General features: G+C 42.7%; 1 protein-coding gene across 1 annotated transcript; it reads left to right on the forward strand.

Moving 5' to 3' along the window:
• Window positions 1-19,727: 19,727 nt before the first annotated feature.
• Window positions 19,728-53,916, forward strand: slc6a15 (solute carrier family 6 member 15). The gene is made up of 12 exons (XM_067999457.1): window positions 19,728-19,772; window positions 20,946-21,421; window positions 22,158-22,315; window positions 26,253-26,379; window positions 26,469-26,650; window positions 36,897-37,007; window positions 41,276-41,517; window positions 41,615-41,807; window positions 42,465-42,657; window positions 43,834-43,993; window positions 49,653-49,815; window positions 51,498-53,916. The coding sequence occupies exons 2-12, from the start codon at window positions 21,127-21,129 to the stop codon at window positions 51,864-51,866; spliced, it is 2,193 nt and encodes a 730-aa protein (XP_067855558.1). The 5' UTR covers window positions 19,728-19,772; window positions 20,946-21,126; the 3' UTR covers window positions 51,867-53,916.
• The last annotated feature ends 18,173 nt before the right edge of the window (window positions 53,917-72,089 follow it).

A 72,089-nucleotide genomic window follows, 5' to 3' on the forward strand; every position in this document is an offset into this window, starting at 1 on the left:
TGATGAGCTGATGTTGTAACATCATTTAGTTTGTTCCACAATTGAGTAATTTTCAACCAATGGAGCATTGCTCAGAAGATGAGGCTCTCAATCGGAAGATGTACAATCACTTATTGGCTAGAACCATGAGCCTAGATTTTGTAATTATCTTTGCCCAATCAAAAAATGGGATGGAGAGATATGTTGGGCTGTATCTAGGAGCATAGGAACAGGAGTAGACCATTGAATCTGTTCTGCCATTCATGGCTGATCTGTACCTCAACTCAATCTCTGTGCAATTTTGCACTTCCTCCATTTTCTGCTGTAATTTCCGATGGCTGCAGGAAACATCCACCCATTTTTGGGCACTTCCATGCAGAATGCACAAACATAATGTTGTCTGCCTCATTTTCCAAAATTTCCACCTCATTTGTGCTGTTTCCTCTTCTCGCCCAAATTAAACTGACATCCAGGATTACTGGTCACCCTGGAGAAGTGTTTAAAGAGCCCAGCAGCTACATACATTGCAACAGTTTATACGTAAATTCTGGCATGTTATTTTGAGACTTAATTTGTTCTTTTTCTATATCCAAGTACTTTGCCATCTGCTTTTGTGCTATTTGCTGTGGGACGCCATTTCCTCCCCACTAGTTCACACAGGGCACAGTGGAAATAGAGGAGTAACTGAGGGATGTCAGCACTAGAGGTGCACACCACCCACACCAAAATACAAACAGAGGCACAGTTATCTGAATTTGTCCGAGGGCAAATGCCTTTGAAAGCTTCACTTTACAAAGGATTCTGTGATGGAGATATTCCACATGATGCAATCTGACCCATAGCCCACTTCTACCCAAGCACTGCACAGCTACCCTTTATGCAACAGGATATCACTAACATTATCCAATCAGCTGATGTGGCAGGATCCCACCAGATCTGCCACAGGGCAGGACATCAATCCATCCTGCTGAATAACTATTGGCCAGTTTCAACTAACTGAGCAAATCACACAGTCTATGTTTGCTTGAATGTGGCTTGGCTCCTCCCTCAAGCTTTGGAGACAAAACTCGACAACAATGTGAGTAGGAATATTCAAATCTGGCGGTAAAGGTGGGATGGCGTCATGTGACATATTTCCCATCACTATTACCATAGTAACATTGGATACAAGGGATACCAGTGCATTGCGATTGGCCAGTGGCAGACAGGAGGGGATTTAAAATATAAGTTCCTCCAAGGCAATGTAATCAGTCACTGGGTGACCAATTACACTAGGGAAGCCATAACATTTTAAATTTTGCTAATTAAGGTATCTCCTCTTCATCTGCCCCAGAGGCAGTTTTCATGCAGGTTAAAGTTAACATGTAGTTACAGCAAGCAACCAGGAAGGCAAATGGTATGTTGGCCTTTATTGCAAGGGGTTGGAGTACACAAGTAAGGAAGTCTTGCTACAACTGTATAGGGCCTTAGTGAGACCACAACTGAAGTACTGTGCACAATGTTGGTCTCCTTATCTAACGAAGCATATACTTGCCTTAGAGGCGGTGCAACAAAGGTTCACTAGATTGATTCCTGGGATGAGAGGGTTGTCCTATGAGGAGAGATTGAGTAGAATGGGCATATACTCCATGGAGTTTAGAAAAATGAGAGGTGATCACATTGAAACATATAAGATTCAGAGAGAGCTTGACAGGGTAGATACTGAGAGGTTGTTTCCCCTGGCTGGAGAGTCTAGAACTAGTGGGCATAGTCTCAGGATAAGGGGTTGGCCATTTAAGACTGAGATGAGGAGGAATTTACTCACTCAGAGGGTTGTGAATCTTTGGAATTCTGTATCCCAAAGGGCTGTAAATGCTCAGTCGTTGATTACATTCAAGGCTGAGATCGATAGATTTTTGGAATCTAAGGGAATCAAGGAATATGAGGATTGGGCAGGGGAGTGAAGTTGAGGTTGAAGATCAGCCATGATCTTATTGATTGACGGGGCAGGCTCGAGAGGCCATATGGCCTACTCCTGCTCCTATTTCTTATGTTCTTATGTTCCCCACCAGTGCACAGGTGCTCAAAGCCAATTGCAGTGATTTTTCTCTCTCCCTAGCCCAATGCAGATAGTAGGATTCCCATTACGTGCCTGCTCAAATGATTATAATTATGCTGGCCCCAGGAAATCGGCCAGGGCAATCTTCGGGCATTGAGGTAGATGGAAGTTCTGGTCCACCCCAGATCAGGTGGGATTCTATCAAAGCAAAAAATGTCATCTCAGACCTTGTGACTGAGTTAAAGGAACTGCTACCAGGCTAAGACTAGACAAAAATGCTTTGTTTTGTCACACAGTCCTAACTTATTTTCTTGTGCAAATCTTATTAAATGCGGTTTATTTGTATTTTACGTCCCCTGCCTCTATTGGCACTTTTCTCCACTTGTTCCATTCAGGAGCCTGAGTCTGGGTCGATTGCTGCCATATATGTTGCTTTGTATGTTGAACTCTAATGAATAGTTAAACATTATCACTTCAGATGGAGACAAAGGGCTTGAATTTAAAAGGGCAGCTGGATGGCAGCGGGGAGGTCAATGAACACGCGGCAAACGCGAATAATAAAAACTTACTGTTCCCCACGCGATCACAACTTAATTGGTGCCCCTTAACTTTGTTTCCGGGTTTGTCGTCCGAAAGCTGCGCAGTGGGTGGACTGCGCACCGCTATGACAGGATGTCAGCTGAAGCGTTTGGATTTAAAGGGCCATTGCTCCGGTGGATTTTGCTGGAGCAAAGAGCAAGAAGACCCAATGGAGCATCACAGGGGCAAGGCTGCTCCAAGATTCAGCGATGCTTCACTTCAGCTGCCACTGGCCGGGATGAGGAGGAGAAGGGAACTGTTTTACCCAGCCGACAGGAGGAAACGCCCTGCCTCTGCCACCAAGAAGGCCTGATTCGAGGTGGCAGAGGAGGTCACCAGCAGCAACAACATATCCCACACCTGGGTCCAGTGCAGGAAGCATTTCAATGACCTAACTAGGTTGGCAAAAGTGAGTACACTTACTGATTCTCCTGCATTCATGGTGCACATCCACACCACCCCCCCAACTCATTCTGTACTGCCAAGACTACTCTATCACATCACTCCTCACACGTACTTAAGCCTCATCCTCAACTTACCTGCACTTCCTGAGCACTCCCTCACCCACAATTTGTGACCCCACCATTACCACTCACCCCAATCCTGATCCAATATGATGTCTCGGTCTCATACTCACCCCCTGATGCACCTCTTTCACGGTCAGCATCACCCAAAGCAAAGCATTCAAAGGTTGGCCACTTCACCATCACTCACTCACATGTCTGTTCTTTCTCCCCTTCTAGGAGAAGAGAGCTCAAAGTGCATGCGAGAGGGCGAGGACTGGAGGGGGCCACAACAAATAGGGTCCTCACAGACTCGGAGGAGAAGGCCCTGCAGATCAGCCGCATCCTCGAGTGCCTTTCCATAGGGAACGTCGAGACTGGCACCCACAAACGTCTGGTGACACAACTTTAACATTCATCACACACAACATGAATTGATGTTAACAATGATTGGCATGTTGAACATCTCAGTAAGCTCATCGCAACATGACACATCTGTGATGATGCTTAATGTTGCCTTCTGTTCTCTTACAGGTCCTTCAATGACCACAATGACGGCAGAGGGCGATTCCTCAGGGGACTTGCTGGCCTCGGAGGGCATACTGTCACATCTTAGCGAGCCATCCACCAGCACAGATACTCACACCTTGGTGGATCCTAGTAGTCAGTTAGTTGGGTTGGTACTTAGTGAGTCACCACACACAAGTGAGCACGAGCAGACACTAGTGGCAGGGGCAGCTGTGGAGAGTCCACGTCGGTGGCACTCTTCTCCGGACTCCGCTCAGCTGGACACAGATGCTGAACACTGGGGGCCATCCTTAAAAAGGAGAATGATTGAGGGACAGCAGCACATTTGCGAGGTACTGGAACAGGTGCCAAGCACAATCTCCACAATAGCGCAGAGGATGGAGGAGTCCAACTCCTGTATTAGTGGAATGGTGGCACAGGTACGTGAGGGAATCTCTGAGATAATGTCAGGGATGTGAGCAACTGTCTGAGATAGTGTCGCAGGGATGTGAGGAACTGTCTGAGATAGTGTCGCACGTAACTGCTGAAATGCCTGAGATAGTGTCGCAGGTAAGTGCGGGAATGTCTGTGATGGAGAGATGGCTAGCCTCCACTGAGCTTCAAACACGGCTCAAAAATGAATCCATTCAGGCCCTGACAAAGGCCATTCGGACTGAAGGTGAACAACATTCTGCCGCCTTAAACAGCAGACAGAAACTTTACAACTGGGCTTCCAAGGCATCATACATGTCCTCCAAACTGTTTTTCACCAGGGTGGTAGGAGTAATGTGGCTTGGCCCAGGAGAGGAATGATGGTGAAAGGGGACATGAAAGTGGGGATGTCACTCAAAGCGCTCCCAAGTCTCACCCGTTGCCCCCTCTCAACCAGTACCCACAATGCTGCCTTCTCTCCAGGTGGCCGAGTCAGCCCCTGCACAGTTGCAGGTGGAGCAGTCTTTGGAGGGGATCCAAAACCCAGAGGGCGTAGGCCGAATGCATTTAAGCAGTCCGGCCGTAGACATGAGCAACTTGCCACTACCTCTGCTGCAGCCACAGGGGATGCACCACGGCGAAGCGGTAGGAAGAGAAAGGCTAAGGATTTGTGATCACGAAGGGTATGCACAAGGGTGTCTGACAGACTGTCATGTTTTTCATTTATTTTTGGTTTCTGTTAAGGTCACATTAAATGTTATCATTCTCACCACTACTGTCATGTCTTGCTCATTCTTGACTGCCTTTTGTGATAGCTCCCTTTCATGTGCTTCACCATGAACGGCGACACTTGATGCCACCAAGTGGGTCACTTTACGGTGAGTGTATGTGTAGTTGCAGGTCCGTTTTGTGCAGTGGGGGTGCCTGCTGGTGTTGCTGCTGGTCTTTCCAGGTGGTGTGAGGACTGGACACTTCTCACTTTCTGATCATATGAGAACCGTTCACATATGAGTGACTCCCTGGCCTCACGAGCAGCCAGGTGAGCCGCTGCTCTGCCCATGGGTTCGTCGTTGTCCTTCTCCTCCTCCTCCTTCTCATGCTCCTGCTTCTCCTCAATGTGGATGGCAAATGTGGATGGTGGATGAGGGCATGGGGCCTCTTCAACCAGTACTCCTCTCTGTTGCACCATGTTGTGCAGGACACAACACACTACTATAATGCGACCCACTCTCCCTGGTGCGTATTGAAGCACTCCCCAAGAACGATTGAGGCATCTTAAGCAGCCCTATCTCATGTTCAATTATAGGCCTGGTGTCATTGTATCGACACTATTGCTCGCTGATGGGTTCCTCAGAGGTGTCATGAGCCACATGTGCAGGGGGTGTCTCTTGTCCCTGAGGAGCCAGCTCTTAAGGTTGTTTGGTGCGTGGAAGAGGCCCGTGATGTTGGGTTCCCTCAGAATGACTGCATCGTGGCAGCTGCCAGGGAATCTGCCGCACACGTGAAGAAATCTTTTGTGGTGGTCACAAATGAGCTGAGCTTTGATGGAGTGATACTCCTTTCTGTTAATGAACAGTCCTGGCTCACATGGAGCTGCTCGGATTGCTATATGCCTGCAATCGATTGCACCCTGTACATGTGGGAAGCCAGCCACAGAGTGGAATCCTACTGCCCTCTCCGTCTGGCTGAGGTCGTCCATGGGAAATTTGACATATTGCGAGGCCCTGCGAAACAAGCCATCGGTGACCTGCCTTATACACTTGTGTACAGACGACTGAGAGACCCCGGCAATGTCACCGGTGGCATACTGGAATGATCCGGAGTAAAAGAATTTGAGGGCAGTGGTCACTTTAACTGCAACGGGTAATGAGATGCCGCCAGGCCCACCGGGGAACAGCTCGGCATGAAGGAGGCTGCAGCTGTCTGCGACCACCTGGCGACTCACTCTCAGTCTCCGTATGCACCGCTCCTCAGAGAGGTCCAGGAAGCTGAGCCTCGGTCTGTAGACCCTCTGGCGAGGGTAGTGCCTCCTGTGACGTCGCTCCCTCTGTTGTTCCCCTCTGTGCTCTTGTGCAGGTGCCTGTGGGGCAGCACTGTGTTGTGGAATTGCAAGTGGCGGAAGTGCACGCCGTGCCTGGCGAGGATGGTGATGTTCCTCGTCCTCGGATCTCGTGGTGAATGCAGCCATCGTATCCCCCATCCTGATGGTGTCAGTTTGAGGGGGTCCGAAAAGTTGGTAAATATGTGTAAACAGAACAACTCTGAGTGGAAATCAAGAATTTTCAGTCTAAATACAAAGATCTCCCAGCCAAATGTTTGTCTGAGAGAACTGAGTGCCCTGCTGCAATAACTCACCTTTTATCCCCATCTGTCAAACAAGCATTTAAATGGCCAAATGGTTGCCGGCTGAAACACGACTCGTTCACCACGGCATGTTTCACACAGCACGGGAAACACGCTGAGGCAGCGTTGAAATTGCTTGCCTTCACTGTTAATTAGATTTATGTAAATTTCAAGTACTTCAAGTACTTCAAGATGACTCTGGGTCATATGCGTTCTTAGGCGTGTTGGAGCCGGGATTTCTGCCCGCTGCTGGAAATTGCGATTTTCTTCACCCCCCCATCACCCACCCCCTGACCCCAACGCACCCGCAGTTCCGTTTCAAAATCGAATCCAAAGTCAGTGGCACATTGCTTGATAGTCATTTAAGATAATAGGAGGACCATCTGATTACCATAAAGAGATGATGTTATTTCCTCTGTGATGTGTTGTAATTCATCCTGAAAATACCTAATTTAGGATGTAATTGTAACTTGCTTTTATACTGACTGTACATACTCTCTGCTTTCAGTATAAAATGACTTTTGGAAGCCATGCATTTTGCGAGCTACAGTGAGGTGTACACAGTGGGAAATATCTCATAACATGCCAAGAAAGGAAATAAGAAACTTCAGCATTCAACGTGTAGGAACCTTCTAACAGTGTTGACGCTGTTATTGGCTTTCCAATGAGAGTAGGGTAGTAAACACCAATAAAATGTAATGAACAATGGTGTTTTTCAGTACTTAAACATAAACTGCTGTCATCACAGTTAATATTTGTGAGGGGTGAACGTTTTTTGAACACCTGCAGGTGAAACCCTGCAATAGATGCCAATAGAAAGCAAGCCAAGTAGCATTCTGTACTTTAGCATTAATCAAGTAGCAAGAATGGGACTGAAAATCCTTAGCCCCACTCTGCCAGCAATAGTGCAGTGAGTGAGTACCCGTGACACCTGCTCCCGACCCCTCCCCCCACAAGTATCTGGGATCAGGGGGAGATCACCTCATTAACATGGCAGCGGCGAATTCCCCACCTCCATGGGCATATCTAGGATGCCCGTTGGCATATACATTTATTGAATTAGGCCCAATTAGTCACCTTTGCAAAGCAGAGCAGTATATTTATCAGGGACCCAGGCCTAGACCTCCAGAGGGTCCCTCTGCCACTGCTCCAATGGGAGAGAAAAAGTAGACAAAAGTGTCATCTTTCAGTCATTGCTACAGGGCAGTCTGTGGTGTATTGACAGAATATTGATCGACAGAAGATGCTGCTCCTATATCTCAGTCAAAACTATAGTTCGCAATTGGTTCGGTTTGATTTAATTTGTGTTAATTATAATTTTAAGATATCGTTGTATATTTTCATATTAATAAGTGTTACTGTCTGTGATTCCACTGATTACATCAAACTAAGACTACACTTATGACACTGGAGGGAACAGTCACTTTCAGAAGATCATCACTTACTACATAGAATCACAGAAATTACAATACAGAGAGTGCCATTGGGCCATCACACCTGTGCCGATGCGAAATTTTCAATTGGACTATCTACTCTAATCCTATTTCCTTTACCTTTTCGGTCTCCCTTTATATTTAAATACCTATCCAATTCCATTTTAAATTGTATTATTTTCTGAATGCATGCTTCTGGCAGGGAGCTTCACCTATCGGAAGCACACAGGCTGCCGGCTGAATAATAAAAATATTATACTAAGTGCATCCTGTAAAAAGACATTCAGTATACGTATTGCAATGTAAAGAACTCATCAAAGCAGCAATCTGCTATACTGATTTAACAGTGCTGTTGAATATCCAAATTGCTCAGTTCAATCTTTGTGTTAACCTACACAGACTCAAAATAAATACATGAAACAAGATCAATATATTTTATAGACGGGTTATTAATGAACCAGATTGGCTGTTAGAGTGTAGATGAGAATTAATTCACAAAAGGTTCTGGGTAATCCAGCTTGCTAAGGGAAAGTGGTTGTATTGTCTGTGAGTTTGAGATTTGTGTGATACGTATGCAGAACAGCTACATTGCAATGTACTAATATTGATCACAACATTTATACATCTGACAATCTCCTATGTTTTACTGTTGATTTTACTCCTGTCACAGATTTTTTTGCTAACAGTCAAGCACTCATTTGCAGTTCCGCGCCACACTTGCAAATTCCTGATTTCACTCATCTCTCAGTTTCTCACTAACTGCTTGACTCATCCTGTGGTTTCTTATCAATGCTGATGATTGATTTCACGCATCTGTGGTTTTTGGAACCAACAGGATAAATTGCCTATATTAACTGGAATCTAGGAGATGAAATTGATTAGTGAATCATTATTGGCGAGAAGCTGAAGGAGTCAGACCATCAGTAAGAAACTGCAGGATAAACCCAATCAGCATGTTACCATTACTGGAAAAATTGTACAAGAGTATGACTCTAAGCAAGAAATAGCAGAAGATTGACCAGTGAATCACTGCTAATGAAAAACTGTAAGATGATCATGGCCAATGTAGTATGATTAGAAGGAAAGTGTATAGCATCAAACCGGCAGTGAGAAATAACACAATAAGAATGAGTAGCCTGGGGTAATTAGCAAAAAACAGGCAGCATGACAAGCTGCAGGATGGAGCTGATGAGTGTGAATCTAGCAGGAAGTGACAACAGGAACAGAAAAAAACCTACTGTTTAATTAGACAAGACACACACGTAAAAGTGTCAACAAATAGTACAGTAATGGCTTTGGAATAAGGAAGTGTTCAACTTAGAAAAATGTAATTAATAACTAGATGGTACAAGAAAGAAAGAAATTGCATTTATATAGTGCCTTTCACAATGTCCTAAAGCACTTCACAACCATGAAGTACTTTTGAAGTGTAGTCACTGTTGTAATATAGAGAAATGCAGCAGCCGATTTGTTCACAGCAAGGCTCCACAAACAACAGTGTGATAAACTCACTAGATAATCTGTTGTAGTGTGATGTTGGTTACGGGTTGAATGTTGACTATGTCAAAGGGTTAGAAACACTAGGCTGGAAATTCCTGGGGGCCCTATCCACCAGTGTAAGTGCAACAGAGTGGAATTTATGCCGTCAAAATTGGAGAAGCCATCAGAAACTCTGGGGTCAGCTAATAGGTGCAGAACTTGTGTATTTAAAGGGCTTTATGGAGTTACAGGGCTGAGCCAGTTCTTAGAAGAGGGGCTGAAATGGCTGGAGCTAAAGAAGGAAAAAGGTGAGCTTCTTGTTGGAGTACTAGCTAAGAGGCCATCACTTGTAACATCATAGCCCATGTGGAAGGACATGGCTGTGGCTCTGAGTGGGCAGTCCATAACCCCAACCATTCCCTTGCAGTAGCGGAAGAAGTTTAATGACCTCACTAGGTCAGCAAAGGTAAGAGTGTTTTCAGATGAATAATAACAACAACAACATGCATTTATATAGTGCCTTTAACATAGTAAAACATCCCAATGTCCTTTACAGGAGCATTGTCAAACAACATTTGACACTGAACCACATATTATGACAGGTGACCAGAAGCTTGGTCAAAGATGTAGGTTTTAAAGATGTAGGGGCCTAGGAGGGGTAAAGAGAAAAGAAGAAAAAAAGGGAAAAAGAAGTGATGGACTTGGGTCCAGAGTGGCAGCCAAAATGCACATGCGAATGGACACAGGGAAACTCAAGTTATAGAGGCATTGTTACATAGCTGCCTAGGGAACTGCCAGCTCAACCGGAGCTACCTTGAGCCCAACGAGTTAACTAAGTCACAGAAAAGCATAATGGAATTCCATAATCACAATAGTCAAGGATTACCCTTTAAGGTATCACATGGCACCATGTTCCAGAAACAAAGTCACTTGACCACACACAGTATCTCACATCCTGTTCTCCATGCGAGCACAACCTACGTCTTTACTCCCTGATGCCTTTCATTACTTCCATCCATTCCATGAATCCTGGTTGCTTGTGACTGTAGGATCTGGAGACTAAGCAGCCAATTAACATTATGCATTCCTCCTGCAGAAGAAGACAACAGGTTACTGGAGGAGGATGTACCATCATCTGACATTTGACACCACATATTGAGAAAATAATGGCCATAAATGGCATCCACTCTCGCCTGGCAGTTGGGGATGGAGATGTGGGAGTCTCAGTGTCTTCAGTGGGTTTGTGAGAAAGTCTACCTTTTTTTAAAAATGTTTTTATGTACTCTTCAATTTCCTCACCAGCTGCTGCTTTCTTTATAGGAAATCCACAAAGTAGCTGACAAAGATAGAATTCTGCTCAAGCAGATCAAAGTTAACAGTACTGTTTTTCCTTCAGAGGCTGCAAACCATGAGAACATTGCTGAAGAACATGACCTTGTAGTCCCTTCTACCTCTGGCAACCCAGGCAACCACTCACCCACCTTGTCATTCACCCTCTCCCTTGCACACAACAGCTCAGACACACCTACTTGAGGGGTACAGATATTGGATATAAGGAATTGAGATGTGATGAGACACAAAGCACAAGGAAGCCAAAGGTTTCAGATGTGGAAGAGGGGCCTGATGTACTTGAGCAGAACCAGAAGACATGTCAGCCTCTGGCTGTAGAGCAAATAGATGATGATCTCAATGGTTTTGCCATGAAGAGAAGGATATTAGCAGAGCACCAGACACATATGGATGATCTGAGTGGCCTCTGCCTAGATGTACGACAAATGGCTGGGATAGCAGTGGAACCCTGTGTGCCAATTTCTGAGAGAGGTTCAACTCATTGCAGGACAACTTAAAGAAAGTGGCAGCTGCAGGAGCATCTGCAAAACTTCATGACCAATCCAGGCAAGTCAGGGTGTAAAAACCGCCTCGTTCCCACTGAGCAAATTAGGTTACAAATCGGGATTTAAGTTTTTCTAAATAGTTACAATAAATCAGTGGATTATTTGATGTAAGGGCTGTTTGGTGTTTGGTTCTCTTGTATGACAATGGTGAACAGGTAATGTACTGATGTAATGACTGAGGATTAGGATGTAATGAGGAGCAAGGATTTTACATAAACCACAGAGAAACTAATGTGAGGAGACAGATCTTTTGAGGGGTTGAGACTTCCAAATAATAGTACTCTATTCTCTAGTGACAGTGTACTGAATGAGTCTGCCTCTCAGGTGTCTAGCAGTCAATGGCACTGCACCTGCTTCCTGTTATTCATGGGCTGGATCTACAGCATCAACAGTGTCATCGCCAAGATCTCCAGCATCCTCTGGGACATCTACTATCAGTCATTTTCTGATTAAAAAGTTGTGAAGCACACAACATGTTACCACAATTTGTGAGATGGTTTTGATGGTATCCAGACACTGAAACCTTCCTTTGAGAATCCCAATTGCTTGCTCACTTCTTATCCTCATCTTCATATGTGCTTCATTGTAGGGCTCCTGTGCAGCACTGGTGGTCCTACAAAAAGGTATCATGTGTCATGGGAGTGGCAAGTATCGTTCATCACCCAGCAGCCATCTTGGCCCTTGCTTTTACTGTCAAAATTGATCTGAGACATTTGACTGATGAAATATAAAGGTATCATGACAGATACCAGCATAGTGAATTCATGTGCAAAAGACTGTGCCCGTCATCACAAATTAGCTGTACATTTATGGAATGGAAGTCTTTGCAGTTCATATAAATTTGGGGTTTACATTTGTGCAATGCTACATGGGTGCCATTAATACTCCACAACTCTGGGGAATCTGGCAATTCTGAAAAATTTGGTAGCCTCTCAGTCATCTGTGTGGGAGATCTGTCAAATTCTATAAATTGAACTGCCCTGGCAAAGTGGGCAATGGCGACATGCCTTAAAAGAAGAGTGCACAGCAAATTGGCTGACCCTGTGGTTCCCTGGAATGAGGCTGTAGCATAAAAATTTACAGTCATAATCACTTTCTCTGCTACCATGAAGGCTATATGTGCTGTGGACCTTAGTTACAGAACTGGCTACAGCAGCAAACTGAATTTCTCTAAAGATTAATGACTGAAGTGAGCCTCCTGAGACAGAGCTCCTGGGGCAGATCTCAGAAAGTGCACCTGGGTCTATAGATGCTGCTGGATGGGTAGTACTGGGTTAGCCTGGCTCTCTGATGCTGCCTGATTAATCTGGCCTCTCTTATAGCTCCTCTTCCTCTAGCATAAATGTCAGGTATAGTGAGATTCCCATTGGGAAGTTCCCATTCCCATTTGCCAATTTCTAAGCTAACAGAATGATTGTAGCAGTCAAACTGTTAACATTGACATTTTTGTGCATTTACTTTGGAGATGATTACACATATCCAAGTATAAATAATTTGCAGATTCAAATTAAAGAGTTTCGGTGAGATTGTGAGAGCAGCTGAAACCTGATGCTTGACATCTCTACTTTGGGGGATGATTCGGTCCTGACATTTTACCCAAAGTAGATGCCACAGCAAGTTGAAAACTGCTGCAATGCAATCTTAATCACGTGCCCAATATCAGGCCCTTCGTTGCTCAACCTTCGAACAAAATGACACAAGCCTGGGGGAGGTATAATTGTTGTTACAACTGTAAATTGCTTAAATAAAAACTCTTGTTTATACGAAATCGAAAATCAGTGGAGGGTTGACGTTACTAGAAAACGATTTAGAAAAGCATTTCCCTTTAAGTGAATGGTTTGTGTTGTTAGCTGTCGTCACTCTGGAGGGTTGGAGTTCAGTGAAGGTGTGGTTCTCCGTTGGAAACACTTGAGCCTCCCATCATATGAAAGCTACTTCTTCAGTCCCTGAGCACACCGACACAGACCCTCCACCAGCACCCAGACCATTCACTCATTTGTTTCAAATGCGTTAAAAAAAAAGGTAAGATGATGCGCACAGCTATAAATCGTGGCCAAAAATCGTGTTCTAATTTGTAAAGAGTGCAACAATAATTTGCAACATAATATAATTTTGATACATCGCAGTGTTTCATGAAGGCAGAGTAAATCTATTGGGATAGAACTGTGTGTTTGAAAATTGTGAAGAAAATGATATTTTGTCGCTGCGCGGAGGTACTCGCTCGGCTTTATGGCATTTCATTCATCGCGCTGCAGTGTTTTGAGTTATTGGATTGAAGGAAACAAACGATATTCTTGACGGGGGCGGAACAGAGGCAGGCGGAATCTGTACATTTATTTAATTTGCGTGTGGATCAGCTCGCAACACGGTGGAGTTGTCTGGATAGCCGGTACCGACGGTGTGTGTATGTTTGGGTTTGTATGCAAATTTCAAGAAGCTGCTCAGCCCACTGCGTCTCCTCCTCTCCCTGTAGTACACACACACACACACACACATGCATAGTCACATACACACTCATACATACAGGCACACACGTACACAGACACACACGCCCAACACACATACATAGACACACACAAACACACCACTGGGACATTTTTCTCTATTCTTCTCGATCGTATGATCACATTATTTGCAGTCTGCGGTGGATTTGTTCTGCGGCAGTCTGTCTGTATTCGACAAATTACCACCCAAGGTCATTATAGTCCCCCCCCCCCTCCCCACGCTCCTTTCAGTTTATTTGACCCACACCTGTCACGTTTGAACGATAATCCTTTCAGATTGTTTTTAAAATGACTTCCTATTGCTTTATATTCGGGTATTAGTACCGATGACGCGATTCCCTAGAACCGATTATCTTTCTGTGGACAGACGCGGGGTTTAAAGGATTGACGACCCCCCGGTCAATGACGAAAGTCTCAGACAGATTTTAATGTGATATAAATATATATATGTATATATATAGAGAGAGAGAAGAGTCGAAGAGGTCCGTTTGTACAGAAGTAGCCTGTTGCCCGGCTCGGTGAAGGTCGAGGCGGAGCGGGATGCGATGCTGCTGGTCCAGCCGCGCCAGACTGCGAGGAGATCTGAATGTCGCTCTTTTAACCGGGTTATTAAATAAATGCTTCATCCCTGAACGTGTCAGAGCGATGCAAAGGGGGATCTCCGAGCATCTTACCCTGACACGTGCCTTAATGATTTGTTTTTGAGTATGTTTTGCAACACATTTCATTTTATTCTACAGACTAGCATAATGCCCATGAAATTATTTGCCAACCAACCCGTGTAATGCGGTAACGGGCTGTCTGGCTGGAAACAGGATTGCAGTGTCAGGGGTATTGATTTGGTGGGGACAGTTTGACAGACATTGGAGTGGGATCTGCTTGATCTCTCTCTGGAGATGCAGTCGATGTAAAAATGAGCTTCATCTGAAATAATAGCATCACATTTCTTGATATTATGAACATTTGGTTAAATAAGCGACAGGCTGAAAACATGAAACTATAATTTTCTGCTTTAAAAAGCCGCAAACCGCACCCCCCCCGAATGGTCAATCCTACTTTTCGATCGTCCAGTTTAGTTCTCAAATGTTAACATTGAACGTTGTGATGTTCCGTTCGACTGGTTTGTTGTTTCAGCGAGTTTATAGACGCGAGAAGCGGAATCCCAGTTTATCATCGGGAGACTACCGCAAAGCGTGGAGATTTAAATATTTATCTAATTGGGAAACAAGGTTTGATAATCGTATGGTAGTTATCGACCATTTTAAGGTTGCAGATTACCATTGCACATAATGTGCCGTCTTAATAACACTGATGTAGTTAAGTTCACAAAGACCGAGTTAATTTATTAAAGACTTTAGCTTCTTGCCATATTGTCAGTGAATAAACATAACCATTAAGAATCCAGCCAAACATGTTGACACAACCTTTTTGCTCTAGCACAGATTTGTAAGTAAAATTTAAAGTGAGTTTTAGGAATCTGAAATCATACAGATGATAAATATGGTTAAATGACTGTGTTGCAGGCTAACTAATCCTCCCCTATGTGTATATCCTGACGTTAACATACCAGAATTCATCAAATCTTTGCATAAATGATATTATTTGGAAATAAACTCTTATCTAAAAATAAAGTCAGTTGTTTAGATCTGAGGTTGCTGGAGATTTTGGCAGTTGGCATGGGGGATGTTTCAGAACTATCACTAAATACTGCCAATATTCTGGTGGTGTTTCTGGGTCACACATTTCCTATTTACTGAGATTTCTGATGGGCGGGGGTGGAGTTTCTGTGCACCTGTACCAAAGTCATATACCTGTTCTTTATAATGGGTTCATGATTTTGTTACACGAAGCATTGAGGGAGTTTATCCTCCAGGTGAACTGAAGGATGATACCATTTGTATTCAGGCTATAGAAAAGTGAAGGATCACCTTTCATCGAATCATACAGCAGAGAAGGAGGCTATTTGGCCCATTGCATCTGTGCTGGCTCTTTGAAAAAGCTATCAAATTCATCCCACTCCCCTGTTCTTTTCCCATAGCCCTGCAAATTTCACCTTTTCAAATATATATCCAATTCCCTTTTGAAAGATACTATTAAATAATCTTCCACTACCCTTTCAGGCATTGCTTCCAGATCATAACAACTCATAGCATAAACAAAATTCTCCTAATTTCCCCCCTGGATTATTTGTCAATTATCTTAAATCTGTGAACTCTGAATATTGGCCCTCCTGCTAGTGGAAACAATTTCTCCCCATCTAATCTAGCAAAACCCCTCATAATTTTGAACACCTCTATCAAATCTCCCCTTAACCTTGTCTGTTCTAAGGAGAACAATGCCAGCTTCTCCAGTCTCTTCGCATAACTGAAGTCCCTCATCCCTGGTATGATTCTGGCAAATCTCCTCTGTACCATCTCCAAGGCCTTGACATCCTTCCTAAAGTGTGGTGCCCAGAATTGGACACGATACTCTAGCTGGGGCCTAACCAGTGATTTATAAAGGCTAGTCATAACATCCTTGCATTTGCACTCTATGCCTCTGTTTGTAAAGCCAAGGATCCCGTATGCTTTTTAAACAGCTGTTTCAACTTGTCCTGCCACCTTCAAAGATTTGTCTATGTGAACCTGAGGTCTCTCTGTTCGTGCACCCCCTTTAAAATTGTACCATTTTTATGTAAGTTGTTTCAAGGGTTGTTGGGGGGAGGGGGTCGCGGGGGTTAGGTGGTGGAGGTGGGTTTCCATCCGATTGGGAAAATCTGATGGTGTGAGGAATTGTATGGATGGCAGAGACCAGTAGCTCCAGCTATGGAGATCCTGTGCTGGGAATTCAGTCTTAAATATCAGACTCTGATGTTCCCACTGGATGAAGTTCACTGGTTCTTGACAAGCCTCATAGAATCAGTTGCTTCATGCAAAGGATCCCTCATGTTGGTTGCTGTGGAGCAGTATCTGCATAGGTTGATCCCATCTTTCTGGCTTAAGGCCATGAAGATCATGTGGAGCTAGTTAGGTATCAGAAATGAGGATGATATATGTAGGAGGGGAATTATGGTAAATAAGATAAAGAAGGAATTGCACATAGGTCACCTAGCCTTGAAGGCAGTAGCAGGATGGCAATTCATTTTTATGTAGTTACATTCAAGAAGTTGATAGCAAGCTTTGATAAATGTCAACGTACATTTTTAACCATAATTAGAGAAGAGGTAACAAAATGGAAAAAATATACTTTTGGTTGGTGATTTCCATGGGAAGCCGTTATGTATAAGACATAATACTGAAGAAGAAAGAAAAATTATTACTTTTTATTCCAAAACGCACAACACCTAACACCAACAGCTTGATCGACTTTAACACAAGCAGTGACTCTTTTTAAGGTTAATTTTTAATGTTAATGGACAGCTTCTCTACCAGAAGGTCATTCATTGTATCTGAAAGTGTCTTTGAAGGTACAGAGGTGGCTTAGACTTTCATTGGTGGCTAAAATTGCTCCACTTGCCCCAGAACAAAATACTTGTGAATGTGATGATGTTTATACATAGATTCAATCGATTTGTGTCAAGTTTTCTGTGAGTTTCTGTTTTTTGTAATCCTAAGTGGAGGACTGGTTATCTCAAATTAAAGAATGGATTAAAGTACAAACTAGCACCACTGGAAGTACCAAATATTTAATAAATGAATATGTTTTGTGAGAAATGTGTGAAGAAGTAGAAGTTTAACCTCAGAGGTTGCTTAAAATATCTCTTAAGTTTTTGTTGAAGAAAAATACTTGTGTCTTAAGAATACAGCAAGCTGGTTGGGACAACAGACTGAGGCATTAGTTTCCATTGTTGACTCTCATTTTAGTTGAACCAGAAGGGAGGTAAGCAAAGGAGGATTGTCTCTCCTGCTAGATCCATGAGTGATGTGATTTTGAAATTTTTAGGCTATATTTATACTGCACTTTAGAATTGCTGCAAAACAATTTCTACAACAACCCTGAAGTTACAGTATACATCTTTAACTATGGCCCGATCTGACTCTGGAGACAAGTGCTATAAGAACCCCTGAAAAAGGCAGTCTGATACCAAATGTAGTATAACTATAGCACAGTGTCAAAGCTGGTTTCCAAAGTGTTTAGGGGTCTGTTGAATTTCCTGGGTACTTTTTTAAACTCACTTGGCGTTAGTGTAAATATTTGGAATGTGGGCACACCCGTTTGTGCTCTCATTTAAATTTGAACTGCTGGAAGAGGAGGCCCTAGAGTTCCCTGTGCGGGAGAACTGTAATATGCACAGACTAGTAGTTTCAGTATTAATGCAGCATTTAAAACAGCGAACATTAATCCAGACGTCAGAGCTGTGAGGGCATAGCGTCATAACATTTTATAGCACAGAAGGAGGCCATTTGACCCATCCTGCATGTACCATTTCTCTGAAAGAGCTATCCATGCAAGCCTATTCCCCTGCACTTTCTCTAGACCCTTTTTTGAACTATTTATCCACTTCCCATTTAAAAGTTATAATGGATTCTGCTTCTACTTTTGGTAGAGCATTCCATGTCCCAATAATCCGCTGCATTAAAAAAAATCTCCACCTTTCCTTTGGTGACAATCTTAAATTTATGCCCTCTGGCTATTTACTCCCCAACCAGTGGAAATAGTTTTCTTTTCGATTAACGTTATCAAAACCCCTCTTAAATATGAACCTCTATCAGATCTCCACTTATCCTTCTCATTCTATGAATTTTAAAAAGTCCAAGACTGAGAGTACAGCAAGTGAAAAACCTCATGCATATGCTACAGGAATTATTTGTTTGAACTCGGGTTTGAGGCGCTTTGATGGCAATACATGGTTTGAAAAAAATCACTTAAGTATTATCGGTTGCACACATTTGGCTAGGTTTAGAATCTCTTCACATAACCCCTTTCTGTAAATACTGCTAAATAAACAAAAATTCTTTTCAGATTGAACACTAAAATGATTTAAAAGCTAATGCTTTGAATATTGTAGTGATATTTTTGGGCCATAATGAAACAGAATTGGGGCATTCAGCGCATTGAGTCTTTTCCACCATTTTGTTAACCATAGGAGCTCTTTATCTTTTTAATCACAATTCCCCACCCTTTCTCCATATGCTTTAATGCCCTTACTTCCCAAGTAAGTATCTGTTTCTCTTTTAACAACGTCAATCGATTCTGCATTTATGGCCTTCTAGGGCAGTGTATTCTACAAACAATTTATTTTAGACTATTTAACAATACAATGCATATGGAAAAACCCTACTGCATTCCTAATCATCACAGTTCTTCGACATGCACGTTTAATGTTGACTGTCTAACATTAGTCCCAACAGAAAAGAAATTAAGAAATCAGTCATGAATTCAAGTGAGTAGAATATTTATCTATGAAATCCATCTGAACTCAATCCCAAGTACCTTCTTATAATTTTTAGTACACAAATTATGCTTCAGTAGAACTGAGTTTGCCCTAGTAGTTACACAGACATGGGGCATTTGATGGAATGCAAACCTTTTTACCCCTGTACAGTGTGACACTTTTTATCCAGCTTGTTTGGACTTTACTAAAAAAACCTAAATTTTCCATCAATCCTAGCAAGCTTGCTAGATAGGCAAAGAATGTCAGTTTCTTAGAAAATATTGGGCAGTTATAGGTCAAAAGGATAATAGTTTTTCATTTTTGCGTAAGAGCACAAGTCGAAACATTAACTGCCTAACAGTGAAGCTTAAAACTTTTCCATCAGTAAAATTAACCTTTTTGCTGCCACAGTAAAGCTTTTTGCTATGTGGGAAAATTTACATCTGTTTCTAAACTATTTGCATTACTTTGGGAGGTATGTTTCTTGCAAACTGCAGAGGTTGCTCAGTCCATATCTAGTTAACTTTATAATAAAGGATAGCAGTGTCTTGGCAGGAGAAATCTCCATTACTTTACCCCTTGAAAGTTTCTCTGATTTAAGATTTTTTTTAATGGAATTATTATTATAATCTCATTCTTCAAATGCCATGCGTTGCTTACTTGTGTTATGCATTTCTCACACAGAACTTGGAACCGCAAGTTCCCTGCAGAGAACTGCTTTAATAAGGTAATTTATGGTTTGTGTAAGACTTTTTTATGTGTTGAACCTTTGGTCTAATTGGCTCAGAATTTTTTTACCCCTGCAATGTTGGATAATACAGCTATTTTATGCCATTCATTTCTTGCCAATTGTAAAAGGTACCTTTGGTAACTACAACCAACAGCTTGCTATGAGGTTTGTCATCTCACAGTTCTTAATGCAAGAATTTCTGAGACTTGACAACGCTTTTGATTTAGCAATTATATTGCCCAATGTTATTTACTCTTTAACCAAACAGTTATGCCATCTTTTTGTGGAAGCAAAGCAATTGTGATGTTCTATAATTCGGAATAGTTTCAACATAGCTGTTTTAATCTGATTAATCCAAAAGTTGCAATGATCAGCTGCTTTTCCTAAGCATCCATACTCATTGTGCACTAGCGCAACAGGAACAGTTTACCAATGAAATATATAACTTATATTTACTATTTTTTAGACTGTACTTTTCCATTTCATGATTTTGCCCACCTTCATTGCATCAAGAATCGACTCCCCAAATACCCTTTGGCTGGCCTCTCTTACACGATTCACAAACTCCAATTAAACCAAATTTCTGTGACCCATGTCCTCTCATGCATCGGGTTATGCACTTCCATCTACTTCCATTCCTGTCAAACTCAACTGGCTCACTATCCCCCCAGAATATTAATTTCAAGGACCTTGATCTCATCTTCAAAATCCCGCATGAACTTACACCTCTCCGTTGAGCAAACTCTTCCAAATATGTGGCCCAGCGTGCATCTTCAACTCCTCTGACTCTCTTGCCCCCTCTCTGTTCTGCCATCAGTGATAAACCCTTTAGTCACTACACCCCTTCCCTCTGAAACTCTTTCTCTAAACCACATCTCCCAGTGCCCTCGAATGGCCTGTCAAACTATTTGACCAAGCTTTTGGTCATTTTCCTTAATTTATCCTCTCCCTGGGTGATGTCCTTTTTCTATTCATTAAGCACGCAAAAACATTATGCTAGGTGAAGAGTGCTCTATAAATGCAAGTTGTTACTTTGCAGGAGATCTTCAAGAATAATTTGAAGAAAACAAATTATGGAATATAATGACAAACCTTTAAAATGTTTGATCAACTACGGCTTCTAATATTTGCTGTTCCAGTGACCAAAATATAACTGTTTTTCCCCAGCAGATTTTGAGGTACAGAATATTCTTTCAAACTCACTAAGAATCCACCTCAGGCCTTCAGTAACTGTGTTCTGATTGTCTGTTGGGCTCCTCCCTCGCCTGCTTCACATCGAGTTACATTTGACTGAAAGTATTGCTGCTGGACTTTTGTAGAGTGTTACAGAATCTGCAATCTAGTATTTCCAATGCCTAAAAACAGCAAAGTTGCAAAGAGGGAACTGGATGAAGATGTCACAGAGTCTGTCAAGGATCTCCTTTCCAATGAGGACATGATGAATGACGATCAGTTTAAGAAGAGTGCATTATATGTAGATGATTCCCAGACTGACAAAGATGTGGACATTGAAGAAGGATCTGATACAGAAGATGAAAGACCTGCCTGGAATAGCAAACTTCAGTACATTCTGGCACAGGTTGGATTTTCTGTTGGTTTAGGCAACGTATGGAGATTCCCATACTTATGTCAAAAAAATGGCGGAGGTAAGTGTACAACCACCAACATAGCCTGTCTTAAAGCTAATAAACACATTGGGCAATAAAATGGTGCTCTCCTTAATGTAGACAGGATTTAGTTTATATAAAATAATATATTAGTAATTTTCAAAGCCTTGTGATTACTGTGACCACTGGGTGCTGTGTTTGAAATTTAGAAAACTTGTTGCTTTATCTTATAATTAAGTATAATTAGTTTCCTTATGATTGGGAGGATTATAGTCTGCATTCTAATCTCAAATTTATGTGCAGCCATGTCTAATAATTTAATTGGACCTGGAGTTTTTGTGATCACTACTAAGCCTCAGAAGTGTATCATGAACCCCACTTATCCAATAGTGACACAGGCATTTCATAATGACTCTATTCTCTGCTTTGAACTATAAGGCTTGCTTGCACATTTATGAAATGTTATGCACATAAGTTAAGGAAAAGCAGATGAATGAATGTACGTCACTTTGAATAGTTTTGTGTTAAATTCAATGATTTTTAACATTGGTGGAAAACACATCTATGTGAAACAAAGGTATAAAAATCTGATCTTAATTTAATAAACCTGCACCAATTTGAACAGTGCGTCACAAAATGGATGAAGCAAAATTAACGTGTTTAATAAAAATGTGATGTATCAGATCTTTGGGACTTTTTTTTTAGAATGAGTTGCAAAAAGATTTGACATGAGATGGTGATGGCAGGTTATAAAACCGTGTTGTTTCTTCTTCAGGTGCCTACCTCGTGCCATATTTGATTTTACTGCTCATTATTGGAATACCACTGTTTTTCCTGGAGCTTGCAGTGGGTCAAAGAATCAGACGAGGCAGTATTGGTGTGTGGAATTACATTAGCCCAAGACTGGGAGGAATCGGATTTTCAAGCTGCATTGTATGTTGATTTTTTTTTAAATGCTGTTTTGTTTTGTCTGTGCAAGTTCACAATGTATTTGTTGACACTGCCTGAGGAAATACTTTGATTTTTTTCCCCCCTCCATTTACTCTGTAGAAGGACAGAGAAAGTCCTTTCTTCCTGATCCAATCATGTGAGCATTCTTCCACAAATGAAAGCAATGATTGATGCCATGGTGGTTTATGCCATACCATCATATATTGGAATACTCAGCAGTACGTGGAAATCAGGCACAGCATCTTTCTTTTGTTGCCTCAAAAATGTTCAGAGTTGCTTATAGTTGCAATAAAATTACAGATCAGTCACAACTGTAATTGAAACTAACTGCAAGTGTAATTATAAGCTCTGATTTTGTGGCTAGCTCTTTGTGCAAAATTGGTCAAAATTGCACTGAGGTGCATTGCTTGCAGTTATGTGGGGTCAGGTCATTTGAATAATTAGCATAAAATCTCGGCACAGCCTTGGCCTTCCATCGGCAACTATCCTAATGGGAAATGCAGTGTTCGCTGCAGCTGGGAGTACGACTGTTTAGAGGAAATACAGAGTTATAAAACATCTGCAAAAAATAATGCACCAATGAAAAAAATGCATGAATGGAAAATGAAGGGGCTATGGGCCCGTGTCTTCTCAACCAGCAATCTGCGAATGTTGTCTCCCACCAGGATGCATTATGGGTGAATCAGCCTTATTGGGGGTGATTTTAAACCCCAAGAACGGGTGGGTTGGGGGCGGGTGGGAGTTGAAAATAGTTGTTTTTTGGGTCGCGACCACAAGCCAGCTTTATTTCCGGGTTTAACACCTGCGCGTAAAAGTACAGATTTCCCACTGGGAATGCAAAGTCCGAAAATTTTGCGGTCACGACCCAAAAAAACAACTATTTTCAACTCCCACCCGCCCCCATCCCACCTGTTCTTGGGGTTTAAAATCACCCGCATTGTGTCTGTTTGGCTAAACAACACGAGTTATTTCAAGTACTGTAATTCTCTAAAAGTTAATATTAAAACTATCACTCTCTTGCTAATTTGTTTTTTGGGGGAGGAAAACCTTGGTACACCACAGAACACAACAGCTTCAACTCTGTTTATTATGTGAAACAATGTTTATTGTGAACATGCCCGATAACAACTTCTTTCAGTCAAAGCTCCACACACAATTAATGTGTGTAGAGCAGAGTGTATTTAATAGTAACTGGTAACCATGTTAATAGGTCACTAACTGCAACAGCACTTCATTCCTCTCCCTCTCTCCCCAGAACCTTCTGGGCTTTGCTTTATATACCTAACTTCTTCCTTTTCTTCCCCAGGGATGGGAGGAGCCATAGCTCCACCATCCCACTCTCCATTTCGTCAGCATTGTTATCAAAAACTAATCTCAATTTGTCATTCATCAGTGATTTTATTCTTTACATACATTGTTAACATTAAGCAGCTTTGCAGCACTATTATGATAATTATTACTGGTTATTTGTAGTGCACCAAAGATGACTTATGAGAAATTGCAATTAGAGCAACGTAGGGACAAAAGCCATAAATCAATAACTCTCAAGCTTTTTTGCTTATCCGTCCTATTTATAGTTGTATTTCTTATAGTTACCCCTCATTAGTTTATTCTTCCCATGTGACTCACTTGAACTCCAGTCCCCCAAGCTGCCAATTTGCATCTTCAAGCTGCAGGTTGCACTGTTTTCAACAGTTCCATTTGCCTGAGGCACATGAAGATCAGGCCATTGATTTGACATCTTGCTGTCACTCCCCACTGGAGCTGTTGGCTGCTGCCCCATCTCCTTTCCCTGTTCACAACCCAACCTGAGAATTGATGCGCTCTCTCTGCTGTCAATCTACCGCCATTCCAAGAAAGAGTAGATTGCCACATTCTCAGCTGTGAACTGGAAGCCAGCTTTAACTTCTTCAAGACTAAGATAGTAAAAGCATCTTAAGTGCTTTAAAAGAACCCAGGTCATATCTGGGAACATGGCAATTGAGCCTTTCTGTGAGCAGAGGCAGGTTGCCACAAATGGTTTTCTTGGCAATTAGTTGGGAGCTTAGTGCATATATACTGTATTTGCTGACTGTATATCAGTAAATATAGTATGCTTATACTTTATTTACTGACTTATAGTCACCATCCATCTCCCATTGCTCCCAGATCCTGGAGCCTCTGCAGTGCTCTCATGTCCCGTGACCTCCCTGTTAATGTTCCCAACCCCACTTCGGGGAATCTCACTCCCAATTTTGCTAGACCCTGGGACCTGCTTCCCATGCCTCCACACTCAATTACAATGCTCCTAGACCCCAATGCTAACCTCCCACATGGCCACACCTTAGCACCTCCCTCCTACTACTTCTAGACTCTCATCTTACAACTCCCACAACCTTGACTCCTCACTCCCACTACTCCCAGACCAAAGGACCCCCTCTCCGTAATACTCCCAGAACTCAACAATCCTCTGATCCTCTCATGCCCCTCTCCCAGGAGTCCCAGACTCCAGACTACTCTCCTGACATCACTCCTACTATCTATAATCTGGGATACTTTCTCAATCATCTTATATATCCTGGGCTTTAAAAAAGTTAAGGCATAAAATTAATTGCATAACTAAACGGCCATAAAATGATCAAGACCCACTGATTTACAATTTCATGAAAATATGGAGATATTCATTCAAACTGGAAAATACCACCTATAAAAATGCAGTTTAACTGATTCAATCACCATATATCAGTGATCCTGATGCATTTGTACATTCCTTAGCATAAAACAGCGTATTCTCTGACTGTCAGCAACGCCTTGGGAAATATATGTCCCATTGCACTGTTCATGGTATTGAAGGTTACGCTATTTTAAAAGGACAGGAGCATTATATTGTGCAACGCACAGTATTATTCCGCTGCTGAAGAACAGCTGTGTGTAACTTAGTATGTCCCTTTAAGGCAAAAAGATATAATTGCTTGGTGTTCTTGGTCAATTAAAAACTAATTGTTATGAGACAGATCTTTAGGCCAATTAGAGGTCAGATTGGCATTTGTTTTTCTATAAATTTGACTCCCGAAATGAATTAGAAGATATTTTCTGTTGCTGGGGAAGATTCTCTGTACTTCAAAAATAATTGGCTTTCTCTTTTTTTTTGACATTTCTTTTAAGTGTGAAACATAAATTTGCATGTATGACAGCTTGACACAGAAGTGTGATGAACATGTCCCAAAACTTTTCGAAACACAAGTGATACATCTAAATGCATATATCAGAATGCACATTCCTGTCAAAACTGTATTGCTATTTCAATCTCTCTGTTGCCCTTCATATACATAATGCACAGCACTGACTTCCTTCCATTTTGACACAACCCAGCTTTACTTTCACAATCCCATACTGATTTATTCAAAGGTCTCACTTTTGATTAAAATACAGCATATTAAAAAGGGGCAGATATACAAAAATTGCAAAGTGCTTACTGTTGTTCGGCACATGGAGACCAGGTCTGATTTGAATAAAACTGCTGCCTCCCCCTTTCATTAGTGACTAATAATTAAAGAATTGGAATATACTAATGCAATTTCTTTTAATTAATTGAAAGTCATAGATAACAAGCCCGACGGTTTGATGGTCATGGCTGAGCTGACAAACTCGACAGGCACAAAAAATTTATTCGATATAGAAAACTGGAAAACTATAGCATGCTTTAGTTTTGTGCATTCATATCAAATCTCTACTTTAGCAGGCGTTAACCCTGCAGTAAAAGGAATTTGATGTAACCACATTAAGCATTTGGATAATAATACTGCACAGCATAATTTGCAGATTATAATTATTCTACATGAAAATTTGCAAAATATTATTATTAAAAAAATCTGCTGGGGAATCTTATAATTAACACAATGAAAGGATTGTAAAATGCATCTTGGTGTTTTGATTGTAGGTGTGCTTCTTTGTAGCTCTGTACTACAATGTCATTATTGGCTGGAGCTTCTTTTACTTGTCCAAGTCCTTTCAGCATCCACTGCCCTGGGATCAGTGTCCCTTGGAGAAAAATGGCACCAAGACCTGTGAGTATGCAACAGCGGTATCTTGTATCTTGAGATGTCATTGTGTGTTAAGTGATGCAAACAGTGTGATGTCTCTCCGTTTGTTTCAGTTGTTGTGCCTGAATGTGAAAAAAGCTCCGCCACTACCTATTTCTGGTACAGAGAAGCGCTGGATATATCTGACTCTATCTCAGAGAGCGGGGGTCTGAACTGGAAGATGACTATCTGCCTGTTCATAGCCTGGCTTATGGTGTGTCTCGCCATGATTAAAGGCATTCAATCTTCAGGAAAGGTTAGTGTTTTTCTTGACTCTGCCAGAATTAATCACTGTATTAAGATTTTTATCTTCAGTTTGTCTCGAATATACCTACTTCCCATTGAGGCAAAATATTTGTTTTCCATTCACATCTGTAAATATGAATGATAAGATTTATTCATTTTTATGTAAAGTAGAAATTACAGTCCCGAAATTTCATGGCCTGCTCCTAGTGTGGAGTCTCGCTCAACAGAAGTACAAATTGGAGGATTAAGCATGGAGATCAGTGTGCTTGATTCACAGTACTCCCAATGTTCTATTCATTAATTTTAATATATGCGTTAGCCCTGAAATTGTGAGAATCCAGTCCACTGGCTGCAGAATCTCACAATTCCAGGGCTTCGGCATAAAAAAACTAGATTTCTTCATTTAATTTTCTAACATGAAAAGTTGTCAACCTGGTTAAATTTTTAATTTGGGGACAAGAATGCTTCCATATTTCTTAACAGGTAGAGAAAGCAATCTATAACAATATATTCCACAGTCAACACTTTCACTTTGAACTGATGTGCTCTTTACTTGATCTGGCCAAGCCACAAGAAAAGCTTGAGCTACTCCTGTTGCTATGTTCCTATGCTGGGCTCGAACTAAGTTCAAAAACTATAGGGTAGATTTCACCAATTCATGCTTTGGTGAATTTATGGTATGTCCTTGATTTGAATGTGAGCTGAATCATGTGAGGGTTCACTTGATCAGAACACTTCAGCAACCAACAATTGCTAGAGAGACTAAAACGGTGTAGCTATTGAAACAACCTAACATTTGCACCCTTCCAGTTACATCCTCTAGTTTCTCTGCAGCCTCTTGCCACTACCTGCTCATCAGTTCACAGATCCATTACACAGAGAATGAGGATAAATGTTATTTGTAGATTTGACCATTATCTCATTGTTCCAGATTTCACCAACAAAAATTGGTGTTTGTTGTGTTTTTTTTTTACTTAGAATAGCTCAGCTTCAGTTTTGGCTCTTAGGTTCAAGATATAACCCTACTTAAACAACGTTAGCTTGCCCAGCTCCATTCTTTTCCTCCATTGCCTCCCCCTCAAGACGGTCTTCCCTCCTCCAAGCAGTTTTTCTCTTTCCATCTCCCACAACACTGTATCTCTCCCTCTCTCTTCTTGCCGCATTCAAAGGAGTGTGCCTTCCTTCCCTTCACATACCAACAGTGACTTTCTAGCCCCCAGTCGGGTCCCCAAGAAAGTGGAGCCAATTTTTGTCTCACTATCCCGCCCTTTACAACCATAAGTGAAATTAGGCAGGAGAATAATTAAAATATCCAAGCAGGAGTCAACTCACATTGTCAGGATCCCCAATGCCAGTTTTGTGCCAATCAGCACTGCAGCCTTACTTTCTCAACCTGCCCACAAACCAAGGGTGGTTCAGGTCAGGAGGAGGCCATTATAGCGCTATTTAAAGCTGCAGTCAGGAAAAGCTGAAAGCAGGTCTGGAACTCATGTTTTCTTCAGTCTTGAGAGTTATGAGCCTCAAAGGCTTCCATAAGTCCTTCTCCTTGTTCCTGTGGGTGCTCATAAAATTCTCCTGCTGCTGAAAGCTGCCGCTCTATTTAACTCTGCTTGCTTTAAGGTGCTGCTATGTGCCCATGTTGGGCATTTGCTATGCCAGCTTTCCCATCTTCCCAAATGGTAAGCTGCCTATAAGCAGCTCATTGATAGCTTTCCTTTTCTATTTAAATGTGGCTGCAACAACCAAAATCAATTGGACCTCCTGCCAACGTTATCAGGCATGTGGAGAAGATGCCCTGTCCCCTACCTGCCCTCCACACCAAAATCACCCCAGGTATCTTTTGCTCTCCCTTTCCCTCTCAAGGATTTTCTCTTCCTCTCCCATCCACCTTCAACTGGATCTATCCCCTTTCTCTTCCCTCAACGCTATGGGGTAAATTTTCATCTTCACCACCTGAGTGATAATCTAGCGGAGTGGATCACCCTCTCTTTATAGAACCTGCCTGAAATTAATTAAATGAAAATCAGATGGATTTTATTAAAAGGCAGGGGATCTACCCCACCAGATGATCAACCAGGCGGTGAAGGTGAAAATTTACCCATGTATTTGTCTTTCTGATCGCCAGGCGGCAACATTAATGAAATAAAGTCAGGAGCGTATTCACTGGAGACAGAATCCCTGTGCATGCATATCTCACAGAGTGTCTGTCACATGAAAAAAGAAGTGTATCCTTTTTTATGGGTTTGAGTCTCAGCCATGCAATAGTTCGTAGGAATTTGTAGTTTTTCCTGTGAATGTGCATTTTGTTTGTTCACGTTGGGGATCTCTGAGCAGGAAAGTTAGATGATTGTGTGGAGATCGTGAGGTATGGGGGAGAAGTTCAGGATGTCATAAGGGGAGAGGCATTGTTGGAGCTGAGTTAATAGGTATGTTTATTTTTTGTTTACCTTTTATTTTAGGGGCATGGGAGGGGGAAGAGAATCTGTCATGTCTGGTGTTTCACAGAGAATTTGTTTTGCCGGAATGTGATTGGCAAGAGAATATGAAATTAGGAAGGGTGGTTTAGCATAATATGATTGATGAATAACAAAAATAGGAAGTAACCAATTAGAAAGGAGGAAAACAGACACTTAGCCAATGGAAAGAAGCAAATTTTACAGAGATATGACATAGATGACAGACTGAACATACATAACAAACATAAGAAATGTTATTATAAACATACAAAGAGAAGAGGGTGGTCTGTGGAGAGATTGATTTTCCAGGATAATAGCCAGGATGCATTACCAATAAAAATTAAACCTGTTTAAATCTTGGTAGTCAAACAGTACACTATTCAATGATCTGTATTTTTTAGAATTAGCAGAAACGTGCATAGCTACTGCATATATCTTCAACAGTGGGATTGGCAGGGTTGTTTCTTGTCTTACGGCAGCTGCCTTTTTGGTAAAAGAAAAATTGTTTTTTGCTATGTAATGTTAAAATCACTTTTCCCAGTATTAGTAAAAGACACATTCACACGTTTGTATGGAAATCCTTTGCCTGTAATTTCAAGAAAAACATTAAACTGTTTATTTTAAACAGGTTAATGCCATGGTTAAACTGGTAGACAGAGGAATTTTATAAAAACACATTAACACATTTGGTTCCTTGCTGTTTTCTATAAAGTAATTTACATAACACCAGACTCTCTTAGCAGACAAAGGCTAAATAGCTATTCATATAGAAGATCCCCATTCTCCATTCTAAGGAGATAGATTCTGATATTGCCAGCTTTTTTCCTCCTGGTTCTGATCATAGCCATTTGCTGCCATTAGAAGCAAGGGAGCTCCTCAGCCATCCATCTGTGAAAGCACCCATGGTGAAGCAGGCTAGATTTAAATGAGATTGGCTCAAAAGTGTGGTTGTGAGAACTCTGTTTGCTCAGAACTCAGAATTTTAATGATGCCATCTGCCCAGTGTACATAAACCACACCAACTATGCTCATTTAATCCTACAGCATGACTTCATCTTACAGAGGGGTTTATGACATGAGTAATTAAAAAGACACTTCTTAATTAATAATTAAAAAAAATAATTTCTTTGTATTGTGCTTTTTTGTTCCCCTATACCAGTTGTCCAATTTCATTTCATACACAGATTAAGGGGGAAATAAATAAAAACCTACAGCAGGGCATTTCTTCACCCTTTTGTGTACAGCTATTATAATTTCTTTCACGTGTGCTACTCTTTTGTCCTTTGGGTTCTGCTTTCATTAGCCTCTGGCTTAAAGTTTGTTTGAATACACTGTAGAAACTCATGAATAGTAGGTGACTTTGCATTTACTGCTGTGTTAAACATATATCAGATGACTTAAAACCGTATGATCACTTGCACAGCTCCCCTTAACACCGACATTCCAAATATACGAGTGTTTTTCTTTATTTACGCCTCCCCAATCTCACTTCAACATGTGTGAAGCATCAGTGTGTACTATTTGTTTACCCACACAGTGTTAGTTAGCCCTTACTCAGCTCCCCGAGGGAGATGCACTACTTCCACAGAACGTCCCACCTAGCACACATATTAAATTATTATTAATGTGGGAGCACCATTCAGTCTTCGTTTTCCATCCATAAGTATTGAGGCATACTGGTCAGAAGAAAATTCATATAACAGTCTGATTTCCTGATCCGAAAATTGATGGCACAGTGGAGCCTTCAATTATCCCTCTTCCTGATTTTCTGCCAGAATTTTTGCATGACAAACCCTTGCATAGGACCCTCACTGCGCAGCCCACTAGCACCAAACTCCTCCTGTTTGACGTAAGTCAATCTAACAGTCGAAGAAAAATTAAATTCACATTTTGTTATTTGTATTTTTCTTTATTGCCATCCCAAGGATTTTGCTACACGTAAGACCAAATTTTGGGAACTTTCGATTATCCGTTATCCACTTGTTGAGGAGTCTCTCTTCCATTGCAGCATTCATAATGGGGATTACGAAGATTCTGCTGTATTTTTAATTAAGTGTTACCAGGCAATTCTGTGGTGGAAAACAATCACTAACTGAATTTATGGAGCTACAAAAAGTATTGTATATGATTTTAGAAAGACATGTTTGCATTTTTATAGTGTTTTATAACATCACAAGTGGAGAGCAGTGACGTTTGTTATGCAGTAGCCACTCTCTGTTGCAATGTCCAATGGAGATAATTAGATGAATGAGTAGTTCATCCATTTTTGGTGGTATCAAAAGGATTGTTGGGCCAGGGACTACGAGAACCCCCTATTCTTCTTCAGACTAGCATTTGCGCATGTCCATTTCTGGAAAGAGGTTTGATTGCTCCCATACACAAAGTATTTTGAGATTGAAAATCATGGAAAGAAAATATTCACAGGAAAAACACCCAAGATGTTCTAGGAGCATTGAATTCATTAAAAAAAACAGAGCCGCTTAGCAGGCCACAAATCTCATTTAAAGGATGAAATGGGCTGATAGCCTCCTCCATCTTAGGGTACTGCATAGTAGGCCCATCATGCACTCATGGTCAATAGGCAGAAGTTATGCTAACTATTCAGATCTTCCCATTCAACAAAAGTAGTAAAATAGGTTGATTTAATATTCACTGAACTGGCTCCAATGTCCTGAGGCGGAGACATTTCTGGGTATTGCAACTGTTCTTAGTCATTTCATCAGAAAAGTTCAAAGGCGATTTTTGGGCTTAGGTCATCAAAAACAAGTGAAGCCTATCTTCTGGGTATGGACGGCTCAGGGCATGCTGTTCCCCTAAATAAATAACTGATATAATACCCTTAGTCTGTTCTTGTGTTATGTTTAGTGAATGTAAAGCTGTGACAGTGATCCAATATAAATATTTTTTTAAAAAAACCTGCAGTATTTAAAAACCACTAGAAAAAATAAAGTGTTGATAAGATTTATTTTTTTAAGACAACTCAGTGGGGGCTCAAAGGTCGAACTCGCTACCATTGAAAAACAATGGAAGAAATGTATCCATTGAGTAGTTGGGCGTGCAGAGCAGGAAGGTCCCAGGTTTGACCTCCCAGTCTGTGCTTGGCTGGCTGTTCTAAGCCTGGGAGTGTAGGGAAGCTAGTTAGCCTCAGTGTCCTGGGTTGGGGAAGGGAAAACATCCAGTTTTGTCACTCCTTGTCGCTAGCAAGCAAAAGTCTGCCTGTGCCCACAACTGTCTCCGAACCTGGACGTTTGTTCATCGAAATTCCAACCAGGACATGTCTTTCCTAATCTTTGCCAAGCCTATGCAACCTGAATTTCCTCTGTGTCCATTCATGTGTGCATTTTGGCTGTCACTTCAGACCAGAACCCAATACCTTTATCTCCTTTTTTTCCTTCAACTGGTTTAATCATCTATCGGCAGATCTTGCTGTGCTCTGCCAAAACTGCTTACTACTCCAGGATCATCCTGGAATGCAAAGATAACTCTCAGTCCTTTTCTCCACTACCAACCATCTCCTTGAACCCCTCTTCCTTGTCCCTTCCACCCACACCTCCAACAAATGTGAGGGGCTCCTGGACTTCTTTGTCATCAACATTGAGACCATCTGTTCTGCTGCTTGTGCCACATACCCCCTTCCCCTTGCCCACCAAGCCACACCTCCACTCAGGTTTCCCCTGCCCTAGCCCTGAACCCATTTTTTTCTAATTTCTCTCCTATCTCCCCTCATGCGACTTGAGCCCAAAATCCAGGCTGACACCTCATTGTAGTATGGAGAGAATGCATTCTTACTTATCCAACTGCGCCAGAACATCCCCAGCAATGGCTTCTCATCCCGCCCGTGGACCATTACCACTGGAGTCCCCCAAGAATCTATCTTTAGCCCCCTCCTCTTCCTCATCAACATGCTGTCTTTTGATGACAGCATCCAAAGACATGGGGTCAGGTTCCACATGTATGTTGACGACACCCAACTTCTATCTCTGCACTACCTGTCTCGACTCCTCCACTGCCTATGTTGTCAGACTGCTTGTCCAACATCCACTCCTGAAGAAGCCACTTTCCACCAGTTAAACATTGGGAAGACAGAAGCCATCATCCTTACCACCCCCCCACAACAAACTCCATACTCTTTCCACTAATTCCATCATCCTTCCAGACACTGTCTCAGGTTGAACCAACTGTTCACAACCACATTATCCCACATGACCCAGAGTCATAGAGTTATACAGCACGGATAGAGGCCCTTCGGCCCATCGTGTCCGCGCCGGCCATCAAGCCCTGTCTACTCTAATCCCATATTCCAGCATTTGGTCCGTAGCCTTGTATGCTATGGCATTTCAAGTGCTCATCCAAATGCTTCTTGAATGTTGTGAGGGTTCCTGCCTCCACAACCCTTTCAGGCAGTGAGTTCCAGACTCCAACCACCCTCTGGGTGAAAAAGTTCTTTCTCAAATCCCCTCTAAACCTCCCGCCTTTTACCTTGAATCTATGTCCCTTTGTTATAGAACCCTCAATGAAGGGAAAAAGCTCCTTAGTATCCATCCTATCTGTGCCCCTCATAATTTTGTACACCTCAATCATGTCCCCCCTCAGCCTCCTTTGCTCCAAGGAAAACAAACCCAATCTTCCCAGTCTCTCTTCATAGCTGAAGCGCTCCAGCCCTGGTAACATCCTGGTGAATCTCCTCTGCACCCTCTCCAAAGCGATCACATCCTTCCTGTAGTGTGGCGACCAGAACTGCACACAGTACTCCAGCTGTGGCCTAACCAGTGTTTTATACAGCTCCATCATAACCTCCTTGCTCTTATATTCTATGCCTCGTCTAATAAAGGCAAGTATCCCATATGCCTTCTTTACCACCTTCTCTACCTTTCCGCCGCCTTCAGGGATCTGTGAACTTGCACACCAAGATCCCTCTGACCCTCTGTCTTGCCTAGGGTCCTCCCATTCATTGTGTATTCCCTTGCCTTGTTAGTCCCTCCAAAGTGCATCACCTCGCACTTTTCCGGGTTAAATTCCATTTGCCACTGTTCCGCCCATCTGACCAACCCATCTATATCGTCCTGCAGACTGAGGCTATCCTCCTCGCTATTTACCACCCTACCAATTTTTGTATCATCAGCGAACTTACTGATCATACCTTTTACATTCATATCCAAGTCATTAATGTAGACCACAAACAGCAAGGGACCCAGCACCGATCCCTGTGGTACCCCACTGGCCACAGGCTTCCAGTCACAAAAACAACCTTCGACCATCACCCTCTGTCTTCTGCCACTAAGCCAGTTTTGTATCCAAAGTGCCAAGGCACCCTGGATTCCATGGGCTCGTACCTTCTTGACCAGTCTCCTGTGGGGGACTTTATCGAAGGCCTTACTGAAATCCATGTATACCACATCCACTGCGTTACCCTCATCCACACGCCTAGTCACCCCCTCAAAAAATTCAATCAAATTAGTCAGACATGATCTTCCCTTGACAAAGCCATGTTGACTATCCCTGATTAATCCTTGCTTCTCCAAGTGGAGACTAATTTTGTCCTTCAGAATTTTTTCCAATAATTTTCCTACCACTGATGTTAGGCTCACTGGCCTGTAGTTCCCCGGTTTTTCCCTACTCCCCTTCTTGAATAATGGTACTACATTAGCGGTTCTCCAGTCCTCTGGCACATCCCCTGTGGCCAGTGAGGTTCTGAATATATGTGTTAGAGCCCCCGCAATCTCCTCCTTTGCCTCACACAGTAGCCTGGGATACATTTCGTCCGGGCCTGGGGATTTATCCATTTTTAGGCCTGCTAAAACCGCCAATACCTCCTCCCGCTCGATGTTAATATGTTCGAGTATATCACAGTCCCCCTGCCGTATTTCTATGTCTACATCGTCCTTCTCCATAGTGAAAACAGATGCAAAAAATTCATTTAGAACCCCTCCTACATCTGCCGGCTCCACACACAGATTGCCATTTTTGTCCCTAATGGGCCCTATTTTTTCCCTAGTCATCCTCTTACCCTTAATATACTTATAAAACATCTTAGGATTTTCCTTTATTTTGCTCACCAGTGTTATTTCATGGCCCCTCCTTGATCTCCTAATTTCTTTTTTAAGTATCCCCCTGCACTTTTTGTACTCCTCTAGGGCTTCCTCCGTCTTTAGCCTTTTCTATCTGCAAAAACCCTCCTTTTTTTCCTAATCCATTCTCGTATATCCCCTGACATCCAAGGTTCCCTGGAGTTCTTGGAACCACCCTTGACCTTTACGGGAACATGTTGCCATTGTATGGTCTCAATCTCCCTTCTGAAAGACTCCCATTGCTCCGATGCAGATTTTCCTACAAGCAGCTGATCCCAGTCCATTTTGGCCAGATCCTGCCTTATCCTATTAAAATCGGCCTTCCCCCAATTTAGAACCTTTATTTCCGGCCCCTCCCTATTCTTTTCCATGACCACCTTAAATCTCACCGAATTATGGTCACTGTCACCAAAGTGCTCACCTACTAGCACTTCTTCCACTTGGCCGGCCACATTCCCTAGAATTAGGTCCAGTACCGCCCCCTCTCTTGTAGGACTTTCTACATGCTGGCTCAAAAAGCAGAACTGAGCTTCTGAATCCATATCCTCTCCATCATAAAGACAGTTCACCTCCACCTCCGTAACATTGCCTGTCTCTGTCCCTGCCTCAGCTCATCCACTGCCGAAACCCTTTGTCACCTCCAGATTAAACAATTCCAAAGTTCTCCTAGCTTGCCTTTCACCCTCCACCCTTCATAAACTTCAGCTCATCCAAACTCTGTTGCTGCCCGTACCCTAACCTGCACCAAGTCCCGCTTACCCATCATCCCTGTGCTCGCTGACCTATACTGGCTCCCCAGTACATCAAATTTAAAATTCTCATCTTCATGTTTAAATTCCTTCATGGCCTGGTGCTCCCCACACATTTGTAACCTTCTCCAGCCCTACAACTGTGAGACTTCTGCATTCCTCCAACTCTGGCCTCTTATGCATCCTGAAATCTCTTCACCCCACCATTAGCAGCCATGCCTTCAGCCATCTAGGCCTTAATCTCTGTAATTCCCTCCATAAACATCATTCGCTTCCTTTAAAACCCTCCTTAAAACCCATCTCTTTGGCCAAGCTTTTAGACACCCCTGCTGATATCTCCTTTTTTGGCTCTATATCAATTTCTGTCTGATTGTGCTTCTGTAAAGTGCCTGCAGACCTTTTCCTACATTAAAGGGATCAAATACATGCAAGTTGTTGTTGTTTGTGTGTGAACGTTGAGTGAGAAAAGGATCTGGCTTTACAGTGATGACCCACACGGTAAAATTTGCTGGAGAAACTCAGTGAAGAATGGCCACTCAAGTGACATGCCAGAGAGTGACTGGCACTGTACGCCAACAAGAGGGCGATTGCCTTCAGGAGCCGGATAGGAGGTTGATGGGAAGGAGAAAATTGTTGAGGATAAAAAAAATGGAAGATGTAACTGCTGTTTCTTTTATTACTCTGATGACCTTTTACATTCAGTGTACAGATTCCTAATCGAGACAATGTTCTTGTTACGTGGATACTTTCTACTGCCCAGCTGTATTAAAATCTGTGGCTGGCCATACTGTATAGAAGATACCAGCAGATCTGAACCTGATACCTCTGTATCACTGCATGTAGCCAAGTTTCAATCATGCAGACTTGGTTAAAAGGCAGTTATCAAGTTGTTAGTGTTCACACATCTTTTAGATCTGCAAAAGAAAAGGCTGAGGTTATTGATTTGCTGGAAATAATTTATCTCTCAATACAATTTTTTTCAGGTGATGTATTTTAGTTCCCTGTTTCCCTATGTTGTACTTATCTGCTTTCTGGTTCGAGGTCTTCTTCTGAAAGGTTCTTTGGATGGCATCCGTTACATGTTTACTCCTAAGGTATGTTCAGCTCAATTTTATTGTTAAAATGGAAATGCTTCTTAACTGACAGCATGCTTGTATTTAGAGGCACAACTTTTAATGTACACGTTAAGTAGAATGGGAATAGTTGCATTAATAAACTGCCAAGCACTGGCCAGGTTTTAAGCCCATTTGGTATAATTTCTGTGCTGTGCTCTCAGAAGCCTGCAGTACTGTCCTTGAAGGGTTAAGGACAAAATCTATTTGGTTAAGAGTTAAGAAACATTACACTACTGGGTGTATTCTATAGGCCACCAACTAGTGGGAAGGATATAGAGGAGCAAATTTGCAGGGAAATTATAGAGAGGTGCAAGAACTATAGAGCAGTGATAATGGGGAACTTCGACCATCCTAATATAGACTGGGATAGTAATAGTGTAAAGGGCAAACGGGGGGAGGAATTTCTGAAGTGTGTTCAGGAGAACTTTCTTGATCAGTATGTTTCCAGCCCAACATGGAAGGAGGTATTGCTGGATCTGGTTCTGGGGAATGAAATGGGTCAAGTGGAGCAAGTGTTAGTGGAGGAACATTTAGGGAACAGTGATCATAGTATTATAAGGTTTAGATTAATTGTGGAAAAGGATAAGGAGCAATCTAGAGTAAAAATGCTTAATTGGAGGAGGGCCAATTTCATTGGGTTGAGAATGAACCTGGCCCGGGTAAATTGGAATCAAAGATTGGCAGGCAAAACTGTAATCGAACAATGGACGGCCTTTAAAGAGGAGATGGTTCCGGTAGAGTCTAGGTATATTCCTACGAGGGGGAAAAGTTGGGTAACCAAAGCCAGAGCTTCCTAGATGACGAAAGAGATAGCGAGTAAGATGAAGCAGAAAAAGGGGGTGTATGGCAGGTGTCATGTTGATAATACAAGTGAGAACCAGGCTGAATATAGAAAGATGTGGAGATGCCGGTGATGGACTGGGGTTGACAATTGTAAACAATTTTACAACACCAAGTTATAGTCCAGCAATTTTATTTTATTTTAAATTCACAATTGTGAATTTAAAATAAAATTGCTGGACTATAACTTGGTGTTGTAAAATTGTTTACGAATATAGAAAGTACAGAGGAGAAGTGAAAAGGGAAATAAAAAGGTCAGAGAGAGAATATGAGAATAGACTGGCGGCTAACATAAAAGGGAATCCAAAAGTTTTCTATAGGCATATAAATAGTAAACAGGTAGTAAAAGGAGGGGTGGGGCCAATTAGGGAACAAAAAGGAGATCTATGCATGGAGGCAGAGGGCATGGCTGAGGTGCTAAATGAGTACTTTGCATCTGTCTTTACCAAGGAAGAAGATGCTGCCAAAGTCACAGTAAAAGAGAAGGTAGTTGAGATACTGGATGGGCTAAAAATTGATAAAGGAGGTACTAGAAAGGCTGGCTGTACTTAAAGTAAATAAGTCACCCGGTCCAGATGGGATGCATCCTCGGTTGCTGAGGGAAGTAAGGGTGGAAATTGCAGAGGTGCTGACCATAATCTTCCAATCCCCCTCAGATATGGGTGTGGAGCCAAAGGACTGGAGAATTGCAAATGTTACACCCTTGTTCAAGAAAGGGTGTAAGGATAAACCTGGCAACAACAGACCAGTCAGTTTAACCTCTTTGGTGGGGAAGCTTTTAGAAACGATAATCCGGGACAAATTTAATTGTCACTTGGACAAGTGTGGATTAATAAAGGAAAACCAGCACGGATTTGTTAAACGCAAATCACGTTTAACTAACTTGAGTTTTTGATGAGGTAACAGAGAGGGTTGGTGAGAGGAATGCAGTTCATGTGTATATGGAATTTCAAAAGGTGTTTGATAAAGTGCCACATAAAAAGCTTGTCAGCAAAACTGAAGCCCATGGAATAAAAGGGGCAGTGGCAGCATAGATATGAAATTGGCTAAGTGACAGGAAACAGAGTAGTGGTGAATGGTTGTTTTTCAGACTGGAGGAAAGTATACAATGGTGTTCCCCAGGGGTCGGTACTAGGACCACTGCTTTTTTTGATATATATTAATGACTTGAACTTGGGTGTACAGGGCACAATTTCAAAATTTGAATATGACACAAATCTTGGAAGTATAGTAAACAGTAAGGAGGATAGTAATAGACTTCAAGAGGTCATAGACAGCTGGTGGAATAGACGGACACATGGCAGATGAAATTTAACGCAGAGAAGTGCGAAGTGATACATTTCAGTAGGAGGAACGAGGAGAGGCAATATAAAGTAGAGGGCACAATTCTAAAAGGGGTACAGGAACAGAGAGACCTGTAGGTATATGTGCTCAAGTCTTTGAAGGTGGCAGGACGGGTTGAGAAAGTGGCTAACAAAGCAAATGGGATCCTGGGCTTTATAAATAGAGGCATAGAGTACAAAAGCAAGGAAGTTATTTTGAACCTTTAAAACTCTGGTTTGGCCAGAACTGGAGTATTGTGTCCAATTCTGGGCACCGCAACTTAGGAAGGATGTGAAGGCCTTAGGGAAGGTGCAGAAAAGATTTACTAGAATGGTTCCAGGGATGAGGGATTTCAGTTATGTGGATTATCTGGAGAAGTTGGGGTTGTTCTCCTTAGAGCAGAGAAGATTAATAGGAGATTTGATAGAAGTGTTCAAAATCATGAAGGGTTTAGATGAAGTAAATAAAGAGGAACTGTTCCCATTGGCAGAAGGGTCGAGAACCAGAGGACACAGATTTAAGGTGATTGGCAAAAGAGCAAAAGGCGACATGAGGAAAAACTTTTTTTACGCAGCGAGTAGTTATGATCTGGAATGTATTGCCTGAAAGGGTGGTGGAAGCAGATTCAATTGCGGCTTTCAAAAAAGAATTGGATAAATACTTGAAGGGAAAAATCTGCAGGCCTAGGGGGAAAGAGCGGGAGAATGGGACTAACTGGATCGCTCTTACAAAGAGCCGGCATGGGCTCGATGGGCTGAATGGCCTCCTTCTGTGCTGTAACCATTTTATGATTCTATACTGCTGTCAGTACCATCTGGTGGTGGGATTTCAGATAAACACTCTTTATTGCTATACTGCATGCCACCTAGTGGTACAGTGAACTAATGTCTTTAGTATGATGATCACAAACCAGTTTATAGTTACTAGAATAAATCTATTCAAATCAAACTGTGCCCTCAATCTTATATAAAAATAATAAAAAGATTTAAAATCTTGGGGTTTTTTTCTTCCTTCAAAACTGAATTTTATTATAGTAACTAGCAGGAAATCACAGACAAGCCTGGCATTGCTCAGAAAAGTGTATGCTATGTCGTTCATGTATCTGTCAGCATAAATATATGGTTGGTATAGATCACAGTTTCGACAACAGATGCCAGTCATATTCTGGAGAGGCTTAAAAAGCTATATCAGCAAAAGCAATGATATTAGAAAGCTCGCCAAACTGCAATGGAGGAGCATGACTGGTTATAACAAGTTACAAGAGGCAGGGCTCTCATGTACATGTACCATCATTATCATTCATACTGTACTGTAATTATTTACAGTTATTGAATTTTTCATAAGCCCAACCTAATTAAACAGTCCACGGTGTAAGGTTGTCTGTGTTGCAAATTCAGAATGTGTGTGCACTTTTAGAAATGATGCCTAGCAATTTTTACTTAATGCACCTATTGAAGGGAGTGCCATGTATCCATTCCTACTACAGCAGTTTGAATATAGCTGACATGCAACCAGAGAAATGTGTCATTTGCAACAAGTAAGAAATCTGCAAGGAAAGCCACAGAAATAATTCTCATTACCATCAGAGTTGGAAGGGGGAAAAGGAGATAATGATTACAAGTTACATAGAATGTACAGCACAGAAACAGGCCATTTGGCCCAACTGGCCTATGCTAGTGTTTATGCTCCACAATGGCCTACTCCCACCCCTCTTCATCTAACTCTATCAGCATAACCTTCAGGTGGAACCTTCTGTGACATTCAGCAGCTTGTTCAAATTGTTATTGGTCTTTATCTCCCTGAAATTAGTGGAGAGTGTCCAGTGGCAATGGTTGTGCCAAGGCCGGAAGATGGGGATGTTCCAGCCAGTGCACATTACAGCGGCAAATATCAGAAGAGGTTTCGTGCGCTTTTTTGAAAAACACTGCTGTACTGAGAGAGTGATACTTATTTCTGTTTAGTGTTTGCTTTTTATCTTCAGGCCAATTTTATGAGTTTTGATTCAAGCACATTTTGCACTTTCTTTGTGGGAATGACTGAGCTTACACGATGCACTAATCACAGACTCTTTTCAAACCTCATAGCTGGAGATCATGTTGGATCCTCAGGTCTGGAGAGGGGCTGCAACCCAGGTGTTCTTTGCACTCGGGCTGGGATTCGGCGGTGTGATTGCTTTCTCCAGCTACAACAAGCGAGATAACAACTGCCATTTCGATGCAGTCCTTGTGTCCTTAATCAATTTCTTCACATCTGTCTTAGCAACACTTGTGGTGTTTGCCGTCTTGGGCTTTAAAGCAAATATTATAAATGAGAAATGCGTTGCTAGGTGGGTACTGATTCCCTATTCTATGCCTATGACCATATTTTGCCCAGGTTCGTGTGTTGTTACTCGCACTGATTTGGCCCTATTTGTTACATTGCAGAAATGCAGACAAGATCCTGGAAATGCTAAAAGTAGGTGTGGTCAGTCATGATCTCATCCCTCACCATGTTAATCTCTCAGATGTTTCAGCAACGGATTACCATCAGATGTACAACATTATAAAGGAAGTGAAGGAAGAAGAATTTCTAAAGTTAGGCCTGGATCCTTGTCAACTAGAGGATGAACTTAACCAGGTCAGTCTATAATAAACAGATTAATGTAGAATAGAGTCCTGAAATGCCTCCAATTTTTCTGTGTAAAAATCGCACTATCTGAGAGAGGGAGGTATTTGGGGGTAGGACCTGATCCTCCCCTTTTGATATCAGTGAAAAATTCTACTGGAGCTGGGGGCAGACGCAAGAAGTGTTCACTCCACTCCCAGCAGGTGTGCGGAAATGATAGGATAGTGACAAGATAAAATCACCCATCCAAAATCTCATCATTTCCACCTGACATGCGCTCAACATTATCTATGCCTGAATAAAGCAGACATTTGTGGCTGCAGCAGGTGATCAAGGTGGAAATGACTGAAATGCTCTGAATCTATACAACAATTCACAATTTCGACATTTGAGCAGCTTTTTTAAAAAAACATTTTTTTTTATATTGTGCAGCTTTTAAGGGCACTTTCAACCTGCCTGACTATAATCTCTGGAGCCACCAAAGGAACTTGATTGCATCCCTCAGGCAGGCTGCAACTTGTAAATTTTACCCGTGTATCCATGGCCTAGAAGAATCATGGACATAAGCCTACTACTCCATTGCAGTGTTTTAGTGTGCCAATGCACTGTCCCACGATGCTGCCACAATCTTATTCTTAACCTAGTCTTTACTTGCTTTGTGTTTTGTAGGCTGTACAAGGAACTGGCTTAGCTTTTATTGCCTTCACTGAGGCCATGACTCACTTTCCAGCATCTCCCTTCTGGTCAGTGTTGTTCTTCCTGATGTTAGTAAATCTTGGCTTGGGCAGCATGTTTGGCACCATTGAAGGAATACTCACACCTCTCGTAGATACGTTCAAAGTGCGCAAAGAAATTCTCACCCGTAAGTAGCATTGTCACTACATGACACTTTCAGTATTGTAAGGTTGTAAAGTTATCAGCTGTAAATTTAAACTCTGATAAATGTAGTTTACATGTGTCAGGAAAATTCATGCTTGGATCAGGTTTGATGTAACTGAATAGGATTTAGGAAGACTAGGCTTTATCATTGGATTTATCTTCATGTATTCAGAAGACATGTTTTCATTAGTCCGTATTTCTTGTAATTTTTACTGGAAGTATGAAGCTGTCAAATACCACGTCACATTTATAGAGAAAATTAGTGTATTGGGTATGACCAAAACTTCTTTGGTTGGGCAGATCTGTCCACGTGGTATCAAACCAATCTGAATTTATGCCAGGAATGGATCTTGCCAAGACCTTTCATTTTACTACAAACATTGAAGGCCATATTCCAATGCCTATAGCATCGAAAGCAGCCTCCAGCCAACACTATATGCTTAATACTACCCCTTATGTTTTATCCATTGACCATGTCTCAGTGCTTTTAGATACTGTAGCTGAGCTCCCCAAGGAGCCTCTCAAACACCAGTCCCTCACTCAGCAACACGTGCTGCTTGCTGTTTCCCCAGGCCCCTGTTTTTTTCAGGCAGATTAAGGAGAAACAATTGCTAACAACAGGGTAGAAAAATATGGTAAATCTAACAGGTTTTTTTTCCCTGTTGTTATAAAAATAATCTTATTATTTGTGAAGAGCCACGACTGAGCTAACAGAAAGTTTGCTTACTCAGTATATCTTTTTTGATCCAGTGCCTCGATCTTCCATGGGAATTATATTAAAGCTTCAGCATCCCATTGTTTAGCTTTGACTTGAGGGCAATTCTTCAAATTCAAAATGGGCCAACAAGTGAGCTCTCTGTCCCTGACTTTGTACGTGAAAGAAATAAATACTGAAACTCTCACAGTGGACAATGTATAAATGTTATTTTGAATGTAGACCTATGAAAGGCTTTGGACAAGGAACACTGGTGCCTTTATTCAACAAACATTGCTTGTAGTATCGTAATGCGTGGAAAAGTCTTACGATTTTTAAATTCTGCCTTCTTTTCATGTTTATTCTGCTAGCAATTATAGGATTACAGTCAGCTTATTTGTAGCTGATTTGCGATGTACTTGGGCCATCTGTCAGGTCTGTAATATATATTTTCCTTTGCTCCAGTTGGCTGTTGTCTCATGGCCTTCAGTGTTGGCCTCCTCTTTGTGCAGCGTTCTGGAAACTACTATGTAACCATGTTTGATGATTACTCAGCCACCCTACCCCTACTGATTGTGGTTATCCTGGAGAATGTTGCTGTCGCTTGGGTTTATGGCACAGATAAGTATGTACCAGCAGGCCTATGATTCATCTAAATTTAGTTAAGTTGGTAAAATGTGTTACAAAAAAAATACTGAAAATATATTGCTTCTGTTTATTATACTTTTTCTTAAATGATTTGCATTCCAGTTTTATTGTACAATCCTCTTTTCAGCAGTGCTGGCAGCAGTTCTCCTTTGTGGGGCACGGTAGTTCTTCTTGTAACTCCAATCTGCTCCATCTAATGACCTCATTGAGAAGTGTTCGCATTCTCAGAGGATAACTGGAGTTCAACTGAGTTAAGACGAGCATTACTACCCGAGCCACGTGCTAATTGGCATAGGGATAGACAGATCAGAAAGGGGAATGCGTAGCTGGCAGAGTGGTGGGGAAGGAGAGGTTCCATTTCATGGGTCCCTGCCACCAGTACTGGGATGGGAAGGAGCTGTACCGTTGGGACGGGCTTCACCTGAATGGATCAACAAGGTCATCTATGTGCGGAACCACGAGAGATGGGTGAGATCCTGAATGAATATTACACATCGGTATTTACGGTTGAGAAAGGCATGGATGTTAGGGAACTTGGGGAAATAAATAGTGATGTCTTGAGGAGTGTACATATTACAGAGAGGGAGGTGCTGGAAGTCTTAACGCGCATCAAGGTAGATAAATCTCCGGGACCTGATGAAATGTATCCCAGGACGTTATGGGAGGTTAGGGAGGAAATTGCGGGTCCCCTAGCAGAGATATTTGAATCATCCACCGCTACAGGTGAGGTGCCTGAAGATTGGAGGGTAGCAAATGTTGTGCCTTTGTTTAAGAAGGGCGGCAGGGAAAAGCCTGGGAACTACAGACCAGTGAGCCTGACATCTGTAGTGGGTAAGTTGTTCGAGGGTATTCTGAGGGACAGGATCTACGGGCATTTGGAGAGGCAGGGACTAATTAGGAACAGTCAGCATGGTTTTGTGAGAGGAAAATCATGTCTCACGAATTTGATTGAGTTTTTTGAAGGGGTAACCAAGAAGATAGATGAGGGCTGTGCAGTAGACGTGGTCTACATGGACTTCAGCAAAGCCTTTGACAAGGTACCGCATGGTAGGTTGTTACATAAGGTTAAATCTCATGGGATCCAAGGTGAGGTAGCCAATTGGATACAAAATTGGCTTGACGACAGAAGACAGAGGGTGGTTGACAGAAAGTGGTTGTTTTTCAAACTGGATGCCTGTGTCCAGCGGTGTGCCTCAGGGATCGGTGCTGGGTCCGCTGTTATTTGTTATTTATATTAATGATTTGGATGAGAATTTAGGAGGTATGGTTAGTAAGTTTGCAGATGACACCAAGATTGGTGGCATTGTGGACAGTGAAGAAGGTTATCTGGGATTGCAACGGGATCTTGATAAATTGGGCCAGTGGGCCGATGAATGGCAGATGGAGTTTAATTTAGATAAATGTGAGGTGATGCATTTTGGTAGATCGAATCGGGCCAGGACCTACTCCGTTAATGGTAGGGCGTTGGGGAGAGTTATAGAACAAAGAGATCTAGGAGTACAGGTTCATAGCTCCTTGAAAGTGGAGTCACAGGTGGATAGGGTGGTGAAGAAGGCATTCGGCATGCTTGGTTTCATTGGTCAGAACATTGAATGCAGGAGTTGGGATGTCTTGTTGAAGTTGTACAGGGCATTGGTGAGGCCACACTTGGAGTACTGTGTACAGTTCTGGTCACCCTATTATAGAAAGGATATTATTAAACTAGAAAGAGTGCAGAAAAGATTTACTAGGATGCTACCGGGACTTGATGGTTTGACTTATAGGGAGAGGTTAGACAGACTGGGACTTTTTTCCCTGGAGAGTAGGAGGTTAAGGGGTGATCTTATAGAAGTCTATAAAATAATGAGGGGCATAGATAAGGTAGATAGTCAAAATCTTTTCCCAAAGGTAGGGGAGTCTATAACGAGGGGGCATAGATTTAAAGTGAGAGGGGAGAGATACAAAAGGGTCCAGAGGGGCAATTTTTTCACTCAAAGGGTGGTGAGTGTCTGGAACGAGCTGCCAGAGGCAGTAGTAGAGGCGGGTACAATTTTGTCTTTTAAAAAGCATTTGGACAGTTACATGGGTAAGATGGGTATAGAGGGATATGGGCCAAGTGCAGGCAATTGGGACTAGCTTAATGGTATAAACTGGGCGACATGGACATGTTGGGCCGAAGGGCCTGTTTCCATGTTGTAACTTCTATGATTCTTCTATGAATGAGACAATAGGACCTTAAACTAGTAAGATGGGAGGGAGGGATCTTGGGAAGATAACATAAGTCTGCAGAAAAAGGCAATAGGAAATGAGAGTAAAGGTCAGACCAAGTTAAGGAATAAGGGTAACATAAGCGGTCAAGGAACGAATACAGTTAAAGAACATGAGTACAAAGTGACTGTTAAAAATAAAGGGAGGGGAACAATTACTAAAAACAAATTAAATTGCCTGTACAGCAATATGCACAGCATCTGAAACAAAATGGGGGAACTGGAGCTAATAATTCATAGCAAGGAGCCAGATGTAGTCGGGATAACTGAAACATAGTTACATAAGGAACAGGACTGGCAGTTAAATATTGCAGGATGTGATGTATTTAGAAAGGATAGGGAAAGAAGGAGTGGGGTTGGGGTAGCTGTACTAATTCGAGACATCATAATGGCAATAGAAAAAAGGGACATAAATAATGTTAAGATAGAAACAGAATCCATGTGGATTGACACAAAGGATAAGAAGGGATTGATCACGTTAATCGGTATATTCTACAGATCACCTAATAGTGGAAGGGAAGTGGAGGATGAAATATGTAGACAAATCTATGAAATGAGTAAAAAAAAATCGAATAATAACCATGGGAGAGTTCAACAACCCCCAAATAAACTGAGAAGAAGAGTGTACATGACTTCTTTCTTACCCAGTATGTGAGAAGCCCAACAAGAGAGGAATCACTGCCGGATCTAGTAATGAGAAATGAATCAGAACAGATAAGAGAAGTAAGCATAGAAGGACCTCTCGGCAATAGTGATCATACCATAATAAGGTTTAAAATAATGATTGAGAAAGACATAAGTAAGACAAAGACCAAAGTAATAGGTTGGAGAAAAGTTAGTTTTGAGGGCATGAGAATGGAACTAGGGCAGGTAAACTGGAAAAAACTTTGACAGACAAAAAAATAGAACATCAGTGGGAAATATTTATAATGGTGATCAATAGAACATTAGAACATAATAAATAGGAGCAGGAGTAGGCCACACAGCCCCTCGAGTCTGCTCCACCAATAGAGTTCAGGAGAAGTAAATTCCTCTTAAAAAAAACAAGAACAAACTAGCCAATAATTAAACACCATGGATGAATAAAGAGATAAGGGTAAAATTGAAACTAAAGAAAAAGACATACTCTAAGTATATGGACAATAAAGGAGAGGATGACAAAAGGGAATATCAAAAAAACAATTAGGAAAGCAAAGAGTAACTACGAGATTAAATTATCAAGGAATATAAAAATAAATAGTATAGTATTCTATAGACACATAAATAACAAAAGAAAAATCAGGATAAGGATAGGGCCACTAAGGGATGCACATGATAAACTCACAGGTAACGACAGCAAAATGGCAGAAATATTGAATAGTTACTTTGCCTCAGTATTTACCAGGGAAACTAACAAGTTGGGCAGGACATTAGAAGAGGAGATTGAAAAAGATATTAAAACATTCAAGAAAGGGGGGAGATAATTGATAAACTAATCAAACTTATGGAGGATAAGACTTAGGGAGGAGATAGCAGAGGCACTATTACATATGTATAAAAATTCATTAGAAAAGGGAACAGTGCGGACAGCTAATGTTATTCCTATATTTAAAAAGGGAGATAGAACAAGTCCAGCGAACTATAGACCAGTTAGCTTAATGTCGGTGGTAGGAGAGATAATGGAATCTTTACTCAAAGATGTAATAGAAAGACATCTAGAGAACAAAAATATAATAAAGATTTGCCAGCATGGATTTCAGAAGGGAAAGTCAAGCTTGACCAACCTTATTGAATTCTTTGAAGAAATAGCAGAAAGAGTAGACAAGGGTAATGTAGTAGATGTAATATATTTGGATTTTTAAAAGGCCTTCGATAAGGTACCACATTGTAGACTCATGGCTAAGGTCAGAGGATGTGGAGTCAGGAGACAGGTAACAGAATGGATAGCAAGTTGACTACAAAACAGAAAACAGATAGTAGGAGTTAAGGGTAGCTACTCAGACTGGCAAAAGGTGGGAAGTGGTGCTCCACAGGGATCGGTGCTAGGACCATTGTTGTTCACAATTTACACTAATAATTTGGATTCGGGAATCGGAAGTACAATTTCAAAATTTGCAGACGACACCAATTTGGGGGGTGTAGTTAATTCAATGGAAGACTGCATCAAAATGCAAAAGGACATTAATAAACTTGCAGAATGGGCGTGTAATTGGCAAATGAATTTCAGTATAGACAAGTGTGAGGTGGTGCATTTCAGTAGGAAGAATAAAGAGGCCATATATAGCTTGGATAATAAGGGGTAAATTTTAAGCCCACAAATGGGTGGGTTGGGAGTGGGTGGGAAGGTAAAAATCGTAAAAAAGTAAAACCCAACGCCTGCTTTTAACAGAGGCGGGTCAAGGGGCTGGCGACCAACCCGCTCTCAGGAGGCAAGTTGGTCAGTGAAATTTTTAAGGAGGCTGCGGGCCTCCATTTTAATAGGTTTTTTATTTTTAACTCTTGGGGGCCTGGATTCCCGGGCCTTCTGTTTCATGCCACGTAAGAGGAGGTGAGAAGGCCCAACTCAGCAGGTGCTTTTATGCACTACTTGTGGGCCAGGAGGAGCAGGAGTCTATAGAGGTCTTTAGGATTATGAAAGGGTTTGATAGGGTAGATGTAAAGAAAATGTTTCCACTTGTGGGGGAGTCCAAAACTAGAGTTCATAAATATAAAATAGTTGCTAATAAATCCAATAGGGAATTCAGGAGAAACTTCTTTACCCAAAGAATGGTAAGAATGTGGAACGCGCTACCACAAGGAATAGTTGAGGCAAATAGCTTAGGTGCATTTAAGATAAGTACATAGGGGAGAAATAAATAGAAGGGTATCTCGATAGAGAGGGAAGAGGCTTGTGTGGAGCATAAACGGCGGCATAGACCAGTTTGGCCAAATGGTCTGTTTCTGCGCTGTAGTTTCGATGTAACTCGATATATTTGTGCTTGGCCGCTCTGAATGCAAGTTCAAGGTTACATCACTGAAACAACCTGGTCAAATCCGCTTATAGACCCATTATAAATGAGCATTTTTCTCTCTCTTCTCCCACTCGATACAAATAGATTTGTCCTATCAACGCCACTGACAATTCCACTTTTTAGACTGCTGTTAGGAGCTGTGCATGAACTGCCTTGGTTGACTCACTCTCATATTTTCCCCACCTTCCCTGAAGGGAAGAACCTTATCTCCACTCAGCACTTTGCAAAACAGCCCAGCCCCAAAACAGGCCAGCTCGCCCTGTGGAGAATCATGTCACAAATGAAAGTACCACAACAAATTAACACACTAAGAGGCTCTACCTTTGGGAACTTTTTTTTTATAGACTTCTAAAAGTAAGTGTACAAAATGGCCATTTGATTTTGTGTTTGATTTTCATAGGTTCATGGAGGACTTGAAGGACATGCTCGGATTCACTCCATTCCGATATTACTATTACACATGGAAATACATTTCTCCACTTATTTTGATTGCCCTGCTTGTGGCAAGCTTTGTCCAGATGTGCTTGAGTGCACCAGGCTACCATGCCTGGATTAGTGAATTGGTGAGTGTTCTTTAAAACAATTGGTAATGTTCTGTTGCACTGTGATTCTGCCCGTCAGTTCAGGTGCTGCGTTAGTCAATTTGTGTGTGTGTGGAGCTGTTATATGGGGTTATAAACTTGTATTACTAATGGTAGGGTACTCCATAGGCAATACATTTGAGTTCCAGCCTTAACTACCATTTAGTCTTCTCTGCTCCAGCACTCCAGAACCTCTCACTGCAGGAGGAAAAACTGGCAGGACAGGCAATATTTTATTTAAGTTCAGAGTTTGAATATAAAGGGGGTACTTTAGGCAGGAATGTTGTGGGCGGGTATTAAAATGCTGCGTGTCCCCGCACCCTCCGCCAACATCTTATCTTGCCTGAAGTAAGGCAGGGGAAGGCTACCTGCCCCAGATGAGCGGGGCCTAACTTAAATGGTGATATCGTGGCCTGATGATGTCATCGCCATTTTAACTGCAGGCTGACCAAGGCCCGCAGTCTCCGACCCGCCAACAAAAGCTCACGCCAGGCAGTATCCTGGCCACAGGAGGCCCAGGCAAGTTTATTCATTTATTTATTTTTGGCTTTTTTTACAGGTTCCTTGTGGGTCAAGTGGTACAGAAGGACTCCTCCTGGCCCCACAAGGATACCTTAGGCCTCCCCAACCCCGGGCTTTGCCTCATCCCCGATGGTGAACTTTCCTGATTCCCAACGTCTACCCCCTTCCTCATTTAACTCACCGGGGACCGTTTCCATGAGTCCCCAGTGGCAGCTTGACTCCCTGCAAATTTATACTCCCGCCCGACGGGGTTGACATAATTCCCGCCGACTTAAGGCAGGTCAGTGTTGGGGCCGTGCAAATGAGGACCGAGAGTTAAAATCACTTCATGCTCCGGAATGCCGAGCAGATCACCGCCCATTCAGCCCCCACGATTCATCTCCCTCCTCCCCAAGTTAAAATCGGAATTCAATTAATTTGATCCAATTACATGAATAGAGTTTTAGAAAAGTACATTTGCCAGTCATTCATGTCACAAATGAGTACTGTTCCAAAATAAAGCAGAAGAGGGCAGCAGATTTACATAAGAGACTTGGGAAGTAATGCCGCACAGGATTATGCTCCACTTTTCAACACTGTTGGGGAGGGGTTTAACTCTCCATAATAAATGGATGCATCACCCTTGTTAGTTGCAGGCTCTAAGATAGCGAGCTGGCATAATTTTACATCTGAATTGGTTTTTGAATGATCTGGGTCGCTGATTTATCAAGTGAAGCCTTTAGATCTTTTAATTAAAGAATTAAAGAGTACATCTCATTTGATTTTCTGTATTGCCACATCAGATTGCACTGAGGCTGTTTGAGTGAACGGGTCGATCTCAGTTTTAGAAATACAGAAATACTAAAACAAGATTGAAATCTGTAAGATTTTAGGGGATGAAGTTGATCGTCGCCAGGAGCGCAAAACGGGCTCACAGCAAATTGGCAGCTCGCTTTACATTGTCCTGAAAGTAAAATGGGATACCCATCCTCTACGAGCCTGTTTTGCGCTACTGGCATAGTCCAATTTCACCTCCTTAGAGAATTAATGCTATGTAATTTTTAAAAAATCGAGGAATTACAGAATCCGGAATAGAAGGAAATTACAGAACTAACTTTTACTCAAGTTACTTAGTTATAAAAGTGTTCTATCCATTTTTCTAGGGTGGTGAAAAATTTCTGATTTACCCGGTGTGGGGTTTGGCTGTCTGTATCTGCCTCATGTTAGTGGCAATACTCCCTGTCCCAGTAGTCTTTATCATCCGTTATTTTAACCTCACCGATGATGGCTCCAACTCTCTGGCCTCGGTGTCATACAAAAAAGGACGGATTCTGAAGGAGAACTCCAACCTGGAAGAAGATGATGCCAGTCTCCTACATAGCAAGGCCCCAAGTGAGATGCCCTCCCCCGTGGCTGGCAATAGCATCTACCGAAAACAAAATGGATCCCCCACTCCAGAAGTAGACACAGCTCCAAATGGCCGCTATGGCATTGGGTACTTAATGGCTGACATGCCTGAATCAGACTTGTAGCTTCTGAGCAAGCTTTGGCCTTCTATATGTATGTTGCTACATTGAGCAGAATTGCCACTCAAAAGCACGCAAAGTACTAACGTGGCACAAGTATCATGTATATCCTGTAGATAGACTATATTTTTCCATATTAATGATACGGTCTGAAATACTGTTGCCTGCAAGTAGCTGTTGAGCAAAACTGAACATTATCATTTTCTGCGTCTGACAGATTTCATTCAGTGATCCCTCTAAGGAAAGAAAATGGTTATTTTTCTCAAAGAAAACCTGTTTGTTTCCTACCCACAAAATATTCCTTCTCAGCACGTCAGTGAGATTAGTAAATGTTCATCAGTTTTTCATTCCTTACCTTTTATGTAACTTATGCAAATATTTAAAATGAATTTCAACACTAAATTAAATATACAAAATGATGTAATCTCAAATGATTTACTAGCTTATCAAATCGCAGGACATTTTCAGAATTTAAAAAAAATTTTGAGGCATTTAGAGGGAACATTTTTTTTCTTGCACCCACTTGACATACAAGGAGTAATTCCACAATCATGTACTCCCAACACGCAATCAAACTCACAGGGAGTGTGGCGGGAGTTGAGGCGACAGTATCGTGGTCCCAATTCTCTGTCACAGACTTAGAAATTGGTCCGTGCAGTGCCCGTTTTTCGGGCACTACTTGGACTACTAAACCCCAATCTGGTGGGCAGGAAGTGTGCTCACATGTCTGGCCTGAAGTCCGCCGCTTGCTATATTGGGTAAGGGCGTCCTTTTTCCCATCACAGACTTCATTCAGGGAAATCAGCTCTACGGATCCGGCTGCAGTGCTCCTCCTGACCAGACATTAAAGGGCCCGATCACTGCTGCTCCTCCCCCCCTTTCCCCCCAATCGTTGCTGCTCTCGACTCCTCTTCCCCCCCCCCCCCCGACAATCGCCACCACTCCCAGCCCCCTGCAATCCCTGAGCCCCGTGATCCCCAGCATTGACCCCCATGATTCCCAGCCCCTGGCCTCACAATCCCATACCCTTCCCCACCGCCCCCCCCCCCCCACTGATTCTCCATCTCCCATTGCCTGCACCTCCCCTTCCCCGACACGACCCCTGGACCCATTTACCAGCGACGTTAGCAGCAGCCCGATTTTTCACTACGTTTCACCGGCAGACAGTTGTGCTCCATTATGAGGCCCGATGCCCAATATCTGGGGAGCCTCGGACCTCACCATTTTGGTGTAGGGAACGTACCCTACGCCTGAATTTGTGGGCCACACACTCTGTAAGTGCAGCTTCCTGTTGGGAGCAGTGAATCCTGGAATAGCCCCTAAGAATTCCTGTTTTTACTACAAAATTAATAACCGAGCAAAATCAGATTCTCAGAAATTGCACATCAAACCCATGCATTCCCACAATTCCTTTTAGCTAGTTTGTTAATTATGGTAAAAAACCAGGCATTCTCCCATTTTGTTTTCTTGAGAGGTATTTTCCCCTCCACAGACTGATTACAGCATCTACCCTTTAACAGTTGTATGTAAAATGGAGATTATGTGTTTCTGTGCTGTGTGGACAGAACAAATGAGTGGGCGGCATGAGCTACAGATAGCTAGTGCGAGCTGCAATTTTAAAACTGGCTGTATATTTTGTGTAAAATGTTTGCTATTATTAATTTGAAGAGGTAAAGTCCTATTTTCATGAGTCGAAACTGACTTATTATCAAACTGATCAGTACAGTTAATTTGGTGCCTAATTATTTTAGATATTTATTGTGGTTTAGAATATTTAGTGAACAAGCTGTATATTTATATTGCATATTGCAAAGTGTACATATGTATATTTGTCTGGATTTGTTTGAACATTTTGATGCAAAAAAGCCTTTTTTTCCAGCACTGAGAAGGCCTTTGATGAAATTCTTTGTTAATTTTGTTATCCTTGCTAAGTTGGTTTCCTTATAGTAAAGGTATCTCTTTACTTTGCCTGCAGAGGAAGGTTAAGGTTCTTTGGGTTCTCCGAGAGCTCTGCAGCCCTTTTGTTATATTCCACGTGAAATTAAACACCCAGTGATAAGGTTTGCGACTACATTTGTGCTTTCTTTTCTTGTGGCTGTATTTTATTCAAAAGAGCTTTTTGGTTCAAACTGAAACAGTACACATCCTCTTCGACAAAAAGAGAGAGAAAAAACTTCATCTTTCTCATTGTTTTCTTACGGGGGGTATTTACTGGGATATTTGTACTTTTATCCTATTTTCTTTCTCTACCCGGTTTGTAGTCGAAATGACAGATGACCACTCAGATATGGTTGTCCCTTCTCTTACCTGGTGATCGATTGCAAATAGGGTTGCCAACCCTCCAGGATTGCCTTGGAGTCGCCAGGAAATGAACATTAATTTCCTGAACACTGCTGCGAGCATCCCAGGAGGAAAATCATAGGGGCATTAAAAAAATCATGTTTTTTTCATATTCTTTGAATACTTTTGTTTATTAGTTATAGAATGTAGTTATGGAAATAGGGGAAAAACGCCTACTTGACCAGGTGGAATGGTTGGAAGTGAGAGGTCATGTGATGAAACCTCCATAAGTATGTCCAACCAGAGTTGGCAACCCTAATCGCAAAGGCTTTCCGGCCTTGTAATTTATAAATTCCTTCTTCTGCCGTCCTTTGTGATGCTTTACACATTGCTAAGGTGGAAATGACGTCTTGTGCTATATTTCCATCATTTGCATGGCTTGTGAGTATGCCTGCCCATATTGGAATGAACTTATTGTACAATCAAACCCATTCCCCCTGTCACTTATGGCAGAAAATGTCAAAAATGGCAGACCCAAGTGGGGAACCAGTAGAGCTGCTCCTGAAGAATTTTCTGCAGCATTGTGTGGGAGTTATATCTGGTCCCTGGCATTACTGCAATGAATAATCTAGGACCTTGTCTCCCAAGTGCTTTAGGAGACATCTTTTCATCTCTAAGAAACAGAAAAAACTTTTCAGCTTTCAATAGATGCTTCATCGCCGAGATACTGATGTGGACAATATTATCTCATGAATGCTTAACATGTTTGTATTAAATTCTCTGTTATTTTAATGGACATGTCAACCTGTTTATTAAGTGTTTGTATAACAACAATATTATCAACAGTAATATCTAGCCCCTTATAACAGCTGTACCTTTTTTCTCAATTTCCAGCAAGCAATGATATAAAGTACAATTAGAAGAGTTAAATTTTCCAACTTTGTGTACCTGGTGGGGAGCCTCGCCCTCTGGGAGCACAAATGTTAAATTCATGCATGTGCGGTGCACAGTTTTAAAACCATTGCAAAATCACTTGGGACAAGGTAACTCAAATTTTATTACACATTTTGGAGTAGATTTGCTATTAGAATGGGGGGAGGAGGGCGATTTACGTGTGCCTACCACCCCATTCACACTGAAAAATGGGGGCAGTAGGCATAGAAAAAATTTAAATAAAACCTTCTGCTCACTGGCCGCCCAAGATCCGCCCCCCCGCCCCAACTCGCTGTTTGAGTGGGCCTCAAAATGGGTGGCCAGTGCTCCCGCCCGAAACAGGCAGGAGACATATTTAAATATTTAATTTGGGATCCCATGTCATTTGTAGGAAGCCAGCGAAGTTTCGGTGTTCCTCAGGGGAGAGTGTGTGCATTCCGCCTGATAGAACTGAGTGTTGAACAACCGAATCAGGCCTCTTTAAAGGGACCAGTCTGAAATGCCGATAAAAACCTGGCTTAAAAACCATATAAATCTGTGGTACTGATTTTTGTGCTCTTCCTGGCTCCACAAAAATCTTCCTACCCACTTCTGGTCGCTCGGTCGCTCCGTCCCAAGGATTGCCCCCCTGCTCCCCCCTGACCCCTTAAAAAAAATTACTTCTCGATTGGCTCCACGGATGAATCGTTGGACTTTCCCCCCTCCCCAATTGACGAGCTGCTTGCTCATTCAGTGCTGGCAACTTGCCGATCAAATTCAAATGAGGCCCGGCCAGCTCTCACTGATGTCATCGGATGGGCAGTGCGATCGGCCTGCCCTCCTGAACTGTGCTGCATATGAAAACCACTCAAGGGTCTGTAACGGTGGAACATTGATGCATTTATGCACCAACACACTCTGTTTCGGAGTAACAGGATGTGAGATCACTCCTCTGACTACCTGCTGTAAGCGGGAGACTTCGGACTCCTCTAAAAAGAGAAGAAAAATTAGAGGACAAATCACCTCCGCTCACTTTTATACAGCCCCAGAGGGTTTTTCACGTTGAAGAGTGCAGCCTGTGGCAAACACGTAGTTTTCCCCACTGTCAGCTGACCTTTGCCGTTTCAATGGTAGGAGAGGTCCATTTTCAAGGGCATGTGGAGACTTGTGTTGCTGTGGATATACACTATGTGATGACTTAATTGCGGGTTTCCCATTTCACTTGCATCAAAACTGCCGAATATAGATCGCTCCGCTTGAAATGACATAGATCAAAGAAGTTTACAACACAGAAGGAGGCCATTTGGCCCATCATGTCTGTGCCAGCTCTTCGCTAAACATCATCACATTGTGTACAAGTGCAAAAATACAGGTCTCTATTTCCAATCAAAGAAAGAAAGACTTGCATTTATATAGCGTCTTTCATGACCTCAGGATGTCCCAAAGCACTTTACAGCAAATTAACTACTTTTGAAGTGTAGTTACTGTTGTAACGGAGGAATCAGCTGGATTGCAGAGCACAGTGCAGAGTTGCTTTCCCTTAATCACCCCATGGTAAAAGTACCTCTAGTTGCTAGTTACAGCATGTCACTAGTAGAGATCTGGGAGTAGGCCACCTTCTTTGCTGGTGAATGGAGTGGGGCAACTGAAAAGAGCAGGAGAAAAAAAATACAATGGAAGTGAAATAGACAAGATCTATCCAGAGGAGGAAGGTAAGACAGTACTGATAGTACCGTGATATGTCCCAGTTTAATTAAGATTCTTTAGAACTACATCAGACGTAACAGACTCCTGCATAGGAAATAACGTGATTCACAAAATAGAAATGATTGAGTGAGACCATCCAACATTTGTAAGTTTGTGGCAAAAAAAATATTATTAGCCATCTGTTTCTTAAATTGGAACTGCTTATTTTTATTTAAAATACCCTAATTATTCTAAATATTTCATCGCAGTGGTGGGGGGGGGGGGGGGGTGGGCAAAGCAGGGGGTGAGAAATTACATTTCTAAATTAATTTATAATAACCAAGGCCTTGTATATAAAATAAAAATAAACTAAGTCGAAGTGTATTTGGATTATAATTTGCATTTGGGAAAAACACAATGGGAGAGAGCCAATTTTGTTCAATCAAAAATGGTAAGACCAGCAAACTAGTCATGGAGGAATGCCAACATATCTAACCCAATTAACTTTGAATGCACCATTTATATCTTGGAAGTCAGAAACCTTGGGCTCAATTTTAACTCCTGGGAGTGGCAGCAGGCATCTTGGCTGATTTTAATGGCTGGGCCTCATTAGCATGCCGCTTGCCGACAAAAGGACTGGGAAGCAGCCAATTTCCGCCTGCTTTTAACAACCCTGACGCAAGTGCTCCAGAAGGGGAAGCCTGGTTGAGGGACAGGGGAGGAACCTCAGGACAGTGGAGGCCTAAGGTTTCCTTGTGAGGCCCAGAGGAGCACCCCTGCTCCTCTTGGCCCACAAGGAAACTAAAAAATATATTTTTAAAGAACTTAATTTTGCTGGGCCTCTTCTGGCTGATGTTCCCAGCAGGTTTTTCCTGACGGGGAATCCACGACTATTCCTCCGTTCAGGCCTTGGGTTAAAATGGCAGATTGGGCCCCGATGGTGTCATCTGAGCCCGATCTGCATCTTTAAAGAGGACTTCACCAGCTTGGGGCGGATATCCTTGCCGCCTGCACTTTTAAACTGCAGTCTGCCAGATCATGGCTAGAACGGAGCGGGTAAGTACTCTGCTCCATTTTAAGTTCCCACCCTCCCAGCTTGGTTTCCACCAGGTGCGGAGAGTTAAAATCGAGCCCGGTAAGTTTTAAATTCTTGACTTGGCTCAGTACCTGAATGGGGCACCATTAAACACCCTGCTGCTACCATGTTATCCACCGAGGGAAGCTTCTGCTGTAGGATAACATGGAGCAGATTCTTCTCTTCTAGTGCTTGTGCCTGGGTGGAGGGCACTGAGGAAAATAAGGCAGGGAAGAGCGGACAACCATAACAGAGCTCACCCAGTTATCTGAAACTGAAATGAATGGGTTGAGAATTGGGATTGGGGGAGGGTCTCTTGTGTATGACCCTCTCCACCAAATTCTCCTCACTGTGCTCTACCCAATTGATCCTTTAGGCCCATGAGCTAGAAGAGGAAAACCTGCCCTTATATCTGAGGCAACATGTCATTTTTACAATGTGTAATTCAATTAAAGCAAGTTTGAAATGATAAATTTACAGTGCCGGGCATAATTAAAAATGACATCACCAATGATCAGTAAGTTCGCTGATGATACAAAAATTGGTAGGGTGGTAAATAGCGAGGAGGATAGCCTCAGTCTGCAGGACGATATAGATGGGTTGGTCAGATGGGCGGAACAGTGGCAAATGGAATTTAACCCGGAAAAGTGCGAGGTGATGCACTTTGGAGGGACTAACAAGGCAAGGGAATACACAATGAATGGGAGGACCCTAGGCAAGACAGAGGGTCAGAGGGATCTTGGTGTGCAAGTTCACAGATCCCTGAAGGCGGCGGAACAGGTAGATAAGGTGGTAAAGAAGGCATATGGGATACTTGCCTTTATTAGCCGAGGCATAGAATATAAGAGCAAGGAGGTTATGATGGAGCTGTATAAAACACTGGTTAGGCCACAGCTGGAGTACTGTGTGCAGTTCTGGTCGCCACACTACAGGAAGGATGTGATCGCTTTGGAGAGGGTGCAGAGGAGATTCACCAGGATGTTACCAGGGCTGGAGCGCTTCAGCTATGAAGAGAGACTGGGAAGATTGGGTTTGTTTTCCTTGGAGCAAAGGAGGCTGAGGGGGGACATGATTGAGGTGTACACAATTATGAGGGGCACAGATAGGATGGATACTAAGGAGCTTTTTCCCTTCGTTGAGGGTTCTATAACAAGGGGACATAGATTCAAGGTAAAAGGCGGGAGGTTTAGAGGGGATTTGAGAAAGAACTTTTTCACCCAGAGGGTGGTTGGAGTCTGGAACTCACTGCCTGAAAGGGTTGTGGAGGCAGGAACCCTCACAACATTCAAGAAGCATTTGGATGAGCACTTGAAATGCCATAGCATACAAGGCTACGGACCAAATGCTGGAATATGAGATTAGAGTAGACAGGGCTGATGGCCGGCACGGACACGATGGGCCGAAGGGCCTCTATCCGTGCTGTATAACTCTATGCCTCTATGACTCTAATAGCATCCCACCTACTGGTTTATAAAGGTTCAAGTATGTTGCGAGCATCATTTCCCATTTAGACCTCAGACCTTTCAGAAATGACAAGAATCAATAGCTCATGCAGATGAAGAGCGATCTCAAAAGAGAACTAACCAGCCCAGAAATTTGGCAGTGCCTATTTTTGGGCACTCGGAGCGGGGTGAAGGGTAAATATTCTGCTCCAGAATGGTGAGGTCGAGGCTTCCCAAGGTACTGTGCCTCAGATCTCAACAGCCCACCAGCGGTGACTGGATGAAGTCTGAAGAACAATTGGGCCACTGCTGGTGTCACAGCGATCCCTAAGTAAGTGGGTCTGGGGGTCAAGTCGGGGAGTGGGGGGTGCGCGAGACAACGGGGGTCAGGATGGAGGGCCTGGAGTGTGGGGGCAGAGGGAGGGAGATCGGAGGTTGGGGGGGGAGGGCAATCAGGGGTTGGGAGAGGAGTCCGGGAGGTCCGCGATCAGGAGTCAGAGTGGGGTGGAGGGGGTTGATAGGATCGGGGGTCAGGAGCGGCGGCAATGGAGAGTCGAGGGGTTTGGAGCTGCGATCGGGTCCTTTAATGTGGGGTCAGGAGGAGCACTCCTGCTCCTCATTCAGGTAAGTTACTTCCCTTCATTGATGCAGGCGATCCATAGGGTTGGTTTCCTCAAGTTCACCCCGTGATAGCGCTGGCTGCCTCAGGGCAAACCGATAAGAGGGGACTTCAAACAGGCATTAGGTCCATTATTTACATTGGCAAAGGGATTTACGCCTGCTTCAGGCGTGGGTAAAGAATGCCTCTTGTTTGTCCTTACCCAATATGGAGGTCGGCATGCTTCCTGCCCACATTTTGGGGCCTGAGTAGGCCATGTAGTGTCTTAAAAACAGACGCTCCGTGTCCCAATTTCTAGGCCATGGTATCATAAGCAAGTGAATTAGGATTTCATGTCTAATATCATTTATTCAAGGAACCCATAAAAGTCTTGTTATATGAACAATCACCGTATTAGTTGCTATTAAAAATAAAAATGAGGTGACCAGACACGTTTGACATTTTAGTTTCTCCGAAGGAAATTGAACATTTGTACCAGTGTAAAGAGATACTACTGATATATAACAAATCCGATACTTCAAACCTTTGAAATACTACATTATTTGATAATATTGAGTGCTTTATAGCATCAAATGCTTTACAAAGTCCCACGAGCTGTTGATTGTCCAACAAATTTTAAAAAGTGAATGGATGGTAACATGGTACAATCTGGTATAAGGCTAAAATGATCTCAGAAAACTCAATTTTCTATCTAACTCCGCAGTGTAAAGCCAATAACTGGTGCACGTTTTTAATAAAGTATTTGTCTCCAGCTGTCTAAGAATTGCAACTTCTGGTCCACTTTATGAAGCAGATTGGTAGCCCAATTTGTGGAGTTTGCATTAAACTCTGCTGTTAATAAATAATACTTAACTACATCCAATAGTAGCTCATAAAAGATATTTTAAAACAAATGATACATTTCAGTTAAAAAGCCGCAGGCCCAAAAGATTTACCTAAAGAAAACAATTTAACAATTCTATCCCATTCTTCTATTTAAACATCCTATCATTAAAGATTATTATAAATAGGATCGTAAAATATTATAACAAAGTCAGAAGACATACATCCCATTGTACCCGTGCTGATACTCTGAAAGTTACATTCCTCTGCCCTTTCCCCATACCCTTTCATTCAAATCCCTTTTAAAAGCTATTATTTTTTTTTATTCGTTCATGGGATGTGGGCGTCACTGGCGAGGCCAGCATTTATTGCCCATCCTTAATTGCCCTTGAGTAGGTGGTGGTGAGCCGCCTTCTTGAACCGCTGCAGTCCGTGTGGTGAAGGTTCTCCCACAGTGCTGTTAGGAAGGGAGTTCCAGAATTTTGACCCAGCGACGATGAAGGAACGGCGATATATTTCCAAGTCGGGATGGTGAGTGACTTGGAGGGGAACGTGCAGGTGGTGTTGTTCCCATGTACCTGCTGCTCTTGTCCTTCTAGGTGGTAGAGGTTGCGGGTTTTGGACGTGCTGTCGAAGAAGCCTTGGCGAGTTGCTGCAGTGCATCCTGTGGATGGTGCACACTGCAGCCACTGTGCGCCGGTGGTGAAGGGAATGAATGTTTAGGGTGGTGGATGGGGTGCCAATCAAACAGGCTGCTTTGTCCTGGATGGTGTCGAGCTTCTTGAGTGTTGTTGGAGCTGCACTCATCCAGGCAAGTGGAGAGTATTCCATCACACTCCTGACTTGTGCCTTGTAGATGGTGGAAAGGCTTTGGGGAGTCAGGAGGTGAGTCACTCACCGCAGAATACCCAGCCTCTGACATGCTCTTGTAGCCACAGTATTTATATGGCTGGTCCAGTTAAGTTTCTGGTCACTGGTGACCCCCAGGATGTTGATGGTGGGGGATTCGGCGATGGTAATGCCGTTGAATGTCATGGGAAGGTGGTTGGACTCTCTCTTGTTGGAGATGGTCATTGCCTGGCACTTGTCTGGCACGAATGTTACTTGCCACTTATCAGCCCAAGCCTGGATGTTGTCCAGGTCTTGCTGCATGCGGGCTCGGACTGCTTCATTATTTGAGGGGTTGCGAATGGAACTGAATACTGTGCAATCATCAGCGAACATTCTCATTTCTGACCTTATGATGGAAGGAAGGTCATTGATGAAGCAGCTGAAGATGGTTGGGCCTAGGACACTGCCCTGAGGAACTCCTGCAGCAATGCCCTGGGGCTGAGATGATTGGCCTCCAACAACCACTACCATCTTCCTTTGTGCTAGGTATGACTCCAGCCACTGGAGAGTTTTCCCCCTGATTCCCATTGACTTCAATTTTACTAGGGCTCCTTGGTGCCACACTCAGTCAAATGCTGCCTTGATGTCAAGGGCAGCCACTCTCACCTCACCTCTGAAATTCAGCTCTTTTGTCCATGTTTGGACCAAGGTTGTAATGAGGTCTGGAGCCGAGTGATCCTGGCGGAACCCAAACTGAGCATCGGTGAGCAGGTTATTGGTGAGTAAGTGCCGCTTGATAGCACTGTTGAAGACACCTTCCATCACTTTGCTGATGATCGAGAGTAGATTGATGGGGTGGTAATTGATGCTTCTTCCACCATTGTTTCTGGTAGGTCATTCCATGTCCTAAAAAAATTCTTCTAACCTCTTTTTTTTGGTGATGCTCTTCTAATTACTGACTCTATCTACAACCAAAGGAAATATTTTTTTCTGCTTACCTGATCAAAACCCTTCAGAATTTTGAATGTCTCTATCAGATCTCCTTGTGACCTACTTTGTTATAATGAAAAGACCCCCATTTTCTCTCACCTCTCCTCATAAGCAAAGCCTCCACATGCACAATATTCACTGCATTTCCTTTATCAATACAATGTCATTTACTCAAACTATTAAGTTTGTCACAAATGACATGCCTTTTACAAATCCAAGCTATTCTTAATTAACCTATGTTTTTCTTGGTGAGTTTTAATTTTAATAATGGCCTCTGGAAGCTTACCTACTGGTCACTAGTTTCCTGGTTTATCCCTTTTTCCTTTTTTGGTTGTGGTTCTTACCTTCCAATCCTCTGCCACGATTTCCATATCCAAGGATGTTTGAAAGATTGTGGTCAGGACCTCTGCTATTTCTTTTCTGACTTTCTTCAACATCCTATGATTAAGGATGCCAATTCTGGTTGAACGTATTCCTATAAGTTTGGTCATGTGATGCTTGATCATGTGGCATTCCGTCATATAACATTTGATCGCATGACATTTACCCACTGTTTGCAAATGTTACTGCATTTACCTTAGTTGAGTGTCGCAATATCACCAAGGGCTGAATTAAATATTTCAGTCTTCTTGTTTTGTAGGATACAAAGATTTCAGTGAGATGACTTCCAAAATAATTTATAAATCAAAGCAAGTCTAGGTAACCCATTTCCAGAGCTGTTTTTGGGGACTGCTAAACCTTCCACCGTTCCAAAATTGTTTTACCCTGTTTTCCACTCACCTACCCTATTTTTTCGCTGACATTCCCCATTGTTTCCTTTACACTTTTCCATCACTTCTCACTGCGGCCGCCCTTTGCCTTTGTCTGTTATCCAAATGTGAAAATTTGTATTAACCAAATACGAGGTCAGATGTATTTCAAGCATCTTTGGGGTGCGGAACATAGCCCCAGGAAACACTGTGAAAGGTCGATAATGGCTGGAAGAGGTATGAAGAGGGCACCCCAGTTCTCGGATGCAGCTTTAGAGGTCCTCGTCCAGGCTGTTGACAGGAGGAGGGAGAACCTGTTCCACCAGGGGTGCAGAAAGCCCTCCATGCAACACCTCCCCTGTCAATGGGAAGAGGTCACTGAGATGATCAATGCCAGGTGCTTAGCTCCCAGGACATGGCTGCAATGCAGGCAAAAGTTCAATGACCTCACCAGAGTTGTCAATGTAAGAATCTTACCTCTAACCTTAACTACTCTCTCCTCACACTCTCCTCCCCACTTCCCTTCAGTCTCCTACAATCACATCACTCTTCACTCCAACTTCTTCTCCTCCTACTCACACTCTGCAACTCCTGATCTTGTTACTATTGTAACTTTTCACTTCTCCACACCTCATATCTTGCACACAATATACAAACCATTCATGACAGGCACATTCTCAAAACACCTCACAAGGCTCTCGCTAACACATTGCCTTCTTTCTTGCAGGAGGAGGTCGCACACAACGTGTGGCAGGAGGCAGCGACCGGAGGAGGCCGAGCCCACCTGCGCATCATTTCCCCTCTCCCTCAAACAAAAGAAAGATCTCATAGTACTTCATAAAGTGGGAGGTAGACACAGAGCAGGAAAACAAGAGGAAATTTAGTGGATTAGACTGAAAGCATGGTCAAAGAGAAGAGACTTTAGGATGCCGTTGAAGGCAGGCGGGAGGTCACAAGTCAAAGTGGTTTTAGAAGAGACTTCCAGAGTATATGTTTATAGTTATTAATGTAGGGAATTCCTTATTTTGTGTGATTCTTGGACACTGGAAGAATAGTCAAGCAAAGAAAGTCACCCTCACTGACGGTAGTTTTGTTAATCAAAAGTAATTATTTAATGATGTTATCATTCATACCAGCATTCATGAAGCAAAATCAAACCAGACTTATGACTTTCCTTTATAAAATTCTGTTATACACTTAATAATTCGCAACGTTATTATGTAATGACTTAACAACTCATACACACCAGGCAAATCATGAATACATATACAATCTTAAACTAAGGCTCTTGCTCATCGGGCCTGAAGGTTGATCAGATCTTCAGTACTCGATGTTCTCTTCTTCTTGCGTGATGTTCAACTGCAGTGTGCGTTCCTTGTGACTGCCGGGTGGTGAAGAGAGGAGAATGTTCTTCTCTCAAAGTCTTTTTATATTGTTTTTACCAACAGAACGTAGGATTGGGGAGGGTCATTCTTTTTGTCCAATCGCTCCGTGTTGCTATGCCTCAATCATTAACGTACCTCAATGATTGACAGTTTAGGCTTTGATCATGTGACTGGAGACCCTTTGATGTAGAAAAGACCATGTGCTCGAATAATGGGCTGTAAAAGGCCCCTTTACTATCTCTGTTTATGGCCTTTCATGTAGAGATAGTCCCTTTCATTTCTACACACAGATATTCTTAATGGTCCTGACGTCTCCAATTTTGATTGCTTCAGTGGCTTCAAATCCACTCCTTATACCATTTGACCATGCAATACTATTTGACGGTTTACAAATCCAGTTCTTTTGAACAGATTACCAGATAGGAATGAGAGGCCTATGCTTTTATCACACCCATCATTGCTTTCCAGATCCGAAGCTTTTGATGTATGTCCTTGTTGCCTTTTCTTACATTACCCCCTGCTGTGTTGAAAAGCTTGTGCTTCCAAAAGCCCATGTGTTTTGAAAGCCTGACAATGCCTTAAGCTCATTGTTATCCATCTAGTTTATTTATTTAATAATCTAGCTATCTATCCGCAGTACAATGTCTTCGATCCCGAAACTCATACTTCTCCAATGCCATCAGCGTCAGTGAGGGAAAAACAGTTTACCACATTACTGTGTTTGCAGGTTTTCAAATGTCTTTGTTTAAAAGGGATACTGTTAACCCTTCCCTTCAAATGTCTTTTGTTAAAGGGGTTTTGAACCCCACATTAAAGAGCACAAGAATTGATTGAAAATGGCTATTTATGGACTTGGAAATTATTTTGTACTGAAATTACATAGAACCACTTGAAGAGTCAGAATAAATGCTTCATGCATTTTGTTGGCAGCTAACTCTCAAATGTCACCACGGCGCACCAACATAAAAAAGCTCTACTAATCAGTATTTTATTTACTGAAAGGCAAACTCCAGTTAAAGGATAATTGCTGCTGTTTCAGGACGGATAAGAACTTGGAAGACCCTTGCACTGTAAATGACAACACACGCACTGTTAACATGCCAAAATGACATTTTCATTGTGCAGTCACATTTTCCACAAAAGTGATAATGTTCTCATAAGACAAATGATTTTGCAGCCAAAATTGTGCAATCTGGGCAGGGAGGGAGGAATTTGGGGTACAATCCCTTTCTGATTAGTATCCACCTTGTTCTCCTCACAATTGAAAATTTCCGACAGAAATTGTATGGGTGCTTTTGCCACCCGCTGCCCTCCATCCTGATGTCACAATAAGAGGCAAGGCTGTTGGGATGACAGGATTTCCGGCGGAGACTATCAGTACTCTTCAGTATACGGCTAGCGTACAAGAGCGTAGTCAGGCCCATAATGCTGTTTTCCCAATGGTGATTGATCTCAGAATAAGGTTGTGATGTGAGGTTTCATCACATGACCTCTTGCCTCCAACTACCCTTCCCCCACGCTCCCGCCATTGGTCGCCTACCACGTCCATCCTCACGGCGCACTGCCTTCCAACGACCAATTGGAAAGCGAACAGACTCTTTGTTGCCCGATTGGATGATTCTTGAATCTCAGTCAAACAGCTCCCCATCTCCAACATTTTTAGAACTAATAAGTGAAAGTGTTCAAAGGAATCAATCCCAGCTGTGCACACCATATGCTGCTCTATAAATCCTGGGCATCATTCCTTAATAGTGATGCACCCATAACAATATGACGTAGAACACAACCAAAATAAATAATAATGATTTGTATTTATTTTCTCCTTTGTGCAATCTTGAAGATTGACAGTACTGCAGAATACACTCCAAATGACAGCACCAAACACGCTCATAAAAGATTGACGTACATTTTGTTTTTAAGAGCTTCTCTAACACCGCTGAATGGATATGTCTCAACCCAACCTCTGAAGAGCGTGCTTTACTGCACAAGTGACAGAGTGGTGTTGATTTATGAAGAGTTTTGTGGCATGGACTCATCCACTGGGAACTGGAGTAAAAACACCTGAATTCACTTTGAATCTTTAGAAGCAGACCATCAGAGACAGGCCTTGACTGGATTTGAACCAAACCCTTTGTAATAAAAAAACAGTGCTCGAAATGGGAATGAATGCTGAGATAAATTTGGTAACTGGCTTCATTCTATCCTTTATTTTGACCACCGTGTTCAGTTCCAGCTATTGACTCTATGGTTTTATTTTTCAATGACCAGAAATGGGTAGAGTCAATAGAAAGGAAAATCAGATGGGCAACCGATCCGCAACTGCCAGTTTTCCACCTATGCCCAAACCAAAAATTCCCCCCAAAGTCGCCACTGCCCTGAATTTCTTTTCAACTGAATCCTTCCGAGCAATATCTGGTGATCTTTGCCACATTAATCAGGCAGCTATTCACCAAGAAGGTCACTGATGCTCTACTCATGACTACTACGCAAATCATAACCTTCTCAAGCAGGGAAAGAGGTAGAAATTGGTCTGCATTGCCCACGTTTTTTGGGCATAAAACAGGTGCAATGTATACCTATTTATCAGTGGGACCACCTGCACCTAATCTGTGCAGGCATTCAGACCACTGCTAAATTCATTGGGCAGTCACCTTGCATATATAAATGAGGGACCTAATGCCTTTTGAAAGAGCTGTTGCTGACATTCGTTTATGATGAGGGGAGCAGGCAGCGGGATGCACACATGTTGCCATCAGGGCACCAGAACACCAGCCTGTAGCATTTATGAATGGAAAAGGCTACCAACTCCATTAATGTCCAGGTAGTATCTAATCACAGAAATAGGATCATGCTAGTTTGTGCAATGTACCCAGGCAGCAACAGTCAACCTTCCTTCCAATATTTGACCCTTCCAGGAATGTGGCAGGATGGCTGATGAGGGACTAGGGATAGCCCCTATACACGTGACTCACGACACCCCTTCGTAACCCCACCATGCCTGAGCAACACAGGTAAGATAAAAGGCAGGGGACCGCCAGGATGTTTATTGAGCACATCATAGGGCTGCTGAAGCAGAGGTTCAGATATCTCAACAGGTTTGGAGGCTTCCTACAATATCCCCCACAAAGAGTCTCCTGCCTCATAGTGGTGCCTTACATCCTGCACAACCTAGCCATGCAGAGAGGCCTGCGTTTGGAGGAGGATCAGAAACAGCCGCAGTCCTCATCAGACGAGGAATTAAAGAACATTGAAACTATCCAGACAGAATCTGCTATGAAAGCCTGCTGCAGACCAAAGTGCCAAATGTGATAACGATGATGAATTTCATTCCCAACACAATAATTGCCTTCCATTCATTTCTCACCGAAGTGTCAACCCATAGTGCCTTTCTTGTGAAAAAAAAACTTTCCTAACTCGACTACTCCCTTGAGCTGCCCCGTAGTGGCCACAGCAAAGTGAGTGAAAGGCTGCTGTTACTTACATGAGGACCCTTGAGAAATAGGATTGTGCTAGTTTGTGCTTCTGGGCGACAAGCCTAGGAGGGCTCGGCTGCAGACTGCTGGCTGCCGGGGAAGTCTGGTCCACTGACTTCCGGGCACCATGGTCGAGGGGGTGGCGAAGGAGCAGGCATGCACAAACTAGCACAATCCTATTTCTCAAGGGTCCTTCTAGAAGTAAAGGGAATTAGGGGTTATGGGGAGCGGGCAGGAAATTGGACATGAAGCTGAGTTCGGATCAGTCAATGCCCTGTGGGTGGCGGAGAGGGCCCAGGGGCTGAGTGGCCGGGTCCTGCTCCTACTTCGTGTGTTCTTTAGTTTTGTGGTTGGGATCAGATCAGCCATGATCTTATTGAAAGTCCTTATTTATTTGCTGCACCAATCTCTCCAAGGTGGACATCTGCCGCTGCATGACGGACGTCTGTCTCTCCATGGTGGAGCACAGGTACAGGCCCAGTTTCTGCATGGCAGCTGTTTGAGCTTTCATCAAAGCTGCAAAGGCTGGTGACACTGACTCCCTTTGTGAGGGTCCAGCTGCAGCGTCTCTTAAGGTAGAGTGCTGGTGCCATGCGAGATGACACCATACAGGCTGGAAGCACACTCCTCCACACTCTCAGCCATAGTGCTGAAACTCCTTGGCAGGCCTTCCAATAGCTGGTATAACTGCCTGTGTGAGACAAACAGTTTTCTTTTCATGGACTGGGCTCCTGAAGTCCTCCCCTCTGTCCTATTCAGCAGAGCTGGGAGAGGACGTCGTCCTCCCCGGCGAGCTGCCTCCTGTGTTGTCCCTGTCCCCAGTTCCTATTGCTGCTCACAAGTGCTGGGTGTTTCACCACGTGCAGACCCCTCTGCCTCTCTATTTATCCTGTGTGGAGTGCCAATGTCTGTGCTGGTGCTTGGGAGGGATGGAGCACCTAACGGTGTATCCTCAAGAGGATTGTCCTCCTCTGAGGTGTCTAATCACGAAGCTCTTGCCGCTGAGAAGGACCTAGAGGAAAGAGAAAAGGGACAAAAGATAGGAAGTCACTGAGAAGCTGGGCATTAGCAGGTGACAGTCTTGAAAATGCAGCTTGAAGTTGTGAAGCTTGGTGAATATTTGCTGAGGTGAATGAAGGGTTACAAGTAAAATGCAGAAATCCTGCTCAGATAAGCTGCCAGCCTCCCCTTATCCAATGCTCATGACTCTGCCTGGGCCACTATCCCCAGGGCTTTGTGGGTGAGGACTATGATGTTAGGTACACTTCCCCCAGTCTTGGTCCTCCTCCCTTGCATTATGTGCTGTTATGTATGTGTGATTGACTCATGATTAAACATTTTCCATCTATGATTTGCTCAATGTTGACAGCTCTGTCTTTCAGACAGAGAATGATTCATGGTCTGTGTGTGTCTGTGGAGGGCGGAATGGGAAAAGAAATGTATAACAGGAAGAGTAAAAATAGGATATTTGGAAAGCCAAAAAAATGAAATTTTCTTAATAAAGAAAGGCAGATGAAAGGCCAAAACCCACACCACAGGGCAACACCAAGACTGAAAAGGCCTCAACTCCTGCCATCTCCCCAGCTGTTTTCTCTCTCACCACCTCTCCATATCAACTATCTGAACCACCCAAATCTCACCAGCCATACAGCCTTGTAATATTCACTTCTGCCATTGCTGCTGAGATACTTTTTTTTTTATTCGTTCACGGGATGTGGCCGTTGCTGGCGAGGCCACCATTTATTGCCCATCCCTAATTACCCTCGAGAAGGTGATGGTGAGCCGCCTTCTTGAACCGCTGCAGTCCGTGTGGTGACGGTTCTCCCACAGTGCTGTTAGGAAGGGAGTTCCAGGATTTTGACCCAGTGACAATGAAGGAACGGCAATATATTTCCAAGTCAGGATGGTGTGTGACTTGGAGGGGAACGTGCAGGTGGTGTTGTTCCCATGTGCCTGCTGCTCTTGTCCTTCTAGGTGGTAGAAGTCGCGGGTTTGGGAGGTGCTGTCGAAGAAGCCTTGGCGAGTTGCTGCAGTGCATCCTGTGGATGGTACACACTGCAGCCACAGTCCGCCGGTGGTGAAGGGAGTGAATGTTTAGAGTGGTGGATGGGGTGCCAATCAAGCGGGCTGCTTTATCTTGGATGGTGTCGAGCTTCTTGAGTGTTGTTGGAGCTGCACTCATCGAAGCAAGTGGAGAGTATTCCATCACACTCCTGACTTGTGCCTTGTAGATGGTGGAAAGGCTTTGGGGAGTCAGGAGGTGAGTCACTCACCGCAGAATACCCAGCCTCTGACCTGCTCTTGTAGCCACAGTATTATATGGCTGGTCCAGTTAAGTTTCTGGTCAATGGTGACCCCCAGGATGTTGATGGTGGGGGATTCGGCAATGGTAATGCCGTTGAATGTCAAGGGGAGGTGGTTAGACTCTCTTTTGTTGGAGATGGTCATTGCCTGGCACTTATCTGGCGTGAATGTTACTTGCCACTTATGAGCCCAAGCCTGGATGTTGTCCAGGTCTTGCTGCATGCGGGCTCGGACTGCTTCATTATTTGAGGGGTTGTGAATGGAACTGAACACTGTGCAATCATCAGCGAACATCCCCATTTCTGACCTTATGATGGAGGGAAGGTCACTGATGAAGCAGCTGAAGATGGTTGGGCCTAGGACACTGCTCTGAGGAACTCCTGCAGCAATGTCCTGGGGCTGAGATGATTGGCCTCCAACAACCACTACCATCTTCCTTTGTGCTCGGTATGACTCCAGCCACTGGAGAGTTTTCCCCCTGATTCCCATTGACTTCAATTTTACTAGGGCTCCTTGGTGCCACACTCGGTCAAATGCTGCCTTGATGTCAAGGGCAGTCACTCTCACCTCACCTCTGGAATTCAGCTCTTTTGTCCATGTTTGGACCAAGGCTGTAATGAGGTCTGGAGCCGAGTGGTCCTGGCGGAACCCAAACTGAGCATCGGTGAGCAGGTTATTGGTGAGTAAGTGCCGCTTGATAGCACTGTCTTCAAAATCTTTGTTCTTTAAATTCATCAGTGTCAAGTCTGACCTGAAGTAAAATACTTTCAATTTGCGGCTGAGAAAAGTTGTAGGAGTTTCTCATTAATGACCTTAATAAAGCCTCAACAAGTAAAAAAACAAACCTTTACTCACTTTTCACTGGTGCTTATTAATCCATTTTAGAGTGGTGAGAATCCACAGATCGGCACTAAATATGGGCAAATAGTCCATTTGTATTTTCTATTAACATGCCACAACTGTAGTTTTTAATTAGCATCAGTGAGCAGAGGAAAATATAACACACTGAGACCAGATGAAAAGATGCTATTTACATTACTTTTAGCCTGTGTAGTGCCAAAATACCATTACACATTTGCAAGATAGCCAACAAAATTGGAAATTGTTTCACTGTATGTGCCAGAATTCTTCTTAGCAGACAAGTAAGTCTGAATCTAAACTAAATTAAGCCAACATTTGGCTATTGATTAAATAAATTGGATTTGGAAAATGCTTCAGAGCTTGTCTCCATCTTAAACCGTTATACCTCTCAATTTCCAGTTTGCTTTTAATAAATACCATTGTGCCTATGAAATACTTATTCAAGTGAGCAACTCAAAATACATTTTTGGGGAATAAATGTAAAAACACTGAACAGAAAAAACAGACTAACCATTTCCATTAAACATAAGACGGACTTCTTGGGGGGAATTTTAACACCCAAGAACAGGTGGGTTGGGGGCAAGTGGGTAGTTAAAATATTTGATTTTTGGAGCGCGACAGCAACCCGGCTCCAACGCATCCACTTCCGGGTTTAACGGAGGCACGTTTGGATGCGTGCGAGTGATCTACTCGTCACAGTCGGGACCTTAATTAGTTTAGGCGGGCGGGTAGTTATCGCAGCAATTAACGATATTATGAGACGTTAAGTAGGTCTTTTTAAATTGAATTTGACTCGACTT

This window comes from Heptranchias perlo, chromosome 18 (genome assembly GCF_035084215.1).
Source record: "Heptranchias perlo isolate sHepPer1 chromosome 18, sHepPer1.hap1, whole genome shotgun sequence".
Classification (NCBI taxonomy): Eukaryota; Metazoa; Chordata; class Chondrichthyes; order Hexanchiformes; family Hexanchidae; genus Heptranchias; species Heptranchias perlo.

Bases quoted from the DNA above. Each gene is read 5' to 3' on its own strand.
- slc6a15 (XM_067999457.1), top strand. From the start codon at position 21,127: ATGCCTAAAAACAGCAAAGTTGCAAAGAGGGAACTGGATGAAGATGTC. The intron at 26,380-26,468 runs GTGAGTATGCAA...CGTTTGTTTCAG, and splicing joins GAAAAATGGCACCAAGACCT to TTGTTGTGCCTGAATGTGAA. The intron at 42,658-43,833 runs GTAAGTAGCATT...CCTTTGCTCCAG, and splicing joins GCGCAAAGAAATTCTCACCC to TTGGCTGTTGTCTCATGGCC.